The 69212-nt window shown below is 35.2% G+C and overlaps 10 protein-coding genes and 1 non-coding gene across 12 annotated transcripts; 6 read left to right on the top strand and 5 right to left on the bottom strand.

Annotated features, from left to right (window-relative positions):
- Positions 1-13030: 13030 nt before the first annotated feature.
- Positions 13031-19669, top strand: LOC112795727 (transmembrane 9 superfamily member 1). The gene is made up of 12 exons (XM_025837865.3): positions 13031-13319; positions 14494-14686; positions 14768-14872; positions 15148-15165; positions 15260-15357; positions 15451-15603; positions 15779-15913; positions 16024-16190; positions 16424-16518; positions 16661-17034; positions 17377-17650; positions 17841-19669. The coding sequence occupies exons 1-12, from the start codon at positions 13242-13244 to the stop codon at positions 17906-17908; spliced, it is 1758 nt and encodes a 585-aa protein (XP_025693650.1). The 5' UTR covers positions 13031-13241; the 3' UTR covers positions 17909-19669.
- LOC112795729 (ferredoxin) lies at positions 17996-19669 on the top strand. The gene has a single exon (XM_025837867.3). It carries the CDS (start codon positions 18940-18942, stop codon positions 19486-19488), a length of 549 nt encoding a protein of 182 aa, XP_025693652.2. The 5' UTR covers positions 17996-18939; the 3' UTR covers positions 19489-19669.
- LOC112795728 (MLO-like protein 4) lies at positions 18976-23781 on the bottom strand. The gene is made up of 15 exons (XM_025837866.3): positions 23523-23781; positions 23253-23310; positions 22942-23165; positions 22753-22869; positions 22506-22566; positions 22265-22356; positions 22089-22163; positions 21786-21871; positions 21646-21695; positions 21516-21556; positions 21256-21426; positions 21130-21165; positions 20934-21001; positions 20767-20827; positions 18976-20622 (listed from the first exon to the last, which is right to left on the bottom strand). Exons 1-15 carry the CDS (start codon positions 23646-23648, stop codon positions 20197-20199), a joined length of 1692 nt encoding a protein of 563 aa, XP_025693651.1. The 5' UTR covers positions 23649-23781; the 3' UTR covers positions 18976-20196.
- Positions 23782-25026: 1245 nt separating this feature from the next.
- On the top strand, positions 25027-27506 carry LOC112795730 (uncharacterized). The gene is made up of 5 exons (XM_025837868.3): positions 25027-25570; positions 25664-25761; positions 25845-25910; positions 26173-26972; positions 27187-27506. Exons 1-5 carry the CDS (start codon positions 25194-25196, stop codon positions 27196-27198), a joined length of 1353 nt encoding a protein of 450 aa, XP_025693653.1. The 5' UTR covers positions 25027-25193; the 3' UTR covers positions 27199-27506.
- A 643-nt stretch (positions 27507-28149) lies between these two features.
- Positions 28150-33293, top strand: LOC112795731 (phospholipase D delta-like). The gene is made up of 11 exons (XM_072234860.1): positions 28150-28284; positions 28404-29383; positions 29742-29858; positions 29988-30182; positions 30698-30970; positions 31064-31132; positions 31297-31444; positions 31725-31873; positions 32199-32369; positions 32494-32691; positions 32841-33293. The coding sequence occupies exons 2-11, from the start codon at positions 28454-28456 to the stop codon at positions 33132-33134; spliced, it is 2544 nt and encodes an 847-aa protein (XP_072090961.1). The 5' UTR covers positions 28150-28284; positions 28404-28453; the 3' UTR covers positions 33135-33293.
- A 377-nt stretch (positions 33294-33670) lies between these two features.
- TRNAR-UCG (transfer RNA arginine (anticodon UCG)) lies at positions 33671-33744 on the top strand. Its single transcript has one exon. It is a non-coding gene; the product is annotated as a tRNA-Arg (tRNA).
- Positions 33745-34588: 844 nt separating this feature from the next.
- On the bottom strand, positions 34589-37675 carry LOC112795732 (uncharacterized). Its single transcript, XM_025837870.2, has 2 exons — positions 37404-37675; positions 34589-37046 (listed from the first exon to the last, which is right to left on the bottom strand). The coding sequence occupies exon 2, from the start codon at positions 36972-36974 to the stop codon at positions 35037-35039; it is 1938 nt and encodes a 645-aa protein (XP_025693655.1). The 5' UTR covers positions 36975-37046; positions 37404-37675; the 3' UTR covers positions 34589-35036.
- A 12589-nt stretch (positions 37676-50264) lies between these two features.
- LOC112795733 (uncharacterized protein At4g06598) lies at positions 50265-53706 on the top strand. The gene is made up of 5 exons (XM_025837871.3): positions 50265-50574; positions 51331-52069; positions 52325-52400; positions 52518-52644; positions 52914-53706. The coding sequence occupies exons 2-5, from the start codon at positions 51348-51350 to the stop codon at positions 53117-53119; spliced, it is 1131 nt and encodes a 376-aa protein (XP_025693656.1). The 5' UTR covers positions 50265-50574; positions 51331-51347; the 3' UTR covers positions 53120-53706.
- A 744-nt stretch (positions 53707-54450) lies between these two features.
- LOC112795734 (COBRA-like protein 6) lies at positions 54451-57749 on the bottom strand. 2 transcript variants are annotated; one of them, XM_072233832.1, is made up of 5 exons: positions 57328-57749; positions 55765-56221; positions 55533-55686; positions 54981-55243; positions 54451-54907 (listed from the first exon to the last, which is right to left on the bottom strand). In XM_072233832.1, exons 2-5 carry the CDS (start codon positions 56120-56122, stop codon positions 54636-54638), a joined length of 1047 nt encoding a protein of 348 aa, XP_072089933.1. In that variant the 5' UTR covers positions 56123-56221; positions 57328-57749; the 3' UTR covers positions 54451-54635. The 2 variants fall into 2 exon arrangements, with proteins under 2 accessions (XP_072089933.1, XP_072089932.1); XM_072233831.1 differs by having other exon boundaries at positions 54453-54916.
- Positions 57750-58502: 753 nt separating this feature from the next.
- On the bottom strand, positions 58503-61344 carry LOC112795736 (zinc finger transcription factor YY1). The gene is made up of 6 exons (XM_025837874.2): positions 60965-61344; positions 60667-60725; positions 60004-60203; positions 59628-59717; positions 59375-59518; positions 58503-59226 (listed from the first exon to the last, which is right to left on the bottom strand). Exons 1-6 carry the CDS (start codon positions 61048-61050, stop codon positions 58696-58698), a joined length of 1110 nt encoding a protein of 369 aa, XP_025693659.1. The 5' UTR covers positions 61051-61344; the 3' UTR covers positions 58503-58695.
- Positions 61345-62981: 1637 nt separating this feature from the next.
- LOC112795737 (serine/threonine-protein kinase-like protein At5g23170) lies at positions 62982-64306 on the bottom strand. Its single transcript, XM_025837875.3, has one exon. It carries the CDS (start codon positions 64234-64236, stop codon positions 63175-63177), a length of 1062 nt encoding a protein of 353 aa, XP_025693660.1. The 5' UTR covers positions 64237-64306; the 3' UTR covers positions 62982-63174.
- Positions 64307-69212: the final 4906 nt, after the last annotated feature.

Here is a 69212-nt window from a genome sequence, read left to right on the forward strand (position 1 = left end):
GGAGATGGAACGGCGAAAAGAATTAGAAAGAAAACTCTTAAAACTAGAATCCTCCCTCAAAAATCGCAACTCCCGTGACGAACAGGAAGAGCCACCATTAGGGGGGGAGGATCCCTTTAGCGAGGACATAATGAGGGCTAACGTTCCGAGGAACTTCAAAAGCCCTGATATGGACCTCTACGATGGAACTACGGATCCAAAGCATCATCTGAGTAATTTCAAAAGTCGGATGTATCTAGCTGATGCTTCCGACGCTACGCGATGCAAGGCCTTTCCAACCACTTTATCGAAAGCAGCGATGAAGTGGTTCGATAGCCTCCCCCCGAGGTCGGTTACTAGCTTTGAAGACCTCTCAAGGAAGTTTTTGATGAGGTTTTCAATCCAGAAAGACAAGGTGAAACATGCACCGAGCCTCTTGGGAATAAAACAGGAGGTCGGAGAATCTTTACAAACCTATATGGAAAGATTCAACAAAGCATGTTTGGAGATTCAAGACCTGCCCACAGAGGCAGTCATAATGGGGTTAGTCAATGGGCTCAGAGAAGGTCCCTTCTCACAGTCCATATCTAAAAGGCACCCCGTTTCTCTAAGTGATGTATAAGAAAGAGCTGAAAAGTACATCAATATGGAAGAAAACGCCAAGTTAAGAGACCTGAGCTGGCGACCTGGACCCCCTCCCTCAACTAAAGAGAGGGAAAGGGAAGCCAAGAAAAAGGAAGAACTCGGTCTCGAGAGGCCAAGGAAATATCACTCTTATACTCCCCTGAAAGTTTCTATAGTGGATGTATACAGAGAGATCTGCAACACTGAAAGACTGCCACCCCTTAGACCCATTAAAAATAAAAAAGGGGGGAGCCGCAGCGATTATTGCGAGTACCATAAAATATATGGTCACTCCACTAACGACTGCTACGACCTTAAGAATGTGATAGAAAAGTTGGCTAGAGAAGGTCGGCTTGATAGATATCTCATAGAAAGGTCGGACAGTCATGGAAAGAGAAAGCGAGATGATATGGATAGAAGAGACCCACTACCGCAGACTCCAGAGAGGCATATCCATATGATCTCAGGAGGATTTGCGGGAGGGGGCTTACTAAATCCTCTCGCAAAAGACATCTCAAAAGAGTCTACCAAGTCGGGGAAGAGTCACCCGACCTTCCTACCATTTCATTCACAAAAGAAGATGGGCAAGGAATAATCCCTGGACACGATGATCCAGTGGTCATAACTATGATCCTAGCAAATGCCCATCTCCACAGAACCCTAGTAGACCAAGGAAGCTCGGCGGATATTCTTTTCAAGCCAGCTTTTGACAAGTTAGGGTTAGACGAGAAAGAATTAAGAGCCTACCCCGACACCCTATATGGATTAGGGGACACGCCAATAAAACCACTGGGATTTTTGCCCCTCCACACCACTTTTGGAAAAGGGGAAAAATCAAAGACTCTGAGCATAGACTTCATAGTCATAGATGTAGGGTCAGCATACAATGCTTTGATCGGCAGAGCTACCCTTAATCGACTCGGAGCGGTGGTATCCACTCCCCACCTCTGCATGAAATTCCCGACCTCAGCGGGAATAGCAACAGTAAGGGGAGATCAAAAGTTAGCAAGGAAATGCTACAACGAAAGCCTAAATCTGAGAGGAAAGAGCAAAGAAGTCCACACAATAGAGCTAGGCGGCGCAAGGGCCAGAGAAGAGCTGCGACCACAACCGGGAGGAAAGACCGAGGAGATACAGATCGGTAAAGAGGAAGGAAAAAACACTTATATAGGAGCCAACCTAGGGGAAACTCTAAAACAAGGGCTGGCTGAACTCCTAAGAGATAATTCTGACCTCTTCGCTTGGAAGGCTTCCGACATGCCTGGGATTGATCCCGAGCTCATGTCCCACAAGCTCTCGGTTTACCCAGGATCCCGACCTGTACAACAAAGAAGACGCAAGCTCGGCACAGAACGAGCCCTAATAGTAGAAGAGCAAGTACAGGCGCTCCTGGAGGCCGGCTTTATTAGAGAGGTCAAGTACCCAACATGGCTAGCCAATGTAGTGCTAGTCAAAAAACAGAATGGTAAATAGAGAATGTGCGTCGACTATACCGACCTAAATAAGGCATGTCCCAAGGACCCTTATCCCCTACCAAGTATTGATACCCTAGTGGACTCCAGCTCGGGGTACCAATACTTGTCATTCATGGACGCCTACTCGGGATATAATCAAATCCCGATGTATGGGCCCGACCAGGAGAAAACATCGTTCATCACACCCAGAGCTAATTATTGCTACGTGGTCATGCCATTCGGATTAAAGAATGCAGGAGCCACATATCAAAGGTTGATGAATAAAGTGTTTTCCCCTCACCTGGGGACCCTAATGGAAGTATACGTCGACGACATGCTGGTAAAAACCAAGAAGGAAGTCGACCTCTTATTCGACCTCTCACAAGTCTTTGACACCATAAGGCTGCATGGGATGAGACTAAATCCTGCAAAATGCGCCTTCGCGGTAGAGGCAGGAAAATTTCTAGGATTTATGCTAACACAAAGAGGGATTGAGGCCAATCCCGATAAATGTAGAGCCATCCTAGAAATGAAAAGTCCGACTTGTTTGAGAGAAGTCCAGCAGCTCAATGGCCGACTTCCAGCCCTCTCCAGATTTTTGGCAGGATCGGCACTAAAATCCCTTCCACTATTTTCCTTATTAAGAAAGGGATGCCAATTCGAATGGACTCCGGAATGCGAGGAGGCGTTCCAAGAGTTCAAAAAGTTTTTAAGCCAACCTCCTATCCTAACCCGACCAGCACCAGGAAAAGACCTCGTTTTGTACTTATCCGTAGCAAACAGGGCTGTCTCGTCGGCCTTGATAAAAGAAGACGAGGTCGGGCAACACCCAGTCTACTTCATCAGTAAGGTCCTACAAGGCCCTGAACTAAGGTACCACAAACTAGAAAAGTTTGCCTACTCCTTAGTAATAGCCTCACGAAGGCTACGACCTTACTTTCAAGCTCACACAATAAGAGTCCGTACAAACCAACCCATGAAGCAAATCCTCCAAAAGACGGATGTTGCAGGGAGAATGGTTCAATGGGCAATAGAGCTCTCCGAGTTCGATCTGAGATATGAAACTCGGACAGCAATTAAAGCTCAATGCCTCGCCGACTTCGTAGCAGAATACGCAGGGGACCAAGAGGAAAAGCCGACTACATGGGAACTCTATGTAGACGGATCCTCCAACAAAACGGGAAGCGGCGCGGGCATAATATTGGTGGATGAAAGAGGAACCCAAATAGAGGTTTCCTTAAAATTTGAATTTCCGGCTTCAAATAATCAGGCAGAATATGAAGCCTTGATCGCTGGACTAAAGTTGGCAGAAGAAGTCGGTGCGACAAAGGTGATGATATACAGCGACTCACAGGTGGTGACTTCCCAAATAAGCGGAGAATATCAGGCAAAGGACCCTAATATGAAGAGGTACTTGGAAAAAACCCTGGAGTACCTTGGGCGCTTTGCAGAAACCGAGGTCAAACACATAACTCGGGATCTAAACAGCAGAGCGGATGCCCTATCCAAGTTAGCAAGTACCAAACCAGGAGGAAACAACAGAAGCCTGATTCAAGAAACCCTCCAAGAGCCCTCGGTAGCAAAAACAGAAGATAAGCAAGAAGTACTTGAGGTAGTCGGTTTAAACCTCGGATGGATGAATCCCTTAGTCGAATACCTGAAATTCGACATCCTCCCTAAGGAGGAGAAAGAAGCTAAAAAGATCCGAAGGGAAGCACAACATTACACCTTGGTGAGAAATGTCCTCTACAGAAGAGGGATATCAACACCATTGTTAAAGTGCGTACCGACCTCAAGAACCGCCGAGGTATTGGAGGAAGTACATAGTGGGATCTGCGGAAACCATCTCAGAGCAAGGTCACTCGCCAGGAAAGTAATCCGAGCAGGATTCTATTGGCCGACCTTGCAGAGAGATGCCACAGAATTTGTGAAAAAATGCCAACAATGTCAGATGCATGCAAATTTCCACGTAGCTCCACCAGAAGAGCTCATCAGTATCACTTCTCCATGGCCTTTTGCAAAATGGGGAATGGATTTGTTAGGTCCTTTTCCCCAAGCGCCAGGACAAGTCAAATACTTGATCGTGGGAATAGATTACTTCACAAAGTGGATAGAAGCAGAACCATTAGCCACTATCACCGCTCAAAGAAGTCGCAGGTTCCTCTACAAAAATATCATCACAAGATATGGGATACCTTATTCCATTACTACAGACAATGGAACCCAATTCACCGACACCACCTTCAGAAGCTTAGTAGCCAGTATGAAAATCAAACATCAGTTCACCTCGGTAGAGCACCCACAAGCCAACGGGCAAGCCGAGGCAGCCAACAAAGTCATACTGGCAGGGCTAAAGAAGAGATTGCAAGAAGCAAATGGAGCTTGGGCTGAAGAGCTCCCTCAGGTGCTATGGGCTTATAGGACAACCCCCCAATCCGCCACAGGAGAAACACCTTTCCGACTAGTCTATGGTGTAGAAGCCATGATTCCAATAGAAATCAATGAGCAAAGCCCAAGGGTAATTCTCCACGACGAGGTCGGAAATATACGGGGGCACAAAGAGGAGCTCGACTTACTCCCCGAAGTCCGAGAAGGTGCCCAGATAAGAGAAGCGGCATTGAAACAAAGGATGACTACCAGGTACAACAAGAAAGTCATTCGAAGAACATTTGCCCCAGATGACTTGGTCCTAATCAGAAACGACATTGGAGTCAACAAATCAGGAGAAGAAAAGCTCGCCGCAAATTGGAAGGGACCATACAAAATCAAGGAAGTGTTAGGAAAAGGTTATTATAAAGTAACCGACCTGAACGGCACTGAGCTACCAAGGTCGTGGCATGCTTGTAATATGAAAAGGTACTACAGTTAAAAGCGAACTCTACTCCCTGATGTACTCTTTTCCCAACTTCATGATTTTTTCCCAAAAGGGTTTTTTCTGGAGAAGGGTTTTTAACGAGGCATCATAGTAGAGGCTAAGGGAAAATAGGCTATCAAGACCCTTAGTAGCAAGAAGGTACCTCCCCAATTAATAAAGATCTTTTTCATTTACAATATCTCTTATAATATCCTTCCTTATTTTTCTAAGTCTTTCTACGAAACGCGCCGACTTAACCTCGACAAAACGTGAAAATCCCATGAACCGACCTAGATGGTCGTCAGGATAAAACGACGAGGTACAAGTCGGCGTAAAGAGGTTGTATGAGTTGATCGTAGAAACTCGGGAACAATCCGACTCATAAGTCGAAATGGGAACCCGAGTAAATAAACTCGGAAGTACTCCGAGTAGAAAAAACGCATCACAAAAGTAACCTAAGTCATAAAAACTCACTAAAGCAAAGTCGAGTATAAAGGATAACAAAAAGAGACTGGAAAACCTGAGGAAAGTTTAAAGGCTGCCTAAAAGCCCTTAAACAAAAAGGCTCGGAAAAACAAGACAAGCCAATAGGAAAGGTTTTCAGAGAAAGATCAAGAGGGTTTTAAATTAGAAAAGCATACACGCATAAGGTAACTTAAACCCTTATCCAAAAAAGGGTATTTATTTTGTTAATCTAAACCCTTATTCAAAAGGGCACTTGCCGAAATATTTTGTTTACGGCCTTAAAAGGCCAAAAGAAATTGTTCAAGCGTCACCAAACAAACATATAAGTGAGTTTAAAAAAAAGGGGGGACTCACAGGCCGAGCCCCCATATAGCCATAAAAAAGTCATTTCTGCAGAGGAGTAGACGGATCACCACCACCAGACTCAGGAGGAGCGCCACCGGGACCAGGAAGAGGCAGAGGAGTAGACGGATCAACACCACCAGACTCAGGAGGAGCGCCACCGGGACCAGGAAGAGAGGCTGAAGAGGAAGTCGGAGGAATAACTGAAGAGCTCGGAACATCTTTAGGACGAGGAGGGGACTCAATAATCCTCTGCCCCCGAGTCTTCAATTCTGACTCGAAAACAACCACGGGGACAGGAGGATCCACGATAGCACCATCAATGACGACTTTATCAGGATGTAAAGGAGAAAGATCCAAGTCGGGAGCGATAACTCTGACTTGCTCCAGGAAAATTCTCCAAGACTCTTCGGCACCATCAGCAATAGAGTCCTCCAACTCGGCGTACGCATTCCGAGAATTCAGCAAATCCTTCCTCACAGACACAAGATCCTGAAATAAACTCTAGTAACTATCATGTGCTGTCTTCCTCAAGTTCGCCTCCATAGTACATTGGGCCCGCAGCTTGCTCTCCTTCTCCCGAAGGCTATCTCTCTCCTCCCTCAACTTAGCTACCTCCTCCCTCAACTCCCTCTCGTGATCCTGGTAAGCAAGAAGCCTCCCCTCCAACTCTTCAACCTTCGAGGTTACCCCCAAAGAGCTGAGGGGAGTCTTCTCGAAGATATCCAAAAGCTTGCCACAAACACTCGCTGCCCGAAAACTCTCCTCAGCCAGGATGGTGAGGTGGTTTCGAACAGAAACATCATCCATACTTATATGAGGATAGATGTTCTTTCGGACGAATGCAAGAGCATCCGCCTTAACCCCACCATCAAAAGAAGAGCCAGACTCTAAAGTCTTACGCTTCTTCTTCTCTGGCTCAGAAAGAAGTCGGGCAGAAGGAAGTGGTCGGGACAAGCTGGAAGAAGAAATCACAATGGGCTGAGAGGGAGTCCCCACGTTCTGAGGAGGAGGAGGAGGAGGAGGAGGAGGGGAGACGATTGCCCTGGCACCACCGGCCCTGGCCCGAGACTTTGCCTTAGCCTCCTGAACTCTCTGGTAAGATTCCTGAGCATTCTTCCTTGCCATATCTGCAAAAGAAATAATTACCAAAATTTACAAGTCGGCAAAAACTCAAGTCGACAGAAACAAGTCGGAAATGCATTTACTACCTAGTTGCGACCGAACAAAGGTTGGCGTCCCCTGGAGGAATTTCCTAGTATCCAAGTATGGGGCCCTCCCCCACGCTTCTCGGAAAAACCCCACAACGGCCGCCTCCACCTCGTCCAGGTCATCTAGACCATACTTTTCACAAGGGGAGGCCTCCAGCCAATAAAGGGGAAAGCGAGGGGAAGAATGCTCATCCAGAAAAAAGGGGTGGTGGCCCTCTACAGCTTGCACTTTGAAAAAATAATTTTTGAAGTCATGGAAGGATTCGTCAAAAAGGGTGAAAATCCTCCGACCTTGTATGGCTCGGAAGAATACCCATTGCTGTTTGTTGTTTAGCCCACTAAAGGGCTTAGTCATATGAAAAAGAAAGAAGAAAATTCTCAAAGGGGTCGGAAAGTCCAAAGCGTGACTAACAAACTGATAAATCTTCAAAAAACCCCAAGAATTGGGGTGAAGTTGAGTAGGGGCAACTCGACAGTGGTGCAAAACAGATATTTCAAAATCCGAAAAAAGGAAGAAAAACACCCAAACGGGTGATCATACATTCATACATAAAGAAAAAATGAGGGGCCGCCTCATTGGCCCTCCCAAAACAAACCCGGTCTTCCGGACCCGGGGTTATCAACTCATATTTTGGCTCGTCCTCCTCCGAAGTACAAAGCCTGTGGTGGGTACGAAGATGAGTAATAAACTCAGCGTCGACCAAGGGTTCCTCCCCAAGGACCGTGACATCAACCCACTGAGAAAGAACATCTACAGAAGCTATTTTCTTTTTTTTATGAAAGGTGACAGAAACCTACAAAAAGAAAAAAGAAAAGAAAAATCAAAAACACGGTCCCTAAAGAGAGGGGATACGAAGCCAAAATCTACAGACCAACCTATCTACCTACAAAACAAAAGCATGCAAACACAAGGCATGACGTAAAAGAAGCAAAGCTAACCTTTATCCGAAAAGTGAAGGTTGAAAGAAGCAGAAGTCTCCAAGCACAAGAATGCAGCACGAACAAGGAAAGAATAAGTTTGAAAGATTGCGGAAACGGAAAAACGAAAGAGAGGGAAAGTATTTATAAACATGCTAAGGGGCATAATGGTAAAAGCGGAGCAATCATTAATGAGAGTGCACCGTTACCAAAGCCATCAATCCCTAAGTGCATCCCTAACGGACACGACGCTTGAATAGACGTAACTGTCAGAAACAAAAGGTCGCGAAAATCACGTCGGTTTAAAAACCTGTGTTTCCTCCAAGAAAGTCGGCTACGAACCCGAGTTAAATACTTGAACCCAAGCTCTAAAGAGACTTTGGGCTCAAGTAGGGGCACTGTTCATACCCTGGCCCAACGACAAATGCCCAGGTCCAAATAAAAGGCCTAGTCCGAAGGATTAAGCCTAGCTAAGTACCGACCTTCACATAAGAAGTCGGTATCAACCACGACTTACTCTAAAGAAGTCGGACATGGGATTAGCTGGCAGATAAACACTCATTCAAATGAGTAACCGCCCCTAAAATCTCTCTAACCGCTTCATAAAGCCATATCTTAACCTCCCCAAGATAATGGGACGGTTAACACCCTAAAGATACGGCACTACTCCAACGGTGGTTATTGGCTCACCACTATAAATACACTGACACCCCTCAGGTATCTCTAAGCCCAATACTCTCTAGACCTGCTAACACCCTTGCTGACTTAGGCATCGGAGTGTCTTTGCAGGTACCACCCCCCATTCACCAACGTGTATAAGTCGGAAGGAGGCTCCAGCGTGCTAACCATCTCGGAGCTCACCATCCGCGGACGATTGGGCCAACTTACGCCATCTACTCTATTAATCTCCGGTTACCCACCGTAACAGGAGCTAAAAGCCTAAAAGAGGCATTCTCATCGTTTTTTTTTTCAGGCCCTAAGGTCGAAACAAAATAGAAAACTAAACTAAATTAGCATTCAAGTTCAAGCAGTACAAGCTTTTTGTTTGGGTTTTGGTACCTTTCTTTTTGGTGGGATTCGCTTTTGTTAGTTCTTTTTTTTTTTTTCTTGGACGGGGACTACTAATGTGTATGTCGTGCTGGGCTGCTATTTCTAATATTAATATTAATAATTAAGGATTAACTTTCTAATTGAGAAATGATTAAATGTTGGTACTTTATCCGTGGCTCTCCATCGCCATTTGCCAGTTTGCCACAGCTTCAAATCCTTCTTAGCTAAAGCTAATAATAATAAGCTCATAAAAAATGTGTTACTACTTTGCCTAAAGAAAGGGAAATTAATGACTTTAAATTGCATTATATTACAGCATGTCATGTTAATAATATAATTTTTTTTCTAAGTACTAAATGGCGAGTTTGTAATCAATTACACCAATTGAAAAAAGAGATTAAAAGAGTGTTTGGTTAGTGTTGTTTTGACATAATGATACATATATTAATATACAAAACAAAAAAAAAGAAACATAAAAATATACAAAATTTGTAACATATTCGATTATAATGTAGAAGGCATAATAATTTAATTCAAAAATTAATTTTGTCTCTAAATTATTACCACTATTTTTCTATTAGAGTTACTGCTATCATCATACTTTCTACAACCATCACTATTTTATTTTTAAATTTGCTGAAAATTAAAATGCTAACGAATAAGGAAATAGAAAAAATTGGTTCAATGATTTATTTGTCAAACTAAAGAAATTCTTTTTTTGAGACAAAATCGTATGACATAAAAATCTCATGTACAATTTCTTTTAGAAGGGTGTGATATTACTATCTATCAAGTCTGAATAGATCAACCATTTTAAATTGTTACTGAATTTACAAGAAGAACTAATTTGGACAACTGAAATATCTTAATATAATAACAATAAAGTCTTATCCCATTAGGTGGGGTCGACTACATGAATTAAACGACGTTATTGAATTCTATTATATATCATATTTATAGAGAGATCATTTACATATAGATCTCGTTTGACCACCTCGATAATGGTCTACTTAGGTCTTCCTCTATCTTTCACCCCTTATCCATCTTTCATCTCATCCACCTTTCTCACTGGGTGTTCTGTCGGTCTTCTTCTCACATGTCCGAACCACCTGAAACGCGATTTTACCATCTTTTTCACAATAGATGCTACTCTAACTCTCTCTCTTATATCTTCATTTCTTATTCTATCTAATCGCGTATGACCACTAATTCATCTCAACATCTTCATCTTTGCCACACTTAATTTATGTTTGTGCGCCTCTTTGACCGTCCAACACTCTGTACCATAAAGCATAGCCGGTTTGATAGCAGTGCGATAAAATTTACCTTTAAGTTTTAAAGGCATTTTTTTATCACATATAAAATTAGACACACTCCGCCATTTTGCCCAACCTGCTTGGATTCTATGATTTATATCATGTTCAATCTCTCTATTATCATGTATGATGCACCCAAGATACTTAAAATTCTTAACTTTTCGTAGGATGTTATCTCCAATCTTCACCTTTATATTAGAGTTTTCCTTTCGCAGGCCAAACTTACATTCTATATATTCTGTCTTGCTACGACTTATGCGCAGACCATACACTTCTAGAGTTTTTTTCCCATAACTCCAACTTCTTATTTAGGTATTCCATTGACTCTCCCACAAAGTCGATATCATCGGCAAAAAGCATGCACCATGGTTTATACTCTTGGATATGCTCTATGAGTACTTTCAAGACTAATGTGAAAATGTATGGACTTAAAAATGATCCCTGGTGTAATTCTATACCAATAAAAAATTTCTCTGTCACATACTCACACCAGCTTGAGTCTTCACACTAGTTGTAGCCTCATCATACATGTCTTTAATTGCACGAATATATGCGATCCTTACTCTTTTTTTTTTTCTAAAACCTTCCATAAAACCTCCCTTGTAGATCTTTTTTTCCAAATCAATAAACACCATATGTAGATCTTTTTTATTACTACGATACCTCTCTATCATCCTTCTTAACATGTATATCGCTTCAGTGATGGATCTTCCTGGTATAAAACCAAATTGATTTTCTGTTACTACGATACTTCATGGTATGACTCATGAGCTTGACCCCTCTATAGTTTTCGCAATTTTGTATATCCCTTTTATTCTTGTAGATAGGTACCAATGAGCTCTTTCTCCACTCATCTGTCATCTTCTTTGACGCCTTTCTCTCTAAGGTCTTTCCAAACTTCAATCGGGATATTATTGGGTCCTACTGCCTTGCCATTTTTCATCTGCTTTAGAGCCTTTTTTACTTTGAAGTCTTGAATCCTTCGATAGTAGTCGAAGTTTTGAAGTTCTTCTCTCATGCATAACTGACCAAGGTTCGGAAGAGTCTTCTGTGCTTCATTAAATAACTCGTAGAAGTAACTCATTTACCTTTCATTGATCTTCTCCTCTTGAGCCAACACCTCTCTGTCTTTATCCTTTTTGCAGTTAACCTGATCCAAGTCTCTCGTTCTTCTTTCACGGCTCTTGGCAATTCTATATATACCTTTTTCTCCTTCTTTCGTGCCTAATGACTAGTAGAGACTCTCATATGCTCTTGTTCTTACTTTGCTTACAGCCACTTTTGTGTCTTTCTTACTCGTCTTATATTTTTTCCAATTATCTGCATTGCGATATAAAAATCACTCTTTAAAACACACCTTTTTAGTCTTTATCTTTTCTTGTACACTCGCATTCCACTACCAGGACTCCTTGTCTCTTGGTCCTATCCCTCTAGATTCACCAAAACTTTTTTTGCTGTTCTTCTAATAACTTCTGCCATATCTCTCCACATCTCTTCCGCGCTTACGTTCCCATCCCACTTTGCCTCTTTTCTACCCGTCTTAGGAAGCTTCTTTGTTCCTCACCTTTCATCCGTCACGACCTCGTCCTTGAGTTCTTCGTATGTCTTTTTGTCAACTTTTGCTCAATTCAAAAATCTATGACAAACATCTTATGTTGTGTTGCTAAACTTTCTCCCGGAATAATTTTACAATTAATGCAAAAATTTCAATCAACTCTCCTCGACAAGAAAAAGTTGATTTGAGAGTTTGTCATGTCACTCTTGTATGTTATAAGATGTTCGTCTCTCTTTTTAAAATATGTATTTGCGATGAGGAAATCAAAAGTTGAGAAAAAATTCAAAATAGTTTTATCCTCAATATTGACCACCTACAAATTATGGCCTCTGTGAATACTTCTATATCCATATCTAATAATAACTGCAAACAAAATAAAAGCCATCTAAACGTAAAAGAATAAGAGGGTCAAAGAGAGAAAGAGATAACAAGATAGACATAAAAATGATGTTAATGTAAAAAATGGGTTAATGACTACGATGATTTACAAATAAAAAATAAAGAAAGAAACAGTGTATTGATTTAAATTTTATTTCAAGGCATTTATGTAATTATATAACACATCTTTTGTAATTCATCATAGTTTATAGTTTGGCATAATTTAAATTTGACAAAGTATAAATTTCATAAAAAAAATCTTTATTAAAATTTAAGCAAATGCACAAATAAAATAAGTCTTACGGTTCAGGAACATACGCCAAATTTACAACTTTTTCTTTAGATCTTTGTATTATTTGTACATTAAAAAAATATATATTAAAGAGTTCCCTTAACTGAAAATGTCCAACTTCCATGCACATTTTTGTGTGTCTACTTTCCATGCACATATAATTTTGATATATTAAGTTATTAACCACCAAATACATCACTTCAATATGCTAAATAAAGTAATTTGGTTCTCCAATTCAAATATATAACATTCTATATCGCCATATTCGAAAACGAAGAAATCATTTACATTTTAGTTAAAAAATATTATATTTATTTTTGTTATTGACAACATTGGTATAAATAATAATTTAATAATTAAGTTGAATTAATCTAATAATTAATTTATTAATTTGTTTAAATAAATATTTAAAATTTATTTTTTTTGTGTATATAATTTATTGACTAATAATAAATTCTTAAATAAAATTATGATATGTGAAAAATTAATTTTTGGTTTGCTGATGACGTGGGAAAAAAAATTTCAATGGACAGACTTGAGATGCAAGCTTTTATTTTGTTATATATATATATATATATATATATATATATATATAAAATATATATTTTTTTTTTGTAAAAATAAGAATTAAAAATAAAAAATTGGAATACAAGTAAAGGAAACATGCATTTCACTGTTTAGTTCGATTAAGCTTCGAGAGAGAGTTATAGTCTGAAATATTGGACGGTGTTGTGGTCTGCTTCTCTCTCTCTCTCTCTCTCTGCTCTTTAAGGTTCGAGATCCTGCCGTCGCCGGCGACCGCCATGTCCTTCAAATTCTCGCTCCTCTTCCTCCTCTTTCTCTTCCTCTCTGCCGTCTTCGCTTCCGAGTCAGATCACAAGGTAACCTCTCCCTCATTTCCTGACTCTACTGTCCGATCTTTTATTTATTTTGGCTCAAATTTCGTAATAAGATCTGTTTCCTTGCTGTGGATCTATAACTCTCCATTTTGCATAGGGTTCTCTTAGTTTCCTCTTAGTTTATGCTTTAGATTGTTGGAATTTTTGTGGCCTTAGATCTCATGCGCTTTGCTCCCTCGTCTTCGTTATGCGCTTTTAATCGTTCAGGACTATGTGCAATGTAGATGCTTATGTGGCTATGAACTTCTGTTTCAATTTCATCCTGATGTATCATGATATTAGCTTAGGCTAGTTTTGTTTGAAAGGATTATGATATTTAGATTGGACTTCTTCGGATAAGCTAAAATGGAGAACCTTGAGTAAACTACATATGAAACAGTGTGATTCAGTTGTAAGTTATGATGCAGCTATTCCAAACTAGGGGGTTGGCATTCACTTATGATTTACTCTCGCTTTCATTAATGTGAAATGTCTATACTCTATAGTGTGATTATCTGGTTTGTTTACTTTAAGTATGCCAATTGTTTTGTTCTTTTTATGCGACAATTGTCATTCTTACGACTTTGAAATAGGAATCCATGGATGGATGTAGATACCAGGATGTATAACTTGGCACTCGCTATAGAACGTAATACTTATTTTTAGCTCTCAGAGATAATTTCAACCTACCAATTTATTAGTAGTCACTCCTCTGTTTAGGCTGCCTATTGGCGAATCATTTTAGTTTTGTGAACAGTAAGATTTTTTATCTACTCCCTAAACTGCAGTTTGAGGGGGAAAAATAATAAAATGAAAATAAATAAGAGTTTCTGCTCTTCTCTGATATTTGAAGGGTTGGCGTGAGAGTCTACCTTTTCATTGAAACTTGCTGATTTTGGACTAAACATTAAATGGAAAGGGCTTGTGCTTGTATTGGACTAATATCATAATTCAATCAATGTTACACATAAGTGGTATTTGTTACATGGATGTTCTTATTTAATTTCCTCAATTTACTTTTGAATGTCCTTAGGCAGTTGTAAATGATTTTCTGACATCTTTATCAAAGAATCAGTCTGCCTGAGCCAGTGCTAAAGATCTAATGCATATCTTTCATTTATATCTTTTTGTCACCCATGGTTTCTGATTTAAATTGTGTATTTTCATTTAATTGCAGTATAACCAAGATGACCCAGTTACCCTTTGGGTGAACAAAGTTGGTCCTTATAATAATCCACAAGAAACATACAACTATTACAGCCTCCCATTTTGCCGACCACCTGGTCAACCTGCCCATAAATGGGGTGGTCTTGGTGAGGTCCTTGGTGGCAATGAACTTATTGATAGCCAAATTGAGATAAAGTTCCGAAGTATGCTGTCTTCTCTTGTCCTAGATGTTTCATGGAAGACCTATCAGTGGACAAAACTGACGTTATTTTGTTTTTCCCCAGGAAATTTGGAGAAAACCACCTTTTGTCGTCTGGATCTCGATGAGGGGAAAGTTAAACAGTTTAAGGATGCAATAGAGAACAGTTACTGGTTTGAATTCTTCATGGGTATGTTGTGCAGTATTGATACAATGCCTATACTTTATGACAGTCAAGAAATTTTGAAAGCATTTTATTTTGTGGGTCTTTGGCTTTTGCTTGACATTGAATAATAATAGTGGCATAGCAATAATAGAAAACAGTTGCATGACTGAAACAATCAGAAAACACCGATTTTTTAATTTATTTTATCTTGATTGTTTGGTGTATAACTTACATTTGACGCTGTTTCTTTCCTTGGTTTCTATAATGGTTGATCTTCAATGGGAAAAACACGAGTTCAGATGACCTACCATTATGGGGTATGCCTACAGCTGCTTCTGCTTCTTTATATTTATTTGATGACTTTGCGTTTCATTTGTGATCATTATCAAAGGTATTTTGTTCATGTTTAAGGATATGTTGGTGAGCTACATCCTGATAAGAACAGTGATAATGGCAAGCATGTCCTGTACACACACAAGAACATCATTGTTAAATTCAACAATGATCAGGTCAGAAGTGATTTAAAGATCTTCTCTATCTCATATATATATTGGGGTACATAAAATGCCATGCTTAGGTCCATTATTTACATTCTCTTGCAGATCATTCATGTGAATCTCACTCAGGACAACCCAAAACCTTTGGAAGTAGGAAGACCTTTGGACATGACATATGCTGTCACATGGATTCCTACGAATGTCACTTTTGCACGCCGATTTGATGTCTACTTGGACTATCCATTCTTTGAGCATCAGGTTAATAAATGGTGCCAGTTTCGTTTTTTATTTTTTTTAATTTTTTTTTATTTCTTTCTTTTAGAATTTAAATTGAAAGTGGTGTATATTGTTGGTTACTTGCTACGTGCAAACTCACGTGGATCCTATCCTGGACACATAACTGAGAGAATTATCCTCTTGGACATTTTTGTAGATCCACTGGTTCTCCATTTTTAACTCTTTTATGATGGTCATCTTTCTTACTGGATTGGTCTCAATGATATTAATGCGAACTTTGAGAAATGACTATGCAAAATATGCCCGGGAAGATGATGATTTGGAAACTCTGGTAAGGCTTTCTTTAAGTTATTTTGTAGTAATTTACGGAATATATGTCCTTTCTTACGAGATAAAGCCATTATGGTTCTAATTCAATCTTTGGTGACACTCAAATACCAGGAAAGAGATGTTAGTGAAGAATCTGGCTGGAAACTTGTGCATGGTGATGTTTTTCGGCCTCCTCGCAATTTGGTGATTCTGTCAGCTGTTGTTGGTACAGGTGCTCAGTTAGCATTACTGGTTCTTCTTGTCATCTTGTTGGCTATTGTTGGAATGTTGTATGTCGGGTAAGCACATAATGTTAAACCTGACTGGAATGTTGTTATGGATATTAATACATTACTGTTAGTGTCATTGTATAAACTATACAATTAATGCAATATTCACATGGCAATTTCTCTTACAAGTCTCGATCTCAGCTATGATTAAGTAATTTATTCTAGTTTTTCTATTGGTTCCTTTTTTTCCCCCTGATCTTTTTCTCTCCCCTTTATTATGTTTAAATTTATCTAATTTGCAGGCGAGGAGCAATTGTCACAACCTTTATTGTGTGTTATGCTCTCACATCATTCATCTCTGGTTATGTGAGCGGAGGGATGTACTCACGCAATGGGGGTAAACATTTGCATTGGATGTTGCTTTATCTTGTATTTGTTTAGATTACTCTCTCTCTCTCTCTCTCTCTCTCTCTCTCTCTCTCTCTCTCTCTCTCTCTCTCTCTCTCTCTCAATGATTACAATTAAATTTACCATTTCAGGTAAAAATTGGATTAAATCCATGATCCTTACTGCATCGCTGTTCCCGTTTATGTGCTTTGGAATCGGATTTATCTTAAACACAATTGCTATTTTCTATGGATCTCTAGCAGCAATCCCCTTTGGAACAATCGTGGTTGTCTTTGTTATTTGGGCTTTCATCTCTTTCCCTCTGGCACTTCTTGGCACAGTTGTTGGAAGAAACTGGAGCGGTGCTCCAAATAATCCCTGTCGTGTAAAGACCATTCCTCGCCCAATTCCTGAGAAAAAGTGGTACCTTACACCGTCTGTAGTTTCTATCATGGGAGGACTGCTTCCCTTTGGCAGCATATTCATTGAGATGTATTTTGTATTTACTTCCTTCTGGAATTACAAGGTGAGCTACTATGCAATTGCATGTTAGGGGAGTAAATTAACCCTCCCCCCCCCCCCCCCCTTTTTTTCCTTCTGTGGTATTAGTTTCATAGAATGATCTGCGAACGATGATTAAATTGTCTCTATATGACCTCAAGGTCACAGATTAAAGAAGTAGAATCAGCCACAGTTGCACTGGGTTTCCCTTATTAGTTTGATAGTGTTTTCCTATTCTGTCAGAATAGAACCAACACTTTTCTTGAGGAAAACACTTCTGTTAACTTTTAATTCCTGTGAAAGCTGAATCAACTCATGCAGTCTTATCTTACAATCTTTTTTGTTTCTTACATTTTGTGAAAAACAGGTGTACTATGTCTATGGCTTCATGCTACTAGTTTTTCTGATTCTCCTCATTGTGACCGTATGTGTGACAATTGTGGGGACATACTTTCTGTTAAATGCCGAGAACTACCACTGGCAATGGACTTCTTTCTTTTCAGCTGCCTCAACAGCTGTTTATGTGTATTTGTACTCAGTATACTACTACTATGTGAAGACAAAGATGTCAGGGTTCTTCCAAACGAGCTTCTATTTTGGATACACTTTGATGTTTTGTCTTGGACTGGGAATTCTCTGTGGTAAGTTCTTGAATTTAATTTTAGTGTCCATTTAGAATCCATGACTATTGGCTGCACAGTTTAAATGTGATACCTTGACAATGTGCTGAATGTTTCTATTTTCTGAAAGAAATAAGATGGAAGTGCTTTTATCTTCTAAAAATGGATACCTCAGTTCACAATAAATAATTATTTTCATTCAATTGGGCAGGAGCTGTGGGTTATCTTGGTTCAAATTTGTTTGTGAGGAGGATCTATAGAAACATCAAGTGTGACTAAGGATTTTCTGAAAGTTCAGACCAGAGCAGTTTCCACATATTTGCAGGAGACAATAAATTCGCAGCCGAAACCTCTGGTTGTATGTATGGACCAAACAACGTTTACAGGTAGTATCACAATCACAGGGATTTTGTGAATGAGGATGTATTCTTTTTCTATATTAGGGAAGGCCCGAAAATTTTTTCCCCATGTCAGTAATTGGAAGCCTTGATTTTAGAATGTAGAGATTTGTTTTTATAATTTAGATAGCTAGCAAAATATGAGACTCTTGTGGTTACTTTTCCATCCCTTTATAAATAGGTGCCCAATTGGTATACTGATGTCTAAATTCCCCACGCGGTTTAGCTATGGAAACAATGTATGTAGAGGGGGTTAAGTCATTGGAAATGAATTTTGTGCTCCTGAATTTTGTACCAAAGATATGATTATCCTTCCTATCTGCTTCTGCCACATTGCTTGTTTAAATTTTTAAATGCTGACATGCACTTCTTCATCTCATTCCATTTTTTATGGGCTTTAAATATTTATTTGTGGATGTAACTCGAGACACGGTTTTAACGAAAAGGAATATATGCGAATGTGCTTCTGCATGCCTGGCCTTCTTGACCGAGCTCTGTTTTTGTCATTCTCTGCTCCTATTTTTGAATACTTAGGTACCTTAACATGCAGCAATATAAGGATAAACATTCAGCGGTTGTACTTGTGTCAAGGGATCAAATGAAATTGAACAATTTTTCCCACAATTACTTGTGTCATTGTGTGTGTTAGCCTGCATGCTTGGAGGTATTATTTTAAAAGGCAAACTGTATTTGTGGCATTACTCGATCCTGAGTGCATTGAAAACGATTTTAGTAGAAAGACCCTCGGTATCGTATGGTCATAGCGAATTACCAAAATAGAGCCACGCAATGCAGGAATAGGATAGTGCCAACTAGAATAGCCAACCAATAATCTCTGGTGATAACTGGGATAGATAGATTGAGAAATAAAATGCTGCCACGTGGCAGATAGGATTGCATGCACGTTCCTGCATGTTTTATCGACACTATTTCCACAAGTTCACCTCTGTTGTCAACAACAAAAGCCACCTTCTCTGTTTCTATTCCCTACCGTCTTCAACTTTCACCAAAAATACCATGGCCACCACCCCAGCTCTCTCCGGCACCATGGTTAGCACCTCCTTCATCCGGAGGCAACCGGTGACCACCAGCCTAAAGGCATTCCCCAACGTGGGCCAGGCTGTTTTTGGTGTGAAAGGTGGACGTGGTGGCCGTATAACTGCCATGGCTGCATACAAGGTGAAGCTCATCACCCCAGAGGGACCACAAGAATTTGAATGCCCCGATGACGTCTACATTCTCGACCAGGCCGAGGAGCTCGGCTTTGAGCTTCCCTACTCGTGCAGGGCTGGTTCCTGCTCTTCTTGTGCTGGCAAAGTTGTGAGTGGCACTGTGGATCAGACTGATCAAAGCTTCCTTGATGATGAACAAATAGACGGTGGATTCGTTCTCACCTGCGTTGCTTACCCTCAGTCAGATATTGTCATTGAGACCCACAAGGAGGAAGAACTCGTTGGTTAAATGTTGTAACCACAATTATTATTTATTATTATATTAATAGTTTTCTTGCCATTTTATATCATGTTTTTCTACTCATGTCTTTTGTGTTTAGATTTTATTATGCCTTTTCGGGGGGCATGATGATTGTTTTGTGTTTTCAGGACAATGAGTAAGTAACTTACCCTTCTTCCGTAGTAACAAACAAGTGAACTTGTCGTTTATAAGAATCCTTATTCGATATACATGTATATTATAGCAAAGTAGCAAACTCTTAATGCTATAGTGCATGTCATTTGTCAACGATTCCAAATTGGCTATTAGGTGATGATTCGAGTGGAAAGAATTAGATTCACAAACCACGAGAATTAGGGATGCCAAGTTTGTGATAAAAATATGCTACTAAACAACTTGGTTTAGATTCACATAAGAGTTTATTGGGTTCAACATGTTTACTTATTTCTGTTTTTAAGATCTTCTATTAAATATTTAAACTATGTTTTATGTCCAAAAATTTCAACGCTACGTTGAGACTAACCCTATATATATAACTTGATAGGCTTACAACTTAGATAAGATATTTAGTTGCATCTGTTGTACAAGCCTCTTCACACTGGACTAGCTAGTGTACTATATCCATCTTTCAGAGCCTTTATGCCTGACTTTGTACATCTATATTCCCTTGTTTCAACTGGTTATGCAATGAAACTAAGAACATTAACCATAAGTTTGTCATGTTTTCTGAAACAAATCAGAAAGAGTCTCAGCTTTTGCTACGTCTTCACTGCCACCAACATGGTCCTCGCCATTATCCGGCGGTTGTGTCGAGTCAATATGTACAGATTTGGACAAATACTCGGCCACCTTCATTGAATCTTGGTCTCTGGAGCTGTTGGAAGCTTCAAATTTGAGTTGGTCTACTGAAGTTACTGTTATCTGATTCAAAGACTCTAAGTCTAAGGAAGAGCTTCTAGTTAGAGTACCAGATACTACTGTTATCTCATCCCTCTCATCAATTGTTGATTCAAGGGAACAGACTGATCTTGCAGTATGATGCGAGTGATCATGTTTCGATTTCTGTTTTACTCTTTTACACCAACTGTGCAATGAATCTCTAACACTCTCTGTTACTAGTGCCTTCTTACACCGCGATCCCATCTATAGTGATCCATCAATTTTGAACATGTTAGGAAATATGGATAGAAGAAACATTATTTCAGTTACAGGAGAGAAGAGAGAGGGATGGGAGACAGAATGGATGATGTTGAAATGTTTAGAAATCACTGCTAATGTTAAGCCGACCTGTGAAACTATCACATTCAGGGGCACTGTCATGTAGCTACACCAGAACTGAACAAGAACACTGCAAATTTTGAAATAAGAAAACTGTGAGACCCCGAAGATTGAGTATTGTAGAATCTTGAGAGTGGAGAACTAAATAGCACTTTTGGAAGAGTGATGAAGCTCACCCCGATGCCAAACGAATGATGATCATGTAATGGTTCTTCATAAAGCATGATTTTTGCTCTAGTCCCCACTAAACATACAGGGGGAACAATTTTCAACTTAGCAAAAGTTTTGAGTAGACAGACTCATATAATAGAACACATATATACACTTGCTGGCATAGCAGCACGCATATTCTTCAAGAACTAAGAATCTTACCAATGACCAAATAAATGTTGCCATTTCAAAGGCATTCTGCATGAATAATAGAGAAAATTAAGATAAGAACTGAAAACAACCAAGCAGAATGACAGGACTACAAATTCTGGTGGTAGAAGTAGTTACCTGAAATATCACAAATTGAATCAGCCATAGGAGTATTTCTGGCTTTTTAAACCAGAAGAGATCATCACGTGGCTTTACTTGTGTCCTAGCAAGTGGACCCTGTTGTTCCATAATTTCAAGTGCTAAAGTGGATACTACATGTTGAAGTTTTGTGCCTATCAACATCACAAGCTTTTACAAGTACAGAAATTAGACATTGAAAGAACAAAGAATAACTTTTTCAAAGGACAGTTTCATTTTTATGAAGATAGTATACATACCATTGCAGGGATAAATGACAGCCAGAAGTATATATTCAGACCTGCAAATTCAGGAAATTAAATTTGTGAGGAAATTCATAAGAGACAGTAACAATGTACACACCTCCAACGCTGAAGAAGGAAAACTTACCATGGATGTTCACAAAGATGCAGATTATAGCATAAATCCAAAGTGGCCAGCTGAAGTTAAGGGAAAAAATTATTGAAAATTATTGCATTGGTTTACGAGCAACACTTTAATTATCTAAATGGAGAAAATCCATTTCAGACCTTATGCCTAGAATGCCATGAAATTCATCTTCCATGCTTCGAACCATATATTGATGAAAATTATATGACAGTGGCAATCTGTGCTCCTGCAAATTTATAAAACAGGTTAGGATCACATGGAATCAGCTAGTGAGGAAGGTGGAGAGTATGTTAATGATGTTAAAAATTATAATGATTGCAAGAGAGCAGCTTAATCCACTTTGAATAACATATTTGAAAAAACAGAATTGACAGATCAAGGAACAACAATGGATGAAAGAATCTCCTATTATGAATGATTATCTCAATAAATAGAAAACTTACAGTGATGAACCCCAGACGGAGTGCAAGGTAGTCTGATTTTTTTATAGAACTCCTAAACTGGCGCAGGAAACAAAGCTGCAATTTGACACCACAAATTATCAGCCACGAGGATGAAAAAGTAAGCTTGCAAATAAAAATTAAGGATATGAAGCTATAAAGTGTTGATGATATATCACCATCCAGATGAGTATTGGATTCCTGCTCCATGGATGTGAAGCATGATGAAAAACAAAGGTTATCTGCCGCCTCATCACCTTGTTTCTCTTTCCTGTACAACAATTAACATGTAAATGTGATTTGGTAGTGTCTGACAGTTAGATTATTACAACAGAAATTTTCATTTGTTACTACATTGACAAATTAAAATTCCTGTCTTGGTTTGTGAAACCATTCTATGCTATATAGTATGCTATGCACCTTGCAGATTTCCGTCCGCGGCAGCTGTGGTCTGATTTTCCCATCTGCGCCAACTATAAATCTAAAGAAGCATGGAACAAATGGAAAACAAACAATAGTACACGAAAGGCAACAATGTCAGCCCCACATAACCAGAAACATATGGACCAGACAACCAAACATGAGCCAAAGCAAAGAAGACAACAACATGTGCTTGAAACAAGCAAGTGATCCCATAATAAGCTGGAAAAGTCTATCGCCGACCAACCTTGCTCATTGCCAAACCGACTGCCAGACAACTGTATAGAACATGAGTGATCCCAAGAACAAACAAGAACCGGTGCAGCTGCTCAAGACCCTCATATGAAACAAATGGCTCGTGCCCCTGCATTCATTCATTTATTAGTATCTTTTACTAATAAATGTAATTTCTAACTCATAACTGAAAGCTTCTTACGGCAGGGCATTGATTGAATGAACCACTAATTAGTCCCTTTGGAATATCAGTTTCATCAGGGGAGAAGGATGAACCATCGGGCATGACATTCTGGTTCGCGTCAAGGTCTTTTTCAGAACAAATATAAAACTCGCTATTGAACAGTGATGAATTCACACATATTTCAGAGATCCATCTTGCACTTTGTGCCAACAACAAAGAGATAAGACCAAGTAGCATCAACTCTAGCAGAAAGGAACAATCCAAGTCAAGTACCACGTAAAAAATCAGTAGTATCATATCATTGATTATTATTAAAGTGCTTGTTTTACCTTCCTTAATCTTTTCCAGTGATGCAAAGAGAGCCTTCCTTCTTGTCTTCTTCAACCACTGCACAGCCAAGAAAAAGAAGCTTCATACGTTCACAAGATTCAACAAATTACTTGTGTTAATCACCCTTCCATTTATACACTTCACCAACCCTAAGATCTGAAACCGCCTATAATCTATTTCGCAGCACATCATGCAATATGAAGTAACATTTATTACTGTAACTGAATCACTTATATCAAACACGTAATCTGCAACTAAAGTTGTAGTACCTTTCCAAAGCGGTAGATGGAGCGCTCAACGACGAAGCAGACGAAGACCATAACAGTAATAACGGAAGCAACTGAATATGTTGGCGTCTCAGCCAGAGAGCGACCTCGTCGAAGCACCTCCGCCATTATTACAAACTCTAACTACTCACATCAACAACATGGATTGAATATAGCAGTGAGCGAGTGGCGAGTGAAGGAAGAAGGATCCAGGAAAATTCAAAATGGAAAGTGGAGAAGCATCTAATAATCCCTCGGCATTAGCAGCTTAATTATTATTTAATTAATTATTATGAGTAGGGGGTGCATGTGGACAGTGCCTAATTGCTACTGTGCACATCATACTGAGCTTTCAATTCATTTGTTTATTGTAATCAAATCAAACCTTCCCTCAACCATCATGCATTGGGAAATGTTTCCAAACCATGCACATGGGAGGGTCTTAACCTGCTTTCTCTCTCGCGGGTTAGTTGTTAACAAATTTTTAGTGGGTCCCATTGCACCTTATTTGATATTTGTCTGGAAAGGCCATCAGGATCAAAATACGTGTACTTTTATAACGTTTATTGCCAAAATCACTGTGAAGGAAAAGTAAGCAGGGTTTACAAAATTATTCCTTCTGATTCTGCTTCTAGAGTTCTAGGCTTCTAGTTCTAGCCATGAGAGTCGTGTAAGAAGTAAGAACTAAGAAGCACCATTACTCCAAAAGTACGTATCTTTATTGTATTGTATACGTACATGTAGGAGATACTCATTTAAACTTTAAATTATATTTCTAAGTTTAAACTTAAAATACTACTTCTCAACAAATTTTATATCCAACACTTCATTTTTTTAACCAACTTTTAGGTTCATTTGGCAAGTTTCAAAATAATTTTTTTGAATTTTTTTATTTATAAAAAATAATAATATTAATGTCTGGTATAATTTATAAAATTAAATTGTAGTTTTGTAAGAAATTATTTAAAAATTTATAAAAAAGTAAAAAAAGAATTGTTCTCATAATACTACTATTTTTTATCTCATTTCTATAAAATAAGTATTTTTAGAACTAAAAACCCAAATACAAAATAACTTATTTATAAACTATTTTTAATATAATTATTTATTATTTAAACTATTTTTTTAAAAAGAATTTAATTAAATTATTTACTCATACTAAGCCTTGTTCAAATTCCTTAAATTATTTATATGAAATATATTAGTTTCTCTGTCATTCAAAAAGAAAACTAGTCAACATTTTATTTAGTTTTATTTATTTAACATGTATTAAAAATTTGATAAAAAATAATAAAGAGATCAATTTGTTTTACCAAATAATTTTCAAAGACTTCTAATAAATAAAAATGATAAAAAAAACTAATTTAAATATTTATTCATATAACTACATTACGTACAAATAAAAATGATCAAATTAACTATTCATTAAAATATAAAACATATACTAAAAATAAATTAAATTATATATATTTATATATAAGTATATGATAATTGTTTAAAGTGCAAATTTTTGTTACTCATTAATTAAGATAGAGATCAGGTCCAAGGCGGAGCTAGGTATTTATTTACCGCTAAACAGAGTACACACACAAATTGGTTAAACCCTCACTCGCACTTTTCTCTCTCATTTCACTCTCGTTCCATTTCCTAAAACCCTACCACTCAATCACCGCCATGGCCGCCTCCAATTCGATTCGCCTCCGTCGCACCCTCAGGGCTATCTCCTCCCTCCACCGCTCCTTCTCCTCCTCAGCCGCCTCCTCTGCGCCACCAATTTCCCTCGCCGTTCGCCGCGCCCTTCCCTCAGCTCCACCAGCACCAGCACCTTGGCTGTCCCGTTCATTCAGGTCGTCGTCCATATCGCTTTGGTCGAACCGATCATCATCGGTGTCCAACATCCCCGACGAGATTGGCCCCGACGATATACTGTTCGAGGGCTGCGACTACCACCACTGGCTCTTCGTCATGGACTTCCCCAAAGACAACAAACCCTCCCCCGAAGAAATGGTTCGCACCTACGAGGAGACTTGTGCCAAGGGTCTCGGCATCAGGTTCTCTCTCTCTCTCTCTCTCTCTCTCTCTCTCTCTCTCTCTGCGAGATTGTTGCGTTTCTGTGGTTCTTAAATTTGTGCTTTTTGGCTTAGTGTGGAGGAGGCAAAGCAGAAAATCTACGCCTGCAGTACCACTACCTACACTGGCTTTCAAGCTGTTATGTCTGAAGAAGAATCCAAGAAATTTGAAAGTATTTGCTTCTTACTCCAAATTTCAATTATACTTAGAAACAAAATAGTAACATGATATCTCAATTTTTTTTTGTTGTAACAGATCTTCCTGGAGTCATCTTTGTGCTCCCAGATTCCTATATTGATCCTGTGAACAAGGAATATGGAGGTATCATTTCTTCTTAGCAACAATTTACTCGGGCTCTGGTTTTTCTCTGATGAATTAGAATTTTTTAAGTTCCACAAACCTCTAGGGAATAAATTTCAAACTACTTGAACCAACCTAGTGATGGTTTTACTTATGGCAAAATAAGCTGATTTTTACCATTTTGACTTAGTAGCATCATTTTATGATCATTTCGATATATTGATGCCTTTCTGTGTGTAACAAGATTTCTGTAACTTTTGTTGTGTGATTTCATGATAAATAGGAGATAAGTACATCAATGGAACAATTATCCCTAGGCCTCCACCGATACAATATGGAAGAAACACAGGAAGACGTCCTCGCCAAGATAATCAAATGTCAAACCGTCAGGGAAATCCCTCCTACAATAATAGGGGGCCTATGCAAGGGGATGGAAGGAACTATGGCCCTTCACAGAATTATCCACCCCAACAGAACTATGGTCAAGCGTCACAGAATTATCCACCCCAACAGAACTATGGTCAAGCGTCACAGAACTATCCACCCCAACGGAATTCTGGTCAACCACCACAGAACTATCCTCCCCAGCAGAATTATGGTCAACCATCACAGAACTATGCTCCCCAACAGAACTACAGCCAAGCTCCGCTGAACTACCCTTCCCAACAGAACTATGGCCAATCACCAGAGAGTTATCCTCCCCAACAGAATTTCGGTCAAGCACCACAAAATCATCCACAGCAACAAACCTATGGTTCTGCTTCACAGCAAAGATATGGCCCTGCATCGCCACAATACCCGCAGCAGCAGAGCTATGGATCACCAGGACAAGGAGATGGTAGAAATTATGTGCCACAGCAAAACTTTGGACCACCAGGACAAGGAGAAAGAAGAGACCCGGTGCCTCGTGATTCGGCTCTACGTAATGATACTTTTACCCCATCATACATGAACATGAAGGATTTCAAGCCAAGCTACATGCAGGAATTTGAAAATTTTGAGCAGGGTAACTATCCTCCCAAAGAACAGGCTGGATCCCAACAAAGAAATCCAACCCCTGGCCATGGCAATTTTACTGGAGAGGTATGATAGAACAAAATAAAGGAGGATATAGTAAAGTACTAAAGTTCCTGTTTCTGGATAGGACTAGTTACTATGTTGAACGGTTTTAGAATAGCTAATGCTTTTCCTTTTTTTAGAACATTTAGTTTGATATATTTTATTCTCTGAAAATTTGATTGGCAAGCCAAGCAATTCATGAAAAGGTTACATTTATTATTATTTTATCTCCCTGCAGGGAAGATACTAATAGAAATCTCAGACATGGTGGCGGATTATGTTGAAGTTACCAGATGCACTCTTAGCTGATTGAATGTCGCTGCCATTGTGGTGGAAAATTTAATATTTTTGATCTGTCAATGTATATCTTTGTCTAAGTTATGATCTCTGTTTTAGTGACAGTTGAATGTGGCATGTAGAACTTGTAGTGGCTGGTCTTATGAGCATGGTTGAACTGAATTCCATGTGTGGTTTTCTTTCTCTTGTTCATCTTCTATCTTCCCCCTTGCTGTGAACAGAGTAATGGAAGTTATTATTTTTATAGGAGTTACGCATAAATTGAGCTTCCAGAGCTAATTTAAATAGTTAACTAACTATATTGTGGTCGATTTTCAATGTTTTGCACAAAAGTTTGTACATGTATATAATGGCACAAGTCATACACTCATAACCAAACAGAGGAATGCAAAAATGATCAATGGATCATCAGATTAGAATTTTATTCAAGGAGAACAAGTGTGAAATTATCAAAACAATATTCTTGGTGTTTAACTTTTATTTAATCTCAGTTTCATATTAACCTCTTATTAAATGAAGTAGATGTCAAAAGGTAATGTGATTGCAAATCGGGGAATACTGTATAGAATATTTTAACTTGAGTAATAAGTATACAACAATTTAACGTTTATCTTAACTATTACTAATAAAAATAATTAGAAGGACCTACGTGGAAACAATTACACAAAGCAGGTGGTATAAAATTAAATTTACTCATACTTGGATTTTCTTGAGAAACAACGTATTGAAGTATAATAAATTATAAATTTAAATAGGCTTTAGGCAATATAATATAATAAATTTGAAAGATGATCAATTTCTGTTAAGTTTACTTACAATGTGTAAGAGAATAAATATAATACCAAATCATTTGCACCAATCAAAACTCATTTATCAATCAAAACTCATCGGATTTCCCGCCATTTTCGGGTGAGCAATGCAATTGCAAACGTAATGCAATGCAATGCGCTTTCTCTCCGTTGTGGTTCTTCTTCTCTTTCCGCTCCTGATCCACCTCCTACCGCCATGTAATCCTCATTCGGTTCTCATTCATAAAGAGGTGATTCTTGTATTTGATTTCGATCTTATCTCTTTCAATGTTTATGCTTATAATAATCTTACTCTTCGCTACTCGGTTGTCATATTTACGATACGAATTTGATGAATACGTTATTGCAGTGACCAGGTTTGATTGGGAACTGTTTGTTGCTTTGCGTCTGCATCAGCTTATGGAGAATCGATTCAGAATTATTAGAGAATCTGATCTCTTAATGATGGATAATGCAGCTTCAGAAGCAGTTTTCTTACATGGCGACTTGGATCTCTGGATTCTTGAGGCAAAAGCTCTCCCGAATTTGGATCTTTCCACGGAGACTATGCGAAAATGCATTACCATGGGCAACAGCTGTTCCCCTCCCTTCGTGAAAGGGCTCAAGACACAGTCAGGGAGACACAAAATGATTACCAGCGACCCCTATGTGTCCGTGTGCCTCTCGGGGGCTACCATTGCTCAAACTAGGATCATTCCTAACTGTGAAAACCCTTTGTGGGACGAGCATTTCTTAATTCCGGTTGCTCACCCTGCTCAGAAATTGGAGTTCCATGTCAAAGACAATGATGTTCTTGGTGCTGAGCTCATTGGAGTAGTGGATATATCTGCTAACAAGATTTTGTCCGGAGGCATCATCGACGATTGGTTTCCAATCGTTGGCCAGAGTGGAAACTGCTTGAAACCCTATCCTGAGCTGCATCTGTCTATCCAATTTAGGCCAGTTGGGGCAGAAGAGACAGGTTCTCTTGGGGTTCCTGATACCTATTTTCCTCTCCGAAAAGGAGGGTCTGTCACCCTTTATCAAGATGCACATGTACCGGATGGTAAGCTGCCTGAGATTCCACTTGAGGATGGGAAGGTCTTTCAGCATGGCAAGTGTTGGGAAGAGATTTGCCAAGCCATTTTGGAAGCTCACAACCTCATATATATTATAGGGTGGTCGGTTTACCACCCAGTGAAGCTTATCAGGGAGCCATCAAAGCCCCTGCCTTCTCAGGCAGAGCTTTCACTTGGAGAGTTACTGAAATACAAGTCGCAAGAAGGGGTCCGCGTGGTCATGCTCATTTGGGATGACAAAACCTCTCATGACAAATTTCTTTTGAAAACTGTAATTCTTATTACCTTGATGAAGAAGTTAAACATGATTTCTACGCAGAGGTTTATATTGATTTTCTCAACTTATGGGACTTGTATTTATTATTTTATTCATACATGTTTTCTACATTGAATCAGTGATCTAAAATTCCACAAGGTATTAGAAGGGAAAATGTCTGATTAAGTGAAAACTCAGGAGGTTGTTTTGGACTATTGCAGCACCCTTTAGTAACGAGAAGCTAGGCTTTTAATGTTCACAAGACATTACTTGTAACGGATGTAATTGCTATGGATTATTATAGACATATTGTTGCATGTATGCTCCAGAGAGATTGGTGTAACATTCTAATTACTGATCTGCTTGGTTGCAGGATGGTGTCATGCAAACTCACGATGAACAAACTAGAAAGTATTTTAAGAACTCCACTGTGCATTGTGTGCTAGCTCCACGTTATGCAAGCAGTAAGCTCAGTGTTTTCAAGCAACAGGCATGGAATTCCTGCACCTGAATCTAATATTATTATGTAGGATAAAACTATTTAGTTTCACTGCAACATCACCGAACACACTTCTGTTTCATCAGTGACAATACTTCCAATGGGTTGGATTTTTTCCAGGTTGTGGGAACCCTTTTTTCTCACCATCAGAAGTGTGTGCTGGTAGACACTCAAGCTTCTGGGAATAATCGGAAAATAACTGCTTTTATTGGTGGCTTGGATCTCTGTGATGGGAGATATGATACTCCTGAGCATCGGCTTTTCGATGATCTAGATACTGTCTTTCACAATGATTTTCGTAATCCTACATTCCCGGTAAATAATTGTTGTGAAACTAACATACTCTTTACATGTTAATAATCGCATTGTGATTAAGATACTGAATAAACTAGGAACCCAGCCAGCAGGAGATGAAGAATTAGCTTAAATAAGAGTGGAAAACTGGGAGCTGGAACTAAACTAATGAAGCGGACTGAGAGGAATATTAAAAGATTTCCCTTAGAAATAAATGTAGATTTAACCAGTTTAAGTAACCTAAAAGTATGTATTTAACTTAATCTTTTTAGTCATGTAATCCTTATGTATATATTTTGAGGTGGTTTTCATCAGATATAATTATATAAATACGCTCATATGTTCCTTCAATACTTTAGCCATTGATAAGTGATAACAACGTTCTTCCATGCATTTGTACCTCATGCTGTGATGATTTTCTTTACTCTTTATTAGACAAAAAAGGAAATTAAATGTGCAGGGCAGCACCAAGAGAAGAAGTAATAAATAATGTTGCATGGCAATTTTCTAAAGTAAAATGTTGAAATTATGTGCAGTCGAATTCGCGTGGGCCAAGGTTGCCATGGCACGACTTGCATTGCAAAGTCGAGGGTCCAGCTGCATATGATATATTGATCAATTTTGAACAAAGATGGAGAAAAGCAAAAAAATGGCGTGATTTTCGGCTAAAAAAGGTGACAAAGTGGCATGAGGATGCTTTACTAAGCCTAGAACGCCTTTCTTGGATGCTCACTCCATCTTCGAGTCCTGATGGTGAGAAAGCTGTCTATGTAACCGATGAACATGATCCTGAGAGTTGGAATGTGCAGGTATGCAGGAAATATATTGATAAAAAGTTGATTAACATATGCAATCCTTCTTTGTAAAATCGAATATATGTTATGAAGAAACATTAAATACAGGTATTTCGGTCCATAGATTCAGGATCCGTCATGGGTTTCCCAAAGAGTGTTGAGCAAGCAAAGGCTCAGGTGAGGACAATTTTGTACGTGATGCCTACTTGAACTGTACTCTACTGATATGGCATGTAAACCGCAGTTTCCTCTAAAGTTTGCATGCCATATCGAACCAATTCTTTCATAGATTCTTGGCCTTTACTAAACTAATCTTGAGCCCCCACCCCCTCGTTTTTCAGAACCTTTTCTGTGGAAAAAATTTGAAAGTAGATAAAAGCATTCATGCTGCTTATGTAAAAGCAATAAGATCAGCAGAACACTTCATCTACATTGAGAATCAGTATTTCCTGGGGTCCTCGTATAATTGGCATTCACACAAAGGTGCAGGTATATAAAATATAGTTTCCAATATCGTTATCTTTGTAATATATGAAATTGGGCTTATTGATGTTGTTCTATCATATGTTTCTTTCTATGCTCTTCTACAACTCCATGCAAATTAATTTCAGATGTTGTCAAAATATTTCAGATGTGCCCCGTAGAACTTAATTTTAATATCTAATTTGGTATACTTATAATGAAAAAGTAATGATGTTATAACAATGATACAAAGGACACAAGGTGTGAAGATGAGCTTTTTTTTTTAATGATTTATTATCTTTAAAAGGTGCAAATCACTTGATTCCCATGGAATTGGCCTTAAAAATTGCCAGCAAGATCATCGCCAACGAACGTTTTTCTGCGTATATAGTTATACCAATGTGGCCAGAGGGAGTTCCTGGTAGTGTTGCTATTCAAGAAATTCTGTTCTGGCAGGTCAGACCAATTTCTAGTCGTTGTTCCTTTTCTAATCTAGTAACTTAGCGTTCTAGTATATCAAACTTGTGCCAAGGTTACATAGATTTGAAACGTTGGGCCAAATTCTCATCTTATTTTGGTGACCTTTTCATAACTCTTAAAAGAATAAATATGTTTCGTTTTTTAGTCCCTTTTTTTCATCCTAAAATGATTGGAGGAAAGCGAACTCACAAGTCAAAAATAAATACGTGGAAAAATGGATTTGTGATGTGATATTCCAAAGAATTTGATAAGTTAATACATGCCAGTAAAAATTTATCATCAGCAATTTGAATGACTACAGGGACAGACAATGTCTATGATGTACAAGATTGTTGCTGATGCTCTTAAAAAAGCAGGTCTTTCTCATCACTATCATCCTCAAGATTACCTCAATTTTTACTGTCTTGGAAAGCGTGAACCTTTGTCTTCAGATATTCCATTGCCAACTCAGACATCCGAAAATCGTGGTTTGGTATACTGAGCTAATCTCCTTCTATACTTGTAGCCAAATGTCTGCATTGCATTGCACTGCATGCAAGTGTGAACCCTGAATTCTATTTGGAGGCTTATATTCTTTTACCCCTTTTCTTAATCAGAATTCATCCAAAAAATCAAGACGTTTTATGATTTATGTTCATGCCAAAGGAATGATAGTTGATGACGAGTATGTTATCATGGGATCTGCAAATATTAATCAGAGATCCATGGATGGTTCAAGGGACACAGAAATAGCTATGGGCGCTTATCAGCCAAAATACACATGGAAAGAGAAGAATTCTCATCCACATGGCCAGGTGACAATGCCACCCCAACACTTTGTAGTTTATTTAAAGTATGACTGCATAACTATGTTTCAGATTAGGTGAACATGAACATAGGAAAATGAAGCAGGTTGTATAGTTATGCATTTCCAACAAATTAAGGTGGTGCTGGTTTGATGCAGGTGTATGGTTACAGAATGTCACTGTGGGCTGAGCACCTTGGTAGCCTTAAGGAAATATATGAAGAACCAAAGAGCCTAGAATGTGTTAGGTATGTGAACTATATAGCCAAACAAAACTGGGATGCATATGTATCAGAGGAAGGGAAGGAGCTGAGGGGACATTTGATGCAGTACCCGATTATGGTAGGCTCTGATGGAAAAGTGAGCCCGCTGCCAGATCATGAGTACTTTCCTGATGTTGGTGGTAAAGTTCTTGGATCACCCAATTCGCTTCCCGATGCACTAACCACATGACATGATATCATACACAAAACTCCCAACCCAATTTGTATTCCTAAAATATGATTGTATGTGAAACATTATGGAATGATTCTGAAAATATCCTTCTGCTATGTAAATTCCTGTATTTGATAAAATTCTGAAATATCATTGGTGTTTTCAATTTTCTCTCTATTTTTGGACCAATGGATTTTGACTATCAGAACAAATCCGATGAACGGAATGATAGAGATATCAATTAGCATCTGACAGCCAAGTGATGTTTAGTGTATATTATTGTTGTTGTCTTCCCTCGAACAAGTAACAACCCTTCATTAGAATTCAGAGACAAAGGTAAAAATTGTAAATGACATTAGTGTATTGTGATCAATCATTTTTTCATGGAGTCATATAACAAACAATACAAGAAATTAGGAAAAGCGTATTAATATTATTCTTATAAACTTCGGTCAAAATAGTATTTAACTACTTGTATTAGTATCAATAAAAGATAATATGACTGAACCGGACAAAATAAATTGTATATTTTCTAGGCAAGACTTATCGCAAAAGACCGCATAGCGCAGTGGATTAGCGCGTCTGACTTCGGATCAGAAGGTCGTGGGTTCGACTCCCACTGTGGTCGCTTTTTTTCATTTTGAGCTTTACATTTTAAGCGAACGAACAACTGACAGTGTAGCATGAGTATATCGCGTCTTTTATATTGTATCAGACTCGGTTATTGCTCTAATTTTAAACATCAGTCTTCACGCCCCAAATATAATGGCTGAATCAGATGCCAAAAAAATTGAGGAAAAGAATGAGAAGAAAGCAGATAGGTCATCAATGCACTCGTCGTTTCTCTCTGAAGATGTAATGATTGGAAAAACTTAGGGGAATGTGGCAGAACTCGAGAAAGAGAATGAGCAAGTTGAGAGTTAAAACTGAAGGGCCTCAAGAGAAGAGTTAAGACAGCATTTCGACAGATTCAAGGTTCTTTGAAGCCAACATTAAGCTGAATAGTAATTTACTAATTTCATATCATCGCATCTTCCTACAGTTTCTTTTTTTAAGAAAAAGACATTTACGTTACTCCTTCATGTGTCTATATTCTATATATTAATCATTTGACGTATGAATTTGTACAAACAGACAATTAATTTAGAAAAGGGAGGGAGTAGTGTCACCAAAAAAAAAAGGGGGGAGGGAGTGCTTTATTCAGTTGCACCTACATTTTCGTTTTTCATAATAAGCGACTCTCGAACCATACCATGAGAACATGATGAACTCAATTGCACCGAAATGATCTCAAAAAAATTGAGTGAAATAATGGCCAAGCTTTATTCAACAAAAGAGAACTGGGTAGTTATCATCATCCTGTTGCTTTTGACAATATCGAATGAAGAACTAAGATAAATAATAAGAACCCTGTTTCCAAGTCCATATACCGCGCGAGGTAAAGTCTCTTTCAAACCAAATAATGCTACACATATATGAATATGATATATCCTATTGTATAATAAAATATCGGTTCTTCAAATTGTCAAAAATCAAAATATCAATGTGCTATGGCCATAATCGGTTTAGTCTACAAATGATATTTTGCTCTCCCATAATCAATACATGTAAATGTATTCCAAGGTCGGACTAAGGTATCAGGGCACAGCCTAATATTCAGAAAACATCATAAAATAAGACATCAAACTAACTATCCATCAGACTGAAACAGCTATGGATATGATGAAATTTGAAACTAACCTACAGTTGGAGAAGTAAAGCTCCTCAAAAATTTAATATGTAAAATCTAAAGCAGCAGTAGCAGGAAGAAGCTCTGCATACAGGAATCAAATATTACCTCATGTCTGGTGGGACAATGCCTATGTATCATAAGATCTTAAGCCTGACAGTGCTTCCATGATTCAGTTCCAAACCAGCAGATTAAACCGCACTTTTCTTGCTCCTGAAACTCTCCTTCATCAATGCGAATTTTTTCTTGCACTGATTCACAGTCTTTCCAGGGACAGCTGTTGCGACTCGTTCCCATCGCTGGTTAGTTTCCTTTGGGAAGGCTTTTAGAGCTTGAACCAGTGCTCGTTCCTGTACTGCAGACCACACGTCTTGTTCTGAACTAGAGGAAACTCCATTTGCAGCAGCAGGAGAAGGAGCAGAACCAGATGTCTGGTTGCTATTAGAGTCTTCTGAGTTATTTGTTGTTGCAGCAGCACTATTTTCAGGCTTTGCAGGAATTGATACCCCTTCTAATTCTTCTCTGGTTGACAGTGGAGATGCAATTGATTGTGCTGCAGGTTTCCTTTTCTCAAGGAAAGCATCAAAAGCTTTGGCTGAATCTGGCTTCTGGAGGAGAACTGTTTTTGTTGCCTTCATTATTTCGTCCACTGATCTTCCAGTACCAATGTATTCGGAAATAACCTCCCATCTCCTTGAAGTTCCTTTGGGATATTTCTGCATTCCTTTCCTCAATAGATCAATCTCTTCTTTACTCCAAGGTTTCTCCTTCTTCTCAATGTTGCTTAAAGAAACACTGCCATTAACCTTCACGGCACCATTTTGTTGGATACTTCTCTCTTCTTTCTTATCAGTCTCATCTTTCTTGCAACTCAGTGCATCTCTTAGAACTTCTGCCTGGTCCACTACCTGTTTTCCCTCCATTTTCTCACACAAACCCCTTAGCTTCTCAATATCAAATGACATGCAAAGCTTCTCAACATCGTCGTCAGAAATACCAAGTAACTGTTGTGACAATATAGGTCCAGAGAGATTCCTCAGCCGTGTTCTCTCCTTCCGCAAGAGCTTTTTCTCTTTCTCCTTCACCTTCTTCTGCTGTGAAGCAACTTCTGCAGCTCGTTTCTCTTCCTCCTCCTTTCGCCGCTTCTCCTCTTCTGCAATTCTGGCTGCTTCTTCTTCCTGCATCCTCTTTGCCATGATTTTAGCCTCTTTTTTCCTTTGCTTCTCAGCTTTCTCCTCTTCTTTTCTTCTCAATATTCTTGGGTCTCTCTTATAAGCATTATCAACAAGGGAACGTATCCGAGCATACTCTTCCTTCCTAGCTTTCTCTGAAAGTTTTGCATTCTGCCTTTCCATCCATCTCTTATGGTCACGAGATTCAGCTTGCTCAAGATCAAACTCATCAGCATGGGGAAACTCCCTCCAACTTTTAAAGGAGTACCAAAAATTGTAGAAATCATCAACTTCTTTTAGTGGAGTATTATCATCGCCTAGTGATGGAATTGGTTGACTGACTGACCACCGACCATTCCTCATAAAGGCAGGACCAAACACTTTGAAGAAGTCCTGCGGAGCACAATCAGTTGGAATCTCATCATCAAACTCATCTGTCGAATCATAAATTCTTCTTTTCACGGGATCAATCAAGACCTCATACGCCTCCTGGATGGCCTTAAAGTGGCTTTCTATTTCATCTTTCTTTGCCTGCTTTGCGGCTTCAGTTTCCTCAGCAAGAAGCAGAGCAGCCTGTTTGTCGGGATGAAACCTCAAGGCAGTTTCACGGTAGCTCTTACGAATTTGATCCTCCGAGGCAAGATATCTTAGATGACTCAGGCCCAACAATGCATAGTGATCTTGCTGCTTGTCTCCAGCTTTCTTTTTGCTCTTGCTGCTGTAGGAATCGGACGGGAGAGATGTTGGTTCCTTATCGTCAACAACCTTTTTAGAATCAGGATCTTCGTTATTCTCCCTAACACCGAGAAGTTTGAGTGCGGCAGAATGGAAGGCATGGCCAGCTGGTTCATATTTCACAGCCTTGATAGGAAGACAGTTTGAAGAAACAAAAATAGGCTTCCCATCTACAATCTCTTCTGAGTAAGCAATAAGACGATATTCCGAATGCACAGCCATTTCGGCGGCTGCCAGAAAATCAACCTTCAATTCAACAAACTTCCCTCAAATTGAACTTCTAAACAACTCAACCTGCACATCCCCAATATAAGAGTAAACACCATCAACGTAAAACATCAAACAGCAAAACCGTTACTTTATTTTACATGTAATCAAAATAAATGCTGAAAATAACAAAATAGCACAAAATTAGCAATCAAATCATGTCAGCAGTAAAATCAGGCAACACAAAACCAAAAGCCACAAGCGAACAAACAGAGCTGGTAGCTGTGACTAAAACGACAAGGGTTTTCGATTATATGAAAACAGAGGTCAGATACTTAGACGCGTGAACTAAAACATTGCAGGATGAAGAAAGAATCGGAAGAGATCATGATCGATTGGGGGGAAATTGAAAAGCATAGGTATGCGCAATGAGGAAGAGAATACCTGGAAAGAAGAAAAGAAGGAGGAATCGCGAATCAGAAGGAAGAAGCCGACTTGGGAGAGGAGAAGCGAAAGTTAGAGAGGTTTGGGTTTGGGGTTTTTATATGAGGCTGCTGAGGCATCATTCTTCAACACCTTCATGCCCTATCTTTCTTCTTCACTTCGGACTCTCCCTCTTTTCTTTTTCTTTTTCTTTTTTTTTCCCCCTTTTTTGGGGGTTTAGAGCAACTCTCTCGTCTAAGGGATAGGAAAATTCTAATGTAATAAATACTCCCATAAAAATATTTTTGTGTGAAAATAATGATTAAATTTTGTTATAATTTGATATATTTAATATAACGTTTATTAATATCTTAATTATTATTTTTATATAAAATATTTTTATATTAGTAATCATCTTTTATTCTTAAGATTTAATTTAAATAAAATCATAGTAAAGATTATTTTATATTATTGTTTAATTATATATTGTTACATTAGCCACTTTAAATAACTCGGAAAATATTAAATGATCTATCTATTCGTATTTAAGTGATATTAATCTACGGTACTGCCTATAATAATAAAATTATGAAAAAATAGAAAAAGAAAAGATAAAAAAAATTTATTGATTATTGTCTATAATAATAAAATTATAAAAAAATAAAAAAAAATAAAAAAATTTTATTAATTATTGATTAATTGAATTATAAAGATAAAACTATATATATATATATATATATATATATATATATATTAAAAATAAGATAAGATAAGAAGATAACATTAAAATAAAATAAGATAAGATAATAAATACTAAAATTGTAACTGAATTTATATAATTTGTTGAGTTGAATTTGTGAGCCGTGAGACTTCTTTATTATTGTCATGGGTTAAGGTGGAAGAATGGTTTAATACGCTCATGCAAGGGGTGGAGGATGAAAGATGTCAAAAACACTAAATTTATTGAGACTAAGATAGAAGTGTTGAGAAGACAAAGAGAAGATGTCAGCTAGCTGCCTAGAAAAGGGAATGGAGAGAAGTTTTATCACTCCACCTTGAGCTTTTTGTCGAACCAAACGACAATTAACCTCTAAATGTTTGATTCCTTCATAAAAAATTGATTTAGCAGCAATATAAAGAGCACTCTATTTATCACAATATAAAACTGGTGAACGAATATGAGATATGCGTAAAAATTATTACACATTTAGTATCCATTGAAGTTTATAAGTTGTATTGGCAAGTGCAAGATATTCTACTTAAGTGAATGAGCGGACAACAGTGGTTTGTTTCTTAGTCTTCCAAGAGACTAAAGAACAGCCTAAGAAGAAACAATAGTCTATTAAAGATCGCCGAGTGTCGGAACACCGGCCCAATCAGAGTCACAGAAACCGAGAAGCTGAATTCCTGATTCTCTCGAAAAAAAAGTCCTTTGTCGGGGCTAATTTTCAGATATCGTAACACATACTTAGTAACTTGAAGGTGAGATTTAGTAGGAGATGCCATAAATTGACTTAATTATTGAGTGGCATACATGATGTGTGGTAGAGTAGTGGTGAGATAAATAAGACATCCAACCAAATGGCGATATACAAAATGGTCAGATAGCAGGAAACTTTTGTCTTAATATAGTCTTGTGGTACTATCCATTGGAACATAGGCATGTTTCGCACTTAATAAACCAGAATCCTCCAAAAAAATCAAGACAATATTTTCTCTAAGATAAGCAAATTTTCTTCGCTGATTGAACAACTTCAATACCCAAAAAATATTTTAATGGATCAAAGTCTTTAATTCAAAAGTGTTAATGCAAAATAGACTTGATGTCAGCAAGTTCATAAATAGAATTACCAGTGAGAATAATATCGCCAACAAAGACTAGAAGGATTGAAATTTGAGTACCAATAAATTTAACAAATAGAATATAATCAGATAAGGTCTGCTAATATCCATGAGATAGTAAAAGATGAGAAAGTTTGTCATATCACATACGACTAGATTGTCGTAAACCATACAGTGACTTAAGCAGCTTTCAGCATTAATTCGGTCGAGGAGATGTAAACCCGGGTGGCAGAGTCATATAAACATTCTTAGAAAGATCTCCATGTAAGAAAGCGTTATTGACATCTAACTGTTGTATGGGCCAATGCTTCATAGAGGTCAATGCCAGAACTAATATGATGGTAGCAGGCTTGACAACAGAGGAGAAGATTTTCAAGAAATCGACACCTTCGGTCTGAGTGAACCATTTAGTTACAAGGCGTGCTTTATATTGATCAATTGAACCATCAAGTTTGCGTTTAATATGATAGACCAATTTACAGCTAACCGGCTTAACACCTGCAAGACAATCAACTAGACGCCAAATTTTGTTCAACTCAAGAGCATCCAACTAATCTTTCATAGCAGTACGCCTATTAGAGTGTTGATTGGCGTCCTTAAAAGACTTTGGCTCAACATTAGAATGTAGAGATAAAAGAAACTTATTATGAGAAGATGAAAGAGAAGAAAAAGACATAACTGAAGATAGAGGATAACGACACTCTGAGGGAGAGAGATTTGTGGAGGTGAGAGAAAAATTACAGAAGTAATCAGAGAGATATGCTGGAGGTCGGTGAGGTCGGTCGGAATGATGAAGATGGGGTTGCTCAGGTGACGAGGGAGGTGATAGTGGGTTAGTGTCTATTGCGGAAAGAGGAGAAGTTGTATGACTTGAATTAAATTCGGTGAGGAAGAAAGAGGGGTTGGAGAAGATAAATAATTTGATGGAAGTGGGTCAATGGGTATGGGTGAGGGTCCAATTGGAAGACTAATTAAATCTTGTTTTTGAGAAGGCGTGTTTGGCAATGTTCGGCTGAGTGTATAGAATTGGACATTTTTTGTAACTAAGAACAAGATCATTTCATAAAAAATCACATTTCTATAAATCTCAATTCTTTTGTCTTCTAAAACATAAACAATATATCCTTTAAAACCATGTTGAAAACCAATGAACACAGTCTTTTTGGCTCTTTGATCAATTTTTGATCTGTTTGCCATTAAGGTAGAAACAAAACATAAGCATCCAAAAATTTTAAGGTCGTGATCATTTGGTGGATGATTAAAATAAAATTTCAAATAGTGTTCTAAAATTAATTGCGGATGATGGAATTCTATTAAGTAAATAAACAACATGTTTAACAGCATAAGACAAAAAAGATTATGGTAAATTAGATTAAAACATAAAAGCACGAGCTATATTCAAAATATGTTGATGCTTGTATTCTAGCATTTTATTTTGTTGAGGAGTTTTAACACAACTACGTTGATGAATAATACCCTTTGAAGCATAAAAATCATGTAAAATGAATTCTGGTCCATTATCGGAACGAATAGTTTTGACTTTAGAGTTGAATTATGTTTCAACTAAAGTAATAAAATTTTTTACATGATTTTGCACTCTTCTTTTGATTTTAATAAAATAACCCATGTAAAGCGATTAAAATCAACAATAATAGTAAAAAAAGATTTATGATTATGATAGAATTTTGTTGAAACAGATCTAAATATTAAAATATAATAAATCAAAATTTGTATTGCTTTTGTTAAAACTTTGAGAAAATAAAAGTTTCTTTTACTTATAAAGATGACAAACAGCACAAGTCTTATCATGATGCATAGAGATAAAAAGAAAATGTTTATTTAAATGATTAAGTCTTTTGTCCAGAAAGATGTCCTAAAGGAAAATGTCATATATTCAAAGGTGTAATGGGTGAAAATTGGATGGAATTTATAAAATGTGTAGTGGATAATACCAAAATTGGTAAATGAACAATAATAGAAGAAATTTGTGTAAGAAATGAACCAAAAAAATTTTGATGTAATGTGATCTGTGACATTAAAATTAGTGATCTAAGTGTTCAAGAATAAATCTCAATTTAAAAAATTATTAACAATAAAAAAAATACGAAAAGAATAAAGATAATGAATAATTGATATTGATAAAAGTTTAAATTAATTTAAATGACGAATTTTTTTATTAGAAGAAAATACCCGTTAAAAAAGAGTGCTATAAAAATCTTGGATAGACATCTTTATAGTGCTATATTCTCATCCAAAGAACCGCTAACCAGGCTGCTGGCTTCATGGTAAAATATATCTTAGATAGACATCTTTATAGTGAATGGATTGATCATATGAAAAATCTTGAGATTTTCTCCTTTTTGATATAAAAGTATAAAACACTATTCTTAGTCTTATTTTTTGATTTTTTTTGTTATGTTTCTCCATTAGACAAAAAAAAAACTTAAATAGTTATTTAAATAATTAAATTTAATTAGCGGATGACTAAAATAGTTTTACATTATCAATGTATATTGATTAAATTCTTTTTTTATATAATTTTACCTGATTTTTATATGAAAAAAATGAAGTTTAAATAATTTTATTTTGCGTAAAATTAATAATTAAGAAGTGTTAGAAGATCAGTAAATTTTATGATTTTTAATTATTAATTAATTATTATTAATATTTTTAATAATGTAAAATTATATCTAATAATATAAAATTATTTATATTTTTATTAATTAAATATTAACTAGATTTTAATAAAAATACTAATATTAAACTTTCTTTTAACAATTTTATATTTGTCCATGTAATATTTTCGGTCTCTTGTTTTGGACCAAAAGTACTAGGCGGATGATTTTTATCCCTGTCTTACATTTGCTCAATTAACATGTGTAGTGCACAAACTACAAATAACTGATCCTTATGGCAACATAATCCAACCCAATGGCCCATTGAACTTAAAGTATAAACTGAATGACCCAACAGTGGATGGCAATCCTCTTAATTCGTACAACAGTGTCATACTATAGTCTATAGATGCCATGTCCAATGCAACAGAGAATAGTGATTATTTATCAGTATATTATCTGGCATAACTAGTAGGGATGTTCAATAAATTACGTAAAAACTCATTTAAATAAAGATATTTAAAATATTTTTTTAAATATTTTTAAATAATTAAAATTTAATATATATATATAATTGATTAAATTATATTATTTTTATTAAAATTAAATTAGATAAATTAATTTTTCAAAAAATTAATAAATTATATTTTTAATTGATTTAAATTAATATTTTTTATAAAAAATAATTATAATATTCTTATTATAAAAATGACTAAAATATTTTTATTATATATATATATATATATTAACAACTCTAAATTTTAATCCTTTTTTTTTCTCTATCATTATAAGATTAGAATTTAAGATTTTTAAAATTTATATATATATATATATATTAAAAAAATATTTTAGTTATTTTTTATAATAGGATTATTGTAGTTATTTTCTATAAAAAAGAATATTATCAATTATATATATTAAATTTTAATTAATAAAAAATATATTTAAAAAAAGATGTTTTTAGTATTTTTATTTGAGTGACTCCTATCTAAAATTCAATTACTCGTTCAACACTAATTCAAATCAATTATATTAGTTTTAGATCCGATAAGTAATCAAATACGGTCGAGTTAATTATGATTAAATTCGACTTTAATTGATTCTGATATTAATTTTGAAATTACATAATCTAAATCAATCCGATTATCCAATTAATTTAATATAATTAAAAAATAAATAAAATCAAATAATGTGATTTAATGGATTCTGTATGTTAAGAATAGATGACAAAGGGGTGTGTCCTTTTCACGCCTTTTTTTAGTTTTGTTTTGTTTTGGGAAAGATATCATGGCTTGTAATATGTATATTATTGTGAGGACTGTGGAGTTAATTAATTATAGCCAACTTGCTTCATAAAATTGATTCCTCTCCCTCACCTTTAATTTTTTGGGATGAGGGTTGAGTTGTCTTGCATGAACCATTCAAAGTCACATTTAAAAACATATATTTTTCACTTTTTATAATACCACTCCAAAAAATATAATATTTTTAAGGGTTAAGTATTTTTTTGTTTCTAATATTTTGGGTTAAAATTAAAATTGTTTTCAACCTTTTCTTTATTAATATCATTATCAACGTTATAAAATCATCATTTTCCTAATTTTTAGACCAAAATACCTTTCATCATCATCTCTCTCTCATTATCTCCACCACATTCACTGCCGGCCAGAAGAAAAAAAGAAAGAAAAAGGCTTTGCCGGCGAAAAAGGGTGCACGGCAGTAGTGGCGACCTAGCAATAACAACCCCTCCCTCCTTCGCATCGTCTCTCTCTCTCTCTCCTCCAATGAACTAGCGGCCACAGCAACAGCAACGACCCTGCAGCAACAACCAGTTCTTCCCTCTATTCACATCGCTTCTCTCTCTCTTTTTCGATAAACCAGCGGCAGTAGTGGCGACCCAACAGTAACAATTCCTTGCTCTTTCGCATCGCTTCTCTCTCTCTCTCTCTCTCTCCCCGATGAACTAACTGCGATCCAACGGTGGTAGCAATGACCCTGCAGCAGCAGCTACCCATCCCTCCCGCCTCTCTCTTCTCTGATGAACTAGTGACAGCGATTCAGCGATGGCAGCAACGATTCTGTAACAACAATGGCAACCCGATGACAGCAGCAGCCCCTTCTTTTGTTCGCATCACTTTTCTCTTTTTCTCTCTCCAATGAACTAGCGGCAGCAGTGGATGGAGTTGTGATAACGTAGATGGTAGTAAATATGATAGAGATGGTGGGAGTGAGGAAGGTGAGGAGGAAGATGATGATGATAATGAGAAGTATTTTAATCCAAAAATTAAAAAAATGATAATTTTATAACATTTTATAAAATTGAAGATGATATTAATTAAAAAAAAGTTAAAAATAATTTTAATTTTGATCCAAAACGTTAGAAATGAAAAAAATATTTAACCATATTTTTAAAGTAGGAGCAACAATACCCCTTTTTTTATAGTGTATGCTTCAACTTTTATTTTTATACATTTATTTAATTTTCATCATAAACTTTATCATCAAATTTAATGATGGAATCAAGCCTTTACGTTTTTAAGTCCTCAGTTAAAATTGTCATTTAATTTTTTAGAAAAATATTATTTATATATAAAAAATAAATTATTAAATCAGTTATAAATTATATATTTATGTATTACTTTATACGCTGTTTTAATATATAATTTATATTTTAATATATATTTTTATATAAATAACTAATTTAATAGTTAAATATTTTTATACACGTAACATAATTATTTATTTATATATAGTTTATTCTTTTATGAAGAATTTGATGTAATTACATTCTCAAAAACTATATAAAAAATGATAATTGTGTTAAATTTTCATCCACTAATATAAAAGTTTATCTAAGTTGTAATGATATATCAATCTATCTGTAAAGACCTTCAAATATTTTTTTTTTCCTTCTTTTAAAGTTATCGGTGCAATCATAGCCATAGGCACTATTTATGTTAGATGCACAGTTATTAATAGTAATGATTACGATATTTAAGCAAAGATTGACCTGAGTTGAGTTGCAGGGAGAAAAGTATGATTAAGGAAGTGATCTCCCAACAATAGTTTATATTTACCTTTTAAGGCTGATCGAGTTTGATCGACCAATTAAACTTTTGCTAATTAATTTTTTTTTTGGATGTCTATGAAATGTTTTAATCAAAAAGCTTAAAAGACTAATTTATTATAGAACTAAATTCTATTTAAAAATTGAATAATTTTCCACATAGAAACGTTTTTTTTATACAAGTCTTTAACGCGCTTCGAATTGTTACTGCATATTTTCATTGCACCTTCTTTTTCTTATTGCACGTTCTTCTTCCTCTTACTCTTTTTCTTCTTCTTTTCTTTTATTTCTTGCCTTCTCTTTCTCCTTCTTCACTTACGTGCTTTTCTCTTTGTTTTCTTTCTTCATTATTCTCGATTTCCATTATTTTTTGACATCAAACTTTGAAATCATTTTTGAAGAAGAAGAAGCAGCAGAAGATGAGGAGGAGAAAGAAAAAGAATTCTGAATTATGTATAAGGTGTACTTCAACGAATTTTGGATGTATTTCTTAAATCCTTTTGGTGAATTTCTGTAATCCTTTGGGTGTATTTCTATAACCGTTTTAGTGTATTTCTGTAATCGTTTGGGTGTATTTCTGAAGTTCTATTATCTTCAAATTTGACAAGAAACTCGTTTTCATGGAGGAAGAAGAAGAAGGGTCATTCATAATGCATGGTGAGTAGCGCGCTTTGGAAACAGGAAGTGGTTGAATAACGTACGTTTATTTACTCTTGAATGTGGGAATGTAATGCGTGTGTTTTGTTGGGTTTGTGCCAACTTATATGACTTGTAAATCAAAAAGACTTGTATGTGTAGTAGCAGATTTTTTAAAAATTTGTTATTGGTCAATAAATTATTACATACACAAGACAGAATTTAAATTTCCACATTTATTTAAACAGACTAATAAGCTGATCACTCAATCAACCCAAATTAATTATATTAACTAATAATTAACGACCACTAGTTCATTCTTTTTGTTCTTTGTCCTTGGAATGCTATAGTAGTGGTGGTCCAGCACCAGCTAAGAAATTATCTATTTTGAGTTAGAACGCGCAAGTACAAAACACTTCCAACCAGCTAACATAACCATAAATAATATATAAAAAATTATTTTATTAAATAAGTTATTATATATTTATAATAATTTTATAAATACAAAATATATATTTGAATAGCTAAATTTAAACATATACATAATATGATTGTAACATAACAAAAGAACCATTTCCATAGAAAACACATCAAATGTGCATGATCCTTATTCTATACAACACCACCTATTATTCAAGCCCTTTTATCCGTCCCTACTCCTTTTAAATAAATAAATGGTCCCTCCCACTCTTTTTTTAGATTTTTTCATTATTGAAACTCCAATGAGAATACTTCAATCTGCAGTACACACCCACTTATGCTTATGCTGTTATATATATCTCCCTTTTTATGATTTTTAAAAAATAATCTGCTGCATTAATTGCTAGTGGATCTTACAAGTTGATGAAATAAATGGATCAAACTTTTCCAAAACGAAATAGTTCATAAAATAATAAAATAAAAAATTAATGACGTTTAAATTAAAATAATAAAATTTATGAATAATGATTAACTCTTTAATTTATTAATTTATTATTTTTTATTTTAGAAGATTTAAATTCGAAATAAATAATATCCAAAAAAAGAGAAGAATGATTTAAAACTAAGTCAATTTCAAATAAACCAAGATCCCATGTAATAATTTTTTTTATAGATGTTTATGTTTGTGTTTAATCAATAAAAAATATTATGGGCTTGTGTCTCATTTTATGAAAAAATAGTAATATTTTTGAATATATTTATATAATATTTTTTTAATAAAAAATTCTATTATAGTCTTATGTACTAATGAATATTTACATTTCATTCTTATTTTTTATTAACCTAAATTTTAGTATGTATTTTTTAAAATTAAAATGTCTAATATAATTTTATATTAATAAATATCTATATTAATTATTATTCATTAGTATATTCATGTCTATTAATATTATTTTAAATATTAAAAATAAATTTTATCAAATACAATATTTATAATTTATAATGATTAAAAGTAACTTTTGTTTTAATTTATCAAATATAGCTAAAATAATTTTTGAAAAATAAAAAATTTATCAAACCTACTCTAATATATTTGGTCATTATTTCTTACTTCATTATTAATAACAGTAAAATGTAAATTTAAACCCTATGCAAGTTTAATATAATTTGAAGATGAAAATATGTAAAATTGATTCTTAAGCATATTATATATTTTTTTTAAAAAAAAATATTTCATAGAGTAGAAAGACTAAAAGAGTATAGTATTGTATATTAAATATCACATGGAGTTGCAAAAGCTTTAACAACTACCATATGCAAAAAAAGAAAGGGATTTCTATGTTAAGGACATCCTCTGAGCTTAGGAACGTATGGGGAGTAGTTGTCCTTTTGTGCCCTTTCTGTGTGGATTTAGTTGTCTGCTTCATGCTTACATAGTTGCATTCTCCTTTATTTATTGAGTTTTATTTGGATGCATTCGTTGCATTTTTTGACGGTCGTACAATTATATTTATTTTTTTATAATTATTTATATCGTTAATATAAAAAAGTAATTATTTTTATTAATGTAGTATTATATAATTAAATTTATATATATAAAATTATTTTATATTAAAAATTTATCAAAATTAAATTTTAATTTATTTTTTTCTTTCTCTGTCAACTTAATTATTTATTTATTTTTTATGCTAATTATTGTCAACAACTCACTCCCACTCTGCAACTTTACGTGCATATATAAACATTTTCCCGGTTGCCAATATAAAAAGACCAACAGAATCAAATGGAAATGCTCACTCAAGATTTTCCTCTCCCATGGGATCTATATAATTATAAAATTAAAGTATAGTTTTTGTTTTCAGTAGTAAGTCTCAAAATTATCTTTAACATTTCAATGGTTCTATTTAAATTCCTAACGTTTTAAAATTGACTAATATTATTCTGCCGTTCGTTAACAGAATGACGACGGGACAAAATTGAGACGATTTTAAACGTTAGAGAATTAAATAGAACGAAAACGTTGGAGATAAAAACGATACATAGAAATAAATTTTAGTTTTATCCTTCAATAATATCAATTTTTTACTGTATATAATATTCAATTATTTTTTAATCACATCTAAATAAATTACACTTAATCACATTACTTTTATTCAAAATAAATTTATTTTTTTATAAGTTAATATAAAAATATAAAAAAATTTATTAGAATGAAAGTAATATGATTAGTGTAATTTACTTACATGCGATTAAAAAATAATTAAATATTATATACAGTAAAAAATTGATATTATTGAACAATAAAATTAAAATTGATTTCTATGTATCATTTTTATCCTCAATATTTTCGTTCTATTTAAATCCATAACGTTTTAAAATCGTCTCAATTTTGTCCCGTCATCAATTCTGTTAACGGATCCCTAACAATAGGACAACATTAAGCCAATTTTAAAATATTAGATACTTCAATAGGACGATTGAAACATTAGAGATAATTTTAAAATTTATCCTAAATGTTGGGGACAAAAACGATACTTTAATCTAATTATAATCAATGGTAATAATACTTCATATTAATAATAGTAGGATTATTGGGAGCTACTAAACTTTCACTTTGGTAACACAACTTGTTGGGACACAATCTAACTACTATGGTAGTTTTAAATTGAAGAATAGAGCACTCGCTATTTCTATGGCATAGAAACTCCAGCTACTATAGTTTTTTCTTTTAGGAGTTTGAGCTATTCGAATAAAATTAAAATTTGTATAAAATAATTTATATTATTCGTTTTAAAATTGTTTGTATCATTAGAGCTAATATTCATTACAATTATTATTTTTTTTATCAATTATGTTAGATGCTTTAATATTTTTTTTACTTTTCAGATCTATTAAGTAATTTTATAACGTTATTTTTTATAATTTTAACTATACTATTTTAATTAAGTTTAATTATTCTATTGGTTCTTATAGTTTTGTGAAATTTTCAATTAGGTCTCCATAATTTTTTTTCTTTTTAATTAGGTCTCTGCACTAATTTTTTTTCAATTAGATCTCTTTTGATAGTAATTGGCTTAATTGTACAGGAATCCAACTAAAAAAATTGGTGCAGAGACTCAAATAAAAAGAAAAAAGGTATAAAAATTCAATTAAAAAAATTGGTACAATAACTCAATTAAAAAAAAAAAATATAAAGACTTAATTAAAAAATTTGTGAAATTATAGGGATTAATAGAGTAATTAAATTTTTAATTATTGTTAAAGTTTCATAACCATCGTAACTACTATACTATATAATTAATTATTCATATATAACTTCTTTTAATAATGACAATAATAAATATAATGTGTTAAATCAAAATCAAGTTGTAACAAAGTTTCACTATAAATTCAAGAAAGCGAATTCCTACGTGGATAAGTTAGCTTCTGTTATTCGTGTTTAGATTTTAGTTGTCATGTTTATTTTTTGTTATCATTCTGCATTTTTTTTTGTTGACTCTATTTGGCACAACTCACTTTAAAACTGTTTTTTTTTATAATTAATTTTTTATTTGGGTCCCTTTTGTTCATGAAAAAAAAAATCAAGTTAACTCAGGGATTTGATCTTTTGTCTTAAATGGATGAAAAAGCTTTAAAATCTAGAACATATAATCCTATAAATTAGTTATACGGTAAAATAAAAATTAATTAAGCTTATGGTGCGGTAATTAGATAAGTTAGGGACCAAAACTAATTTGGATTGGATGAGTGATTAATTCATTCGTTCTTTTAATTGAGTAGCGAAGATTCGAATCTCGTCTCATGCTGTAGATCTTTAAATGGAATTCAAATCTATACGGTTGCATTTGTTTACAAAGAGAAGACACTGAGACAGGGATACATAAACACAAAATTGTGTTTGATAGAGAAGACATAAATAGAGACACTATATCCAAAGATAGTGAATTAGTATATTTTGTGCTATCCTGACAGAAAAGATACGGAGACACTAATAACAGACACAACTTATTTTTTATTTTTTTATTATTCTTGTTAATTTTTATAATTATATATTTTTATTATTATATTTTTTATCTCAAATTTTTTAATAAAAAAATAAAAATAAATTAAATTTTTATAATTTATTTTAATTTATCACCAAATAAAATATAACAACATAAAATGATATGTGTTTGTCTAATTATGTCTTATTTTTAATATTTTGTTCTATTCTATTCTCAAAAATAAAATTTCAAAAACAAAGGTCACAGCCTAACAGATTAGTCTTTAATCAATTGAACTAGAGGATATTGTGGACGAAAAAAAAAAAGGTTGGGGATGAAAAAGTAAAGAAAGGGGGTTGTTGGGAATAGGTGAGAAATTAGGGGGTTAAATTGCAAAATAAGAAAAGATTGAGGGAACAGTATTACTTGCTGGTTTAGAATCAAAGGCCCTTGTTACCTTATTCAGCCTCAGCTTCAACGAGAAGAGAGAGAAAGTTAGAGAGAGAAAGAAAGAGGTGGTTGCCATATACAAAGGAGGAGAACCCTAGGAGAGAGAGAGAGAAACTTTGCTTCCATTTCAAGCCCTTTTCGCATTGCGTTTCGGGATCTCGAATCTTCAATCTACAAAGGTGATTTTTTTTTCGGCGGCGTTTGGTTTTTGATTTTTATGGAACCAGATTGCGTTAAACATTTTCGCTTGCAACATTTTGGTGTTCAATTCGTTCAATCAGCTCATAATTACTAGTCCATTGATTACCGAGTCTCGCACATTGCAGCATTTCGATTCTTCTTTGAGCACTGTTTTCCTGTTTTGCAGGATCTTCTTCTCCTTCTTCCTTTTTTCATTCCTCTGATTGCATGTTGATGCTTGTTTTGCAAATTCATCTTTTAGGGGGTAGTTCTATGTGAAGGGAAGCAATATAAAGTTTCGATCTTCGTTTTTTAAATTTTTATCAAGTCATGGCAACCTGAGCAAATGAAACAGAAAACTTAAGCTGGTTGAGATAGAGCAGCGTTTTGTTTTTCAACTTCCGTTGCAATTATTGTTTTCTTTCCCCGAAGCTGAACTCTTGATTGGAATATTCGTTTCAATCTGTACCCTGTACCTTCCCAAGTGATTTTGGATGTTCTCTTGCCAGGAAGCCAATATTTTTCAGAAAAAAATATCTTTTTTTTTTCTTTTAATCGTTTGATTCTATCCCTGAAGTACCTATTTATTAAACTGGTATAGATTTTTGGTAAGAGTTTAAATGACAAGTGAGAACATATAAGCACATAAGATTTCATTGTCTTGCCTTATGTTAATTTTCCTTTTTATCTTTACCCTCTAGTGTATAATCCTGCAAATTCTTCAGTAATTTTGATTCATAACATGTTTCTCACAGGTGTTGGTTCCGTTTTTATGGCAAATTCAAAGGGCTCCTCGGGCATCAGAAATTTGATGTATTCTGGAAAGCATGCTCTGCTTCCTCCTAAAATCCCATTCCCTAGTGTTTCCCAAGCTTATGCTGATTATATGCTGAATCCTACAGTAGGTTCAAAGGTTGCGCAGAGACCAAGAGAGGGAAATGGATTCCACCAACGGACATCATCTGAGAGCTTTATTATAGAGGAACAACCCTCATGGCTTGATGATCTCCTTAATGAGCCAGAGACACCTGTACGAAGGGGCAGTCATCGGCGTTCATCCAGTGATTCTTTTGCCTACCTGGAAAACACTAATGTTTCTAACATCGGTTATGCAGATAAGGATGAGTTTAAATTTAGGAATTTAGGACCTATTCCTTCTTGGTCACCTCAAGACTTAAATCACAGCAAAGATGTTCGTCATATGCCCATGTATGCAGAAATGAACTCAACTAAAATAAAAAATAGGGCATGGGACTCTTGTTTGAATCCTCCCACACATCCAGGTGGTGTTCCTGCTGTCAAAGAAAGTGTTGCTTTTCAGAGTTCAGGACTGTCGTGCCCGCCACATGAAGCAGATGGGATTCCATCAACGGCCAATGAAAAGCATGATGTAGTAGAATCTGGTTCACAGGATGCAAAATTATCTTCAGAAAGAAAGGATGGTTCAAATGCAAAGTCATCTGCTACTGAAACAGATTCAAAACGTGCTAAACAGTATGTCGTTATTTTGTTGAATTTCCTCTGCTGTTTTTTTCTCTACATTTATTTTGTCAAAATTTGTCAAGACAGAATCCTTAGCAGGAAATTATATTATTAAAGCATGGCTTTTTAGTGACAAGTCAAGTTTAGTCTGATCTATTTACAGTATACCTGCCTTATAATGAAACTTGGAGAGAATTTTATGCTCTCAATTGATTTATGTATATGAAAATTTGCATGGACTAAAAATTTGAATAAATTGTGTTGCAGGCAATTTGCTCAGCGTTCACGAGTTCGTAAACTTCAATACATTGCTGAATTAGAAAGAAATGTACAAGGTTTACAGGTAGCTTTTAGCATTAGGCAATGATATGCATCATGTTTTCTATGCTATTTTGGAAATTTTCTTATTCTGGTTTATTATTTTTTTGTTATTTACTCCTTTATGTATGTCAATTTATAGGCAGAAGGATCTGAAGTATCTGCCGAGCTTGAATTTCTTAACCAGCAGAATCTCATCCTGAGTATGGAGAACAAAGCTCTCAAGCAACGGTTAGAAAGTTTAGCACAAGAGCAGCTTATCAAATATTGTAAGTTTCTACCATTGAACATAAGCTAATAGGTCTTACTGTAATTTGGAATTTGGAAGTCATTTGTTTATTGGTGTACCAATCTAAATACCTGCATTTTGAGGGGTGCTTATATATTCACTCATATACAACTAGGGAAATTCTTGGGATGTTATGCTGCATTTTGATTATCTATTTTATTTTTTGATAATATCAGATATCCTAGTAGAAAAAAAAATTACTTTTTGCTTATCGAAGTTTGATGTGTTTTTATGCAATCTGAAACTCAGTGGAGCAGGAAGTACTGGAAAGAGAGATCGGAAGATTACGTGCAATGTATCGGCAGCAACAGCAGCAGCCACAGCCACAGCAACCCTCTGCCAGCCATCGGCGCACAAATAGCAGAGACCTTGAATCCCAGTTTGCTAACCTTTCTCTAAAACACAAGGATGCCGGTTCAGGGCGTGACCCTGTTACTGGCGCACTTCGAATTTAGATTTGCTGTAGCTGTAGCTGTGTCTTGCATCTTCATTCAACCGGTGTTGCATCGCCTGTCACCAAATTGCACCTCTCCCTCTGCGGGATTGTGCAGAGATTTCCAGTGTATGCCCTTCTCTCTGCCCGCATTGCTTATTTTGGCTTCGGCATTAAGTCTTTGGCTTCTGTATGCTTTAATTAATATCAATTACCACGAATTCCCCCCTCCCCCAACCAAAACAGAAACAAAAAGGAAAATCATTTGATGTGCACCTGGTGGTCAGCCGAAATCCTATTCTATTTTGGTCGGTTGATCGGCCGGAGGTGGTAACAGCTTCAATTCTCTCACTGTGTGTTTCCATTCATTTCTCATGTATTTGTAAGCCCCATGTCTTGTGAACTATCATTGTAGCTGAATTCAGCCTGCAGACAGCAAAATATCTTTAGAGCTATTCGAATGTGCATTATTTGTATGGATTATGTATGTTAAGCTAATGTTTGTTATATGATTCTAATGAAAATTCATGGCTTCTTCTAAGCACTATGTTTCATATTGAACTGGGCATGTATTTCTGATCTTATTTAAAATATATTTGTGTTCTGTAAGATTTGTATATTTAATTGTTTATTGATACAAATTTCTCCTATTTGGTTCTTTATGAACGACTCCATACTGATTAGAATGCTAGCCATGTCTTTAGATTTGGTTCTGCTGTGCCAACATAATGGTTGATGGAATATAAAGAATCTTAATTACGTGGATTACTCATTTACTCCCATATGCATGGAAGAATAATAATAATAATTGGAGTGGGGCGATAATGAATACTGAACGCAAAAAAGGAATCGGACGTGACTAATTTCTTCTTTTAATATTTTTTATTATTTATTTCTGCATTAAGCTTGGTATGCTATAGATTAAAAAAAAAAGGAGTAAAACCGAATGTTAAAAAGCAAAAGAAACGTTACTCAACCCAATCCAAGTTTAATTTTGATACACACAATATAAAATATTTTAGATAGTTATTTTTGGTGGCGGATTTGAAAATGTGTTGTAAAACTGCAGCGTAACTCCTACAACACAGAAGGTTCTTCCAAGACAAGTTTAGGACATCAATTTTAAACACACTAAAAATAAACTATAACTTTATTTTTGATAGCATGAATTCTACTAAATTTAATACTTTATTCAATATATATATAATATTTCAACAATACCAAATGTACATCAAACTCAATTACCAAAATCATTCATTACTCATTAATATAAAATATATACTAAAACTAATTATATTATATAAATATTTATACATAAATACATAATTATTAATTTTTGTGGTTGGTTTTAACGTGTAAATAAAATTCTTGATAATCTTTTCGAATTTCACATACTTTTAAGTGAGTACACCAAAAGATAATGTATTTATCTTGTTCCTAAACAACAATGGCTGCTGCTTTTTTTTTTCACATGTTGTGGCGAAGTGAAACGAAGATGAAATGTGAAATTGTACAAGAAGAATGAGTATTGGAATCATCTAGAAGAATATAATGTAGAGAAGAAAATAGAGGGCAGTAAGTAAGGAGGAGGAGAAAGTGAGAAGATGAGCATTGTTAGGGAGGCTTGGATAGTTATCAGGAGATGGCATGACACATTCCTCCCCATTGAATGAAACTTTTCTCGGAAATGTCCATCCTTCTCTGAATGTGAACTCCTCTGTGTCTTTGTGAAGCAGCATCTCTGTTTGCACATTTCCATCCTTCCCTGACAGCAACATGTCATTGTAGTACTCCAGCCCCCAAAACATCCCTGTATCGTCTGATAAGTAGTTTAGTCAAACATGTCAAATCATTTAACAGTTTTCAGCTGCAGAGTAACTTACTGATATTGCCGTAGATAGGGAGGGCCTTGTAGTTGAAGCTGAAAACTTGGGTCACACTTCGCAAGTTAGGGTGTAGCACAACGATGTTCCACTGCGAGTAGTTCTTGACCAAGTTGAGATTTGTGATGGTGATCTTTACGCGCCAATACTCTTTGTAACTCTGTTTGACGTGCCAGTGGATTCGAATTGGGCACATGTGACGCGAACACCTCACCACTTCCAATGACTCTTCTTGTGGCAGTTGCAACACCGATGATGAAGAACTGCAACATTTTCAATTATATCAGAAGGTAAAAACTCAAATGCAATCGACTTCACATGAAATTAATATCTGAGAGCCGTTAGATGATTTGATTGATTTGATTAAATTTTCATCTTAACGGCTTTCAAATATCAACTTCACGTGAAGTTGACTTTACCTGAGTTTTCACCATCAAAGTGTAAATTCAGATGCAGTCGACTTTACGTGAAGTTGATAGCTGAGAGCCCTTAGATGATTTTACTGATTTAAACAATGCAATTAAAAGTAGAAGAAAGTGTGCGTATATATACTCGATACAATGTGCTCCTGGTAGGCCTTTGCAATTGCAGCTGCAAACGGGACAGGGAACGATGGTGCTGTTATAGAATGCAGATAAGGAGACGCAGCATTTCGGTGCAGGCGATGCTCGATACTGCGAGTACATACACGTCACATTCCACGTGTCTGCAGAATTTTGTTTTCCAGATATTTTAATATGTATTCTATACGAGTCACTGATCTGGTCTAATAAGAGTCAGGTACCTAAGACTTGTTGCCATCGGTGTCCATCGGCGGTGAACTTGGTAGGGGGGACCTGAAAGGGTGCACTGCAGGTGTAACCGGGGACGCCGAGGGTGAAATTCTCCGGCATGGTGAAAGAAGCGGTGGTTGCATCTAGAGTTGGCTTGTTGTAGTTCATTTGGAAGGAGGCGGCGGACTTGGTGATGTCTTGAGTGAGGGAAGAGAGGAGACCGCCACGGCAGCAGTTGAAGAAGCGGTGGTTGTAAGGAGCGGTTGGGGGAAGATCAATGATGAGAGGATGCTTGAGGCAACAGTGTGGTTTGTCTTGGCCTTTGAACTTGGAGCAGTTACCTTGCTCCATTGCCTCTGCTCCCCACATCGCCCAAATCACCTCGTCTCCTTTCCATGCCCATCCCAATCTCCATCCCGGCGCCTCCACGTGCCGGAACAGTTGCAGATTGTATATTGACACCTTCACCTTCAACCATGCATTCAATTCAATTCAGTTTGATTTGATAGTTGAAACTTAAAAGCAGTTTATGTTTTTCTAATAATAAATAATAAATAAAGTGGAGGAGGAAAATTGAAAGAGAAGCAAGGTGAGACCACAACAATCTTATGCATTTCGGTGAGTTAATACAATTTGGCTCTTAAATTTTGAGATCAGACTTAATTTGATCTTTAAAATTTTAATAAATTTAAATTGGATCCTAAAATTTATTATTGTAATTTTTATTAACCTTTAAACTGATTTTTATTATCGATATATTGATTTGGTATATTAATTTGATGTAATTTAAATTTTTCGTTCAAGTTTTATGTGATCGAGACCTATTAAAATTTTTAAAAATTTGACTACTTTTAAAATTCTAAAATTTTTGAATTGAATTTGTTATTATCATTTTTGTAAGAATATTGATGAGTCAATTAAATTTATAGAAGATCTAACATATCTAAATCACATAAAACTTAAATGAGTTCAAATCTTAATAAGATAACTGCAAAATTAACACGCTATTCATAAAAATTAGTTCAACAACTAATGCAAATTACTATTGTAAAATTTGAAATCTAAATTAAATCAATTATAATTTTATGAATAAATTTGAGTTGGACTTTACTAGAATGCCCTCGTTAGTCCTTACTTTGGAGGAAACAAAATCTACTTGGGTGACGTGGTGCAAAACCATTGGAAGCATATAAGGAAGACAGAAAATTTGGACTGTGACAGCAGCAAAGTGAGAACCCGAACTCAGCAACACCCCAACATAACCCTAACAAACAAGTACGGCGGCCCCCATTTTTCTTTCTTTTCCTTAACAAATCCAAACTCCGCAGACATTCTCAAAACACGTTTTTTTTTTCAAGATCAGATCACCCCAAGAAAAAATGAAATATGATCAATTTGATGTAATTTTTTTTAAAATCGGATACAAAAATCCGTAGGACCAGGTTGTGTAGCACTGATTGTATCACTTTTATACCTTCCCACATGGTGATGGTGGCCCCAGAAAATAAAAGATTAAAATACTTGTTATTAAAAAACTAATAAATAAATATGTAACAGAAAAAAGAATTGCTTACATCAACCGTAGCCCCATTATCACTTATGAAATCCCATGTGATGGTGATGTTGCCAGAAGGATCCAACGGGTCGTATCCATCTGCATTCTCAGAATAAAGGTAATAAAAATTAACACAAGAAAGAAGAAGAAGAAGAAAAGGGTTTTGGCTGCTTCTTATACAAAAGGGTATATGTAAAAACTACGTGGAACAATTGGGAAAAAAGGTCCTTACAAGAGAGGGAGAAAGTGATGAAGAATATTATCAAGGCCAAAATGTTGGCCATTGATTTTTGATCCTCCTGAACCCAAATAAAAATAAAATAAAGGATGTTACAAATTGAAATTTTTATTTACAAAAGGAAATTGAAAAATAAAAAGGGGGTATATGTATATGGCTAGCTGTGTTTTACTCAGCGATGAGTGTTGTAATGTTCATTTTGATTTTTCACAATCAAATTAGAATATTAAGAGAAGAAAGAAATTAAGGCTGCATTTAATGCGTAAATACAGGATGCATAGGATATGTGTCTCTGACTCATAACATTCTTGAGTTTAGCCTTCAAATTCCATACGTTCTCCTTCGGATTTCGGTAACTGAACATTGTATATATATTTTTTCATTCTATATTTTTCATATAGACCGTCAAAAACTATGCTAAAAGATACTGGGGGAAATAATAAGTTACATGTTACTAATAATATGTTACTATGTACTAAAATTATGAGTTTGCAATTTACTAATACACAATTATGCAAAGAAGCGAAGACATAGTGGAATGGTTGGAGAGACGACCAAAGACATTGAAGCATCTAACATTTGCGTACGGATTTGTTGTTTACTTACGGGGCATATTTTGCATGATACATGAATTCCAAAATAATTTATATTATATATGATGAAGAACAATTATTAAAAAATATTGTACGTTGAATTCCTCTTAATTTTTATTATATATAATAGATAACGATTAGAAATTATTGTTCTAATCTCTACATTATAAATTATAGATTATTTTGGGTCCAAGCCACATTTCAATTACTCTTGTTTCTAAATAAATTAAGCTAGTGAATTGGTGAACTCAATTCGAATAATTGTAATCAAACCAAAACCAAAAACCAATCCAGTGAATCCACATTGATTAAAATGGTGAATTGGTGCTAGTTTGAGCCATCGAAAAACATGAAACCTTCAGGTAAATAATAATGTCATCTTTTATTAGTTAATATAAATTCATCATCAAACCATAATCATACATCCAATCACCAATATTGCCTCTTGTTTTTTCTAAATGGAGCTATATATATATACTTGCAATAACCAATAAAATCGTGTCAATGAAAATGGTACTTGGATAAATAAAATATAGGGGAGAGCCATAGGTAAATTTCAGTCTTCATATTCTGTTTCCTCATCGTCATCATCGTTGTTTGCAGCATATCTCCAACCATCTTCAACGTTGTCACGATCCTCTTCTGTTTCTTCACTATCTTCATCGTAGACTTCTTCTTTCACTGGCCATGACTTTTTAATCGCATTTGATGCGGCTGGAGTAGGAGCTGACCCTTTTCGTTGGGCGATTTTGGCAGGAGGCAACTTCAAGCTTGGTTTCGGTCTACTTTGCTTCTGACTTTTACCATTTGATCGTTTTCGACCATAGGCGTCTTGTTCACTCGCTTCATCCATTTCATTGTCAGCATTAGCTTGTGCACGCACAGCATTTTCATCGTGGCCTGGGTGCTCCCTCTTCAAATGGAGTTTAAGCTTGTATTCATGGATGTATGCTTTTTCACACCCTTCATAAGGACATGCATAAGGGCGATCAGATGATGCAGAACCGTAAGTTCCACTAGCAGGTTTAGTTGGTTTCGCTGGCTTTTCCGATGGTGGAGTATACTTTGTCAAATCCACTGATGCATTCTGTAAAATGTGATTGAAATTATGAATCAAAGATGCAGAGACATTACACAGATATCCTATTGAAAGGCTTCAAATGAGAAGATGCAGCATCAGTGATGAGAACAAAAACAATATATACAAGTTCCAAGAACAGGACAGATGACCCAACCTTATCATGCTGAGACGCAATATGATTCTTTAGTTTGTATTCGTGAGCATATCTCTTTCCACAATCTGGGTATGGGCAGATATGATAGTTCTCTTGTGAGTGTGTTTTCATGTGGGACCGCAGGTTGAAATCCAAGGAGAAGGCCTGGATAATAACACTAATATTTAAGCTCACCAGTGATTCAATGTAGGGAATTCAATACAACACAGTAGAAAGTATTAGAACAGATCATTTTAAAAGATAGATCTATCACCTTACCACAACCTTCATGAGGACACACAAAATCTCTTTCCCCTGTATGAATGAGAAAATGTCTTTTCAACTTTGAGCTGTCCAGAAATTTCTGCAATAGAAACGAAACATTCTTAGAACCCTTATATGTTAAAAATAAATAAATAAAACTATGGTAGCTGTAACTTAAAACACAACATAAATAAAAGGCCATTATTATGAAACCGATAGGAATTAGTTGATAAGGATCTATTTTGAACTTAGTGTATTACTGCCATGAAACATAAACTTCACACACTTATATTGCATTATTTGGGCCTTCATCCCAACTCAAGCCTTTTAGACGGGAATAGGTCCTAGATATTGTGTGCACGTATCTGAAGTAACAAGCTCACTACCTTTCCACATCCCTCATAGTGGCAAACAAATTGCCTCTCTCCATGGATGTGAGAATGCTTCCTCAAAGCACCAGCATCTATGAATGTCTTTCCACAGCCCTCATAGCTGCATAGGAAAAGTACTTCAGTAGTTGGCTCTGGTTCAGGCTCAGGTGCAGAAGGCTCTTTTTCCTTTTCTTTCAAGGCCTTTAAGGAATCCTCTGACGATAGCGAAAAAAAAAGGAAAATTTCAGACAGAATACAACAATCACAAAATAAAAGAGTAACATTAATTCATCACAACGTTCATAGCTTTATTCTTTTTGAAAAGACACAAGCAACACATGATACAAAGCCAAAGTTTACAATTATTCAAGATATATAAACACAAATGCGTCATCATGAACAGACTGTACATCAAGTGCCAATTATGGCCCCTTGAATTCTCTACATAAGGGCGAATTCATACCTGTAGAGTTAATTTGAAGCAAATTAAAAACCATCATGAAATTATGGACATCATCAATCAACCAAGGACAACCAGAACAATCATACATGATACAAGTATGAGTGTTCAATTTGATGGATTCAAGTTCAGTTCAGTTCATTCAGAATAAAATAGAATAGTACAAGGAGTAAGAAATTACTTAAGGTCACGTGCAAAGTTGGGAAAAACGGACAAACCTGTTACCCATCTTAGGAGCATGCACTTCCCGCCAGTAGCTACAACGTCTTGAGGAACCCTGAGAGTAAAATTATTCTCAAAATCAGCATTATATATTGCAAACTGAATCAAATTGATTACAAAAATATCATTGAATCTTCCAGATAATTCCCTTGGCTCAAAATACCAAAATTTATCGTAAGGAACAACAAATAGAGGACATAGAACTTGTTCAGTTGTTTTCACACACCTAGAACAGCATAAAATAAAAAGTAACAAAAAAAAGGCAGAAAATTGAAAAAGAAAAAGTTTAGGTACCATTGTTTGACCCATTTAACGGCGGGAGCCTTGGATTTGAGGAAGGGACGCCGCTCGAAGAGGTTGTGATTGAACTGAGTCTCCATGGTATGAGTGTGTGTCTGTGTTTGAAGCAAGTTGGAAGCAAAATCACGAAAGGAGGAATCCTAATTTGAATGTGGATAAGGGTTAGGGTTAGGGCTTCAAGGAGGAATAGCAGAAGTCAAATAAGGACGAGAAAAATAGAAGAATTGAAGGAGGGTGAAGCAGCTTCGGGTTATCGTTCTCGTCCTCGTTCTCATTCTCATTCTCGTTCGATTGAATTGCTTCATGCTTTTCTCAAAACGACCGAACATTAAACCCCACGTCACTCCCCAAGCCTGCGTTTTGCATTTTCTTTCTTTTTTCTTTTTCTTTTTTTTTGTCTTTTTATTAATGATGGTCGTTTCATTTTAAGCCCAATTACTTTTTTGGTTAAAAGCCCAATTTGCCTATCTAGTGATTCATTCAACAGCCCAGTTGTACTTCTAAGTTTTTGGGCGTTAATAACACTGTTTTAGTGGTTTCTTTTTAATCTTAATTAAGTCATTTCAAAATGTGTTTCAACAAAAAAATCTTAGAACATTTTTAGGTGAGATATATTAAGGAGGAAGTGTTTTTTTTTTTAATATTTAAAAGATATTATAATGAAAAAATATTAATTAAATGATAACATGTAGTATAAATCAGGATACATTATTTGAATAACTAATTTAATTCTTTATTATTTTATCTTTTAGAGAATAACTTAATATTTCTAATTTTTGTAATGACTAAATTTACGTAGACGAAAATTCCTTTGTAAAGTTTATGTTCTCTTTTCTGCCAAAGAACCTTATGTAAATAATTTTTTATACATATATAACTTTAGGGGTACTCTACTGTACAGATTTAAGTTGTATAAAAAAAAATAATTTTTTTATAATTATTTTTTATTATTTTATTGTTATTGAAAATGTGAGTCTTATCCTTTCTAATTTCTCTCTCATCCCATAAAAAAAAACTATAAACTTACATTTTTATCATATAATTCACCATAACTTTACGACTATTAATCTACATCTTTGGAATTTTATCTTTATTTGTATGGAGGTTGCATCAAAATATTTTCATAATTTCATATCGTATTATATGTCACAATGTTTTTTGGCATATATATAATTTCATTGCATGACTACCGAATGAAATTGAGTACTTATCAATGAGATAATATTTAATTTGATTTTTCAATTTTTATGCGAGATTTATTTAATGTTTAAAATTTTAGTTGTCTACCTTAAATTTTCAATTATTTATATTTAATTTTCATATTTTAGAAATATAATGTATATTAGTTTTTAAGATAATTATTTATATATAAATATTAACAGAATTTTAATGAGACAGTTAGATATTACGTTGTAATATGTAAAACGATGTTATTTTTGTGTTTGGCACACAAATAACAAAAAAACAATTATAAATAATATTTAACTATTTGAACCACCACTCGTTAGCACGATATTGTCTATTTTTGACACATAAGGCGTCACGGTTTTGTCTTTGACGATAAAGATGTTAGCCGAAACCCCACTCACTCGTCAAAATGCGTCATGCTAAGAAGAGGTATACACACCCTCCCTTATAAGGCATGCTTCGTTTTCCTCCCCAACCGATGTGGGCCTTACAATCCACCCCCTAAGAGAGCCTAGCCCAGTGTCCTCGCTGGCACATCAATTCGGATTCCGACTCTGATACTATCTATAACAGCTCAAACCACCCGTTAGGACGATATTGTGTCAAAATTAAAATAGTATCATTTCACAAATTATACCGTAGTATTTAGTTATCCATATTTAATGTTTTATTAATATTTTTGTGCCAAAAATTAATTCAGTTTGTAAAATTTAAAAACTAAAGAAAGATAATTTAAATTTCAGAAATTAAATTAAATTCAAAGTGTATTAGAAATTTAGCATATAGAGAAAAAAAATATTTAAAAACCAAGTGAAAACATAAATTATAAATAAATAATCCACAACCATTTTTAATATAAAAATTATACAAAATGAATATTCATAAAAAATTAGTAATTAAAAGTGAAAACCTTAAATAGTCTTTCTCTGCGTATCAAAAAACTTGGACCAATAACGAAATTAAATTGTTTAAATAATGAAATATGAAAGATTGAAATTACAGGTTTGTGCATGCAGTCAATCCCAAAGCGATAAAACTTGCTTAACGGTGATGACGGAAGACGTGTTGTGAGAAGAAGTATTGAGAAACAACTTGCTCCTCTTATTTCTCGTGAATCCCACCATGCCGGCGATGCTCCTCATGACCACGCTTCTCCATAACGGGTACCTCACACGCTCCGCTACGTCCGTTATTCTCATAACCACCTCCCGAGCACACGGACGATCCTCTTCCTTCTCCGACACGCACCGTCCACCCAACCGAACTATCTCATCCACTCCACCCGCCATGTACGCCGGCACCGCCACCCTCCCGTCACAAATCTCTTCCACAACCTCCCTCTCAATCAACGGAACCGCCCATTCCACGATCGACGCCGGCGTTTTCGACACGTCTATGGCCTTTCTCCCGCTTATGATCTCCAACAACACAACCCCCAAGCTGAAGATGTCGTTCTTGGGGCTCAGTTTTGCCGAACTCGTGTAACTCGGATCTATGTACCCTATTGTCCCAGCGGGTTGACTCGGTGGTGACTCAACCACGGATCCAACCATAACCGCCAGTCCAAAGTCCGCCAACTTGGCGTTCATGTGAGAATCGAATAAGATGTTGGTGGACTTGATGTCCTTGTGGATCACCATAGGCTTCCCTTCGTGGAGAAACTGAACCGCGCGTGCGATCTGCATGGCGATTTCCACGCGCTTCGTCCACGACGGCGGCGGTTTTCTCGAACCGTGAAGCCAGTCGTGGAGGGAGCCATTTGGCAAGAGCTCCATGACCATGAGCTTGTTCCCGAACGAATCGTGGCTCGTGCCTAAAAGGTTAAGCACGTGAGGGCTTTGACGTAGAATTGACAGCACTCGAATCTCGTTTTGGAGCTTGCTGGAGTTATCATCATGGTGGAGAGAATCTAGCGATGATGCTTTCTTCACCGCCACCGTCCGTGGTAGTAGACCTTTGTACACGATTCCATGGCTTCCTTTGCCTATCATCCTTTTAGGGTTGAAGTTCTCGGTTGCTTTCACAACCTCTTCATACTCAAACTTCTCTTCTCCTTCTCCCATGTTTTCATCTTCCATGAATGCTTAATTGCTTGTACAATATACACATATCAATGGACGCTGAGTTTTGTGTCATCTTTTTATTTGAAAGTTCATACCACTTATATATACTAGCGATAGCTACTAACGCTATTAATTCATTCTTTTACTTTTTTTTAAAAGAAAAATTATCAGAATTTATTATTTTTGTCATTATTTAACTATCAATTCAATTTTTTTAGCTAAATAATTTAACAGTGTATTTTATTCTATATTTTTAAATATTAATTAATAAATGATAACAAAAAATAATAAATTCTCACAACATTTTAATATTTAGTTTTTTTTTATTTATTAAATATAATAAAATTAATAAAAGGAAAATAAATTATAATAACAAATAATTTATAATTTAACTAAGAAATAATGAGTTATAACTTAAATGTATAATATTTCCATACTTATTTAGAAATGTTAAGTTTGAGTCTCGCTTCTAATTTAAAAAAAAAACTAACCGTTTAAATATTATATTTACGCGGAGATGTATTGGTAGTATAGTTAAAGATGAAAAATAGGTTAATTTTTTTTTGTTATGGAAATAAAAGTAGTGATATACTTTAACATGATAATTTTTGGTATTTTTTAAAATTGTGGAAATACACAAATCCTTGGGTCCAATTTCTGTACTTAACACAAATCCTATGACCAATTTGTGTACCTCTACAAATCGGACGGTCCAATTTATGCATTCTGCTTCTTTAGTTAAACGATTTCACATTTAAGTATAATACCCCAACAATCCACATTTAAAAAAAAACACCACAACCACTTCAATATTAAAAATAAAAAATTCACGAAAAATACATGTGACTCGGTCTCTAACTGGATTATATATGCGATATATAAGCTCCCTTTTTAGTAGGTTGAGGCATTGAAGGTTTCAATAACAGGGAGAGGTATCAAGTATGAATTGCTTTTTTGTAGTACCCAGGGAATAAAGGTGCTTTGGAGAGCTAAGAAGAAATAAAATTGGAATTATTGAGAGTGGGAAAAGCTAATAAAGGAAAAAAGGGAAAAAGCAAAAGAGTTTGTGATGACAAGAAAAGGTGACCTCTACCTCAAAGGAAAATGTGCTTATTGGGTCCCTTTTAATTTATTGCTTCTTTTTTATACTTCACTTTAACTTTTCCAAAGTTTTTCCTTCTTCCGGTTCCACCCATTCTCCTAAATTTTATTAATTAATGACTATCATACTGTGATTTACGTTAATCATTAACTATATGATGAACTCCCCGATACATCATAAAATTGCTTGCAAAATCATTTCATTTCGTTTGTAACATTGATGGTGTGTCAAAATACAAATACGGTGATATAGTTAAGCAATTTACAAGGTGATTATATAAGATACAACAAAAATATTATTTGTACACTAAAAATAGTCACTAAAATCATTCACCAATATATTTGTGTATAAATATATTTATAATTTAATTTATTTTTAATATGTATTTATATTTCAATATATATTTTATATTGATAGTTGATTTTAGTGACACGTACCTTAATACAAGAGACAAAGGTGTGTTGTCACATTATATATTCAAAATAATAGAATCATCGATCAACGTTGCTGTTTTTTTTTGATGAATTAAACAACTTCCAATTTTAGGTTACACACTCACACACACTAATCTAGCCACTGCTAGAATTCAAACTTGTGTGACTTTTGGATTGTGGCAAACTTTTGCCACTGAACCACGTGCCTCAGCCAACCTTGCTGCTTGTTTTGTTGCTTTATTTGAGATTGGGCCTATTGAAAATAATGGGCTTCATTTGAAACTTTGGGTCTATTTAGATTGCTCACTTTGACCAGAAAAAAAATAACATTTCTTACCCCAATCAGGTTTATAAAAAAACCCACCGGGCCTAAGAAGAAGAATCGTCAGCCATTGTGAATTCAAAGTAAAGCATACACTAACCAAGTTGGGTTGGTCTAGTGGTTAGTTCACTAGTCCGCTTAAGCAAGTGTCGGGGTTCGAATACATGCAGCAATATTACAGACAGTATGCTTAATACGGTATGAATTAATAATGTAAATAACAAGATTGAATGAAAACGAATTGAAGTTATTGCACGGCATGGAAATTAAACCCAAGTTAAATAGCGATGGATCATGTCCATCCCATCCCTTAAGCTTATGATATGATGTGAATAACTGATGGCAAAAATTAAGAGACTTATCCGTTGCACGCATGAGGACCCACCATTATTTTGCAATGGTGACTACTTCAACTCCATAATTGGCATAACTCGTGCATGATTCGCATCCTCATCTTGCGTCTCATCATCATCAATTCTAACATTCTCATCATCACATAAAATACAATTATCTTATACACAAACAAATATATGTGGCTGGTAGCTCTTTTTTTTTATATATAATATATACCGGTTTTGCATAAAATATATAAGATGGGTGCGCTGGAGTGTCATTCACCACCTTGCTAGTCAAGACTGTATACCGCTACAAATTTACAATACATCACATTAAGATGATTGTTATATCAATACGTATCGTAATCTTCACTTTTTTTTTAATAAAACGAGTTAATTATCAATTTAGATTATTGTATATATCTTCAATTGATTGCCACCCCGGAATCAGTTATCTTTGACTTCAATTAATTGCTATACTGTATGTATATGCTGCTGCTGCCGCCATTACTACTACTCATTTGCACGGCTAGGTGTGAGCAACGTGGGATATTGAGAATCTGGATCTGGGCGCAAGTTTGGTAAGGAGAAGTGCGACCATGATCATCAGTAGTGAATGGGATCACCTGTAAAAATATTCTGATATTAAAATAAGTATTTGTACGATAAGGTGATTAATTAGAATAAAAAAAATGGCATATCTAAAAAAAGATAGGTCTCATTCCTTTTATTTATACTCATCAAGTAGATTATTTTATTTGGATCCTGTGTATGGAAACATCCACCAATTATCCAGATTACCAATTAGGGATATAAGTTATCGAACTGAACTGAAATTTATCGCAAAATCGAGTTGAAATTTACAACAACCGAATAGAAAATTAAAAAAATTGGTATTTTAGTTTTTTCTTTTACGAATTAAACTGATCAGTTCGATTTAATTTTTGGTTGGTTTGGCAGAAATCGAACCGAACCGAAGAAGTGGCTTAGTAATGCATTGAAATAGAAATTTTAAACTTAACAAATGTATTTGTTTTATGTTTTATAGTTGGAATGAGTTGAAATTGTATTGAATTTGAATGTAATGTAATGTTATTTCAGTTTATTGATTTAAACATCATTTTACTCAGATTAATTTTCTATTAGTTAGAATTTAAAAATGAAAAAACTAATCGAACCAAATCGTTTTTTATTCAGTTCGGTTTAATTCAGTTATTGCACAAACAACAAATTAATTGATTGGTACTTTATAAAAATCAAACAGATCGATTTGATTAGTTTTTAGTCTAAAACCAAATCAAACCGAACTGATAATACCCTATAACCAACTATCCAGACCCTTAATCGAAAATAGCATCAGGCGAAGTGTGTTAGTTTAGACAAATTAAAAATCTGTCGGATCAAAAGTAGTTCGAGTAGATTTCTAATTTTTATTGGACTAGGCCAGAATATTATTATTATTATTATTATTATTATTATTATTATTATTATTATTATATCTTCTTTCTTGTTAATTATGCTGTTATATCTTGAATTATACGGGAAGTTTTATTGTGTATCAATCTTAAAAGCTTAACTAATTGACGTAGCCTTGGTTGGATTAATTAGTACATAAAGACAAGAAAATTATCATTTGAAATATGGGTGGGTCCAATAATGCATCTAGTGGTCTATATATATCTTGAAAAGGCCTCACGAAAATCCCCTTTCAACGTGGATAATGAGATATAAGTACCTCTCTAATTACATCTGCAATAAAACACCAACCCAATAGAATAGATATATTAGGTTCACGTGAAGTTGATAATTGAAAATCGTTAGATAAAAATTTAGTCAAATTATCTAATAATTTTTTGTTATTAATTTCATATGAAGTCCACTGTTCTTGAATTTCTACCAAAAGATAAATACAAAATACAACAATCATCGGTAATCATCATGGTACAAAGATAGCACAAAGAAAAAATTTTAAATATTTTTGGAGCACTAATATTTTAATAATTTTAATCATGAATCTTAATTATAAAATAAATATATAATATATATTAATAAAATTAACGATAAAATTACTAAAATACTAACAAATGTTTCAAGAGTATTCAAAATTTTTCGTAAAACATATATATATATAACAAACAGGATGCATAAGTAGCACAATACTTACCTTGACCTCTATACAGTTACATACTGGTGACTCATATTGTAATTACTGAAAAATTAAAGTCAAGCAAATTTCGCAGCTTTACAATTTTTATTTCTGTTCCTTTCCAGCATGACCCTGTGTTTTGCTGTGTTTTCTCCTTATTTATTTACTTCTTTTGGTTTATAATATTTATTTATTATTTTTTCTATTCTTCACACGTTGTTATAGAGATATTATCGGTTCAGTTTTGTTCGATTTTGAACCAAAAACCAATCGAATCGATTTATTTGGTTTTCACAGAATACCAACCGATTAAAATCAATTAGTTTGTTGTCTGTATAATAACCGAACCGAATCAAAAGTGGTTTAGTTTGGTCGATTTTTTCGGTTTTTAAATCCTAAACTAATAGAAAATTAATCTCAATAAAATGATATGCAAAACAATCAATAAATTGAAATAACATTACATTACATTCAAATTCAACACAATTTCAACTCATTCCAACAACTAAACATAAAACAAACACATTTGTTAAGTCTAAAATTTCTATTTCAATGCATTACTAAGCCACTTCTTCAGTTTGATTCGGTTTCTGTCAAGTCAACCCAAAATCGAACCGAACCAATCGATTTAATTCGAATAAAACCAATCTTT

This window comes from Arachis hypogaea, chromosome 4 (genome assembly GCF_003086295.3).
Source record: "Arachis hypogaea cultivar Tifrunner chromosome 4, arahy.Tifrunner.gnm2.J5K5, whole genome shotgun sequence".
In the NCBI taxonomy this organism is placed as follows: Eukaryota; Viridiplantae; Streptophyta; class Magnoliopsida; order Fabales; family Fabaceae; genus Arachis; species Arachis hypogaea.

Excerpts from the sequence above, each read along its gene's own strand:
- LOC112795727 (XM_025837865.3), top strand. The coding sequence starts at position 13,242 with ATGTCCTTCAAATTCTCGCTCCTCTTCCTCCTCTTTCTCTTCCTCTCT. Across the intron at positions 16,191-16,423 it reads GTTGGAATGTTGTATGTCGG|GCGAGGAGCAATTGTCACAA; the intron begins GTAAGCACATAA and ends TCTAATTTGCAG. Across the intron at positions 16,519-16,660 it reads GATGTACTCACGCAATGGGG|GTAAAAATTGGATTAAATCC; the intron begins GTAAACATTTGC and ends TTACCATTTCAG.
- LOC112795729 (XM_025837867.3), top strand. The coding sequence starts at position 18,940 with ATGTTTTATCGACACTATTTCCACAAGTTCACCTCTGTTGTCAACAAC.
- LOC112795728 (XM_025837866.3), bottom strand. The coding sequence starts at position 23,648 with ATGGCGGAGGTGCTTCGACGAGGTCGCTCTCTGGCTGAGACGCCAACA. Across the intron at positions 21,872-22,088 it reads TCCGTCTGGGGTTCATCACT|GAGCACAGATTGCCACTGTC; the intron begins GTAAGTTTTCTA and ends ATAAATTTGCAG. Across the intron at positions 21,002-21,129 it reads CAACATTTATTTGGTCATTG|TGGGGACTAGAGCAAAAATC; the intron begins GTAAGATTCTTA and ends CTGTATGTTTAG.
- LOC112795730 (XM_025837868.3), top strand. The coding sequence starts at position 25,194 with ATGGCCGCCTCCAATTCGATTCGCCTCCGTCGCACCCTCAGGGCTATC. Across the intron at positions 25,571-25,663 it reads GCCAAGGGTCTCGGCATCAG|TGTGGAGGAGGCAAAGCAGA; the intron begins GTTCTCTCTCTC and ends TTTTTGGCTTAG. Across the intron at positions 25,762-25,844 it reads AGAATCCAAGAAATTTGAAA|ATCTTCCTGGAGTCATCTTT; the intron begins GTATTTGCTTCT and ends TTGTTGTAACAG.
- LOC112795731 (XM_072234860.1), top strand. The coding sequence starts at position 28,454 with ATGGAGAATCGATTCAGAATTATTAGAGAATCTGATCTCTTAATGATG. Across the intron at positions 31,874-32,198 it reads AAGAAATTCTGTTCTGGCAG|GGACAGACAATGTCTATGAT; the intron begins GTCAGACCAATT and ends GAATGACTACAG. Across the intron at positions 32,692-32,840 it reads ATTCTCATCCACATGGCCAG|GTGTATGGTTACAGAATGTC; the intron begins GTGACAATGCCA and ends GGTTTGATGCAG.
- LOC112795732 (XM_025837870.2), bottom strand. The coding sequence starts at position 36,974 with ATGGCTGTGCATTCGGAATATCGTCTTATTGCTTACTCAGAAGAGATT.
- LOC112795733 (XM_025837871.3), top strand. The coding sequence starts at position 51,348 with ATGGCAAATTCAAAGGGCTCCTCGGGCATCAGAAATTTGATGTATTCT. Across the intron at positions 52,401-52,517 it reads GAAATGTACAAGGTTTACAG|GCAGAAGGATCTGAAGTATC; the intron begins GTAGCTTTTAGC and ends GTCAATTTATAG. Across the intron at positions 52,645-52,913 it reads AGAGCAGCTTATCAAATATT|TGGAGCAGGAAGTACTGGAA; the intron begins GTAAGTTTCTAC and ends TCTGAAACTCAG.
- LOC112795734 (XM_072233831.1), bottom strand. The coding sequence starts at position 56,122 with ATGTGGGGAGCAGAGGCAATGGAGCAAGGTAACTGCTCCAAGTTCAAA. Across the intron at positions 55,687-55,764 it reads CCGATGGCAACAAGTCTTAG|ACACGTGGAATGTGACGTGT; the intron begins GTACCTGACTCT and ends AAAATTCTGCAG. Across the intron at positions 54,917-54,980 it reads CCCTATCTACGGCAATATCA|ACGATACAGGGATGTTTTGG; the intron begins GTAAGTTACTCT and ends ACTACTTATCAG.
- LOC112795736 (XM_025837874.2), bottom strand. The coding sequence starts at position 61,050 with ATGGAGACTCAGTTCAATCACAACCTCTTCGAGCGGCGTCCCTTCCTC. Across the intron at positions 60,204-60,666 it reads GCTCCTAAGATGGGTAACAG|AGGATTCCTTAAAGGCCTTG; the intron begins GTTTGTCCGTTT and ends CGCTATCGTCAG. Across the intron at positions 59,718-60,003 it reads ACTATGAGGGATGTGGAAAG|AAATTTCTGGACAGCTCAAA; the intron begins GTAGTGAGCTTG and ends TTTCTATTGCAG.
- LOC112795737 (XM_025837875.3), bottom strand. The coding sequence starts at position 64,236 with ATGGAAGATGAAAACATGGGAGAAGGAGAAGAGAAGTTTGAGTATGAA.